Source organism: Dermacentor silvarum, chromosome 2, assembly GCF_013339745.2.
Source record: "Dermacentor silvarum isolate Dsil-2018 chromosome 2, BIME_Dsil_1.4, whole genome shotgun sequence".
NCBI lineage: Eukaryota > Metazoa > Arthropoda > Arachnida > Ixodida > Ixodidae > Dermacentor > Dermacentor silvarum.
Genome location: NC_051155.1, coordinates 119,840,902 through 119,912,767, shown reverse-complemented (window position 1 = coordinate 119,912,767; position 71,866 = coordinate 119,840,902). Strand labels below are relative to the sequence as shown.

General features: G+C 47.5%; 3 protein-coding genes and 1 long non-coding RNA gene across 5 annotated transcripts in view; 3 read left to right on the top strand and 1 right to left on the bottom strand.

The window, feature by feature from the left end:
• LOC119441708 (putative uncharacterized protein DDB_G0271606) overlaps positions 1 to 12,631 on the top strand; it is a 13,979-nt gene extending 1,348 nt beyond the window's left edge. For both annotated transcript variants that reach the window (XM_049661543.1, XM_049661542.1), the window contains 3 exons: positions 1 to 822; positions 1,667 to 1,777; positions 12,363 to 12,631. The exon at positions 1 to 822 is cut by the window's left edge. In XM_049661543.1, coding sequence (XP_049517500.1) covers positions 1 to 822; positions 1,667 to 1,777; positions 12,363 to 12,514 — 1,085 coding nt within the window. In that variant the 3' untranslated portion in view covers positions 12,515 to 12,631. The remainder of the gene's footprint in view (positions 823 to 1,666; positions 1,778 to 12,362) is intronic.
• Positions 12,632 to 14,064: 1,433 nt separating this feature from the next.
• On the top strand, positions 14,065 to 25,033 carry LOC125939646 (uncharacterized). The gene is made up of 3 exons (XR_007465591.1): positions 14,065 to 14,584; positions 18,117 to 18,303; positions 21,220 to 25,033. It is a non-coding gene; the product is annotated as an uncharacterized LOC125939646 (long non-coding RNA).
• A 1,149-nt stretch (positions 25,034 to 26,182) lies between these two features.
• On the bottom strand, positions 26,183 to 47,491 carry LOC119441707 (uncharacterized). The gene is made up of 4 exons (XM_037706301.2): positions 47,218 to 47,491; positions 37,966 to 38,164; positions 34,579 to 34,695; positions 26,183 to 26,516 (listed from the first exon to the last, which is right to left on the bottom strand). The coding sequence occupies exons 1-4, from the start codon at positions 47,489 to 47,491 to the stop codon at positions 26,273 to 26,275; spliced, it is 834 nt and encodes a 277-aa protein (XP_037562229.2). The 3' UTR covers positions 26,183 to 26,272.
• Positions 47,492 to 56,583: 9,092 nt separating this feature from the next.
• On the top strand, positions 56,584 to 61,075 carry LOC125943140 (lysosomal cobalamin transporter ABCD4-like). Its single transcript, XM_049661541.1, has one exon. The coding sequence runs from the start codon at positions 57,039 to 57,041 to the stop codon at positions 58,971 to 58,973; it is 1,935 nt and encodes a 644-aa protein (XP_049517498.1). The 5' UTR covers positions 56,584 to 57,038; the 3' UTR covers positions 58,974 to 61,075.
• The last annotated feature ends 10,791 nt before the right edge of the window (positions 61,076 to 71,866 follow it).

The window sequence follows — 71,866 nt, the reverse complement described above, 5'->3', positions numbered from 1 at the left end:
CACAGCTCAGCTACGCGGCCGTGCACAATGCCCCGCAGGCAGCTGCCATCCAACAGCAACAGCAAGTACCGGGTACGCAGCGGCAAGTACCACAGATGAGCTACGCGACCATCCAGAACACCCCGCAGGCGGCGGCCATCCAACAGCAACAGCAGCAGCAAGTACCGGGCACGCAGCGGCAGATACCACAGCTGAGCTACGCGACCATCCAGAACACCCCGCAGGCGGCGGCCATCCAACAGCAACAGCAGCAGCAAGTACCGGGCACGCAGCGGCAGATACCACAGATGAGCTACGCGGCCGTGCAGAATGCCCCGCAGGCAGCTGCCATCCAACAGCAACAGCAGCAGCCAGTACCTGGCACGCAGAGGCAGATAGCACAGCAGGGCTACGCGTCCACACAGAATGCCCTGCAGGCCGCTGCTCTCCAACAGCAACCGCGGTACGCAATGACAAACCAGGGCTACTACCCGAACGCAACGGCTCCCGCCTGCCAGACGGCTGCGGCACTTCAGCAGCAGCAACAGCAGCAACAGCAGCAACAGCAGAAACAGCAGCAGCAGGAGAAACAGCACCAGCAACAACAGAAGCTGCTTCAGCAACAACTGCAGCAACAGCAGTATGCGCGCCAAGACCAGGCCTACCAGAACTACCCTGCGCATTCCTACGCCGTACCGCAGACCAGCCAGGCGGCGTACCAGCAGTCGCCGGGCTACCCGGGTTCCAAAAGCTACACAGGTGCACAGATGGGTGCTTCGGAGTACCCGCCGAACGGATTGGCGAGCTACTCGGCTGGCCGGCCCAGCGCAGCTGCTACTGCTGGTTTGTTACATAAAGCAATATCACCGGGGCTGACCACGGGAAGCACTAGCGTGCGGTACTGTATGTTGACAGCGGCTAGTGGTGGTCACTCGACTGCAATAGGCTAGACATTCTTCATTCTTAGCGAAATGCAGTAATAAAAAAATACATTATGGGGTTTTACGTGTCTTTTACGTGCCGAAACCACGATCTCTTTGAGGCACGCCGTAGTGGGGGACTCCGGAATAATTTGGACCGCCTGGGGTTGTTTAACGTGCGCCTGAATCTAAGTGCACGGGTGTATTCGCATTTCGCCCCCATCGAAATGAGGCTGCCGTGGCCGGGATTCGATCCCGCGACCTCCTGCTTAGCAGCCCAACACCACAGCAGCGCGGTGGGCAAATGCAGTTCTCAACCACAGTAAACCAGTTTAGTTTGTAGATAGGTAGAATATAAACAATTTCGCTCGAAGGACGAAGCATATACACTGCGTTAGCACAATTTAGCGTCGTGCTCGGGCTCCTGGATGGGTTGTCTATACATAGCAATACGAGGGGGCGACATGTCAGCGCAACGCAGCACGCGAGAAACCTCCTATAGAGTTTTTTTTTTTTTTTCTATAGTAGGTCACTCGCAACTGGATTTATTCAAAGGAGCGAGAGAGACAGTCCATGTTGCTTTCTTCGCTTGTTCTAGTCCCCTATAGCGTCGATTTCCAACGTCAACCAGAAGTGGTGACCACGCGTCTACATTGCGCTCTCGCTGTGATAATTTTGTTATGCAAAGTCACCTATAGCCACGCCGACGCTTTCGCTTTCCTTGGAGGATTGACGTGCAACGCCGTGATGGTATGTTCTATGTGCAGAGAAGCAGTCAAAAAGTCCGTGGGCCGCTTACCAGCAGGCGACGGGGGCGCGGCCTTCTCGGTGTCCCTCTCCGCAGAACGCCGACGCCGGTCGCCAAAATTACTACTACGGTAAGTGCCGCGGGGCTCCTTCTCAGTGCTAGACAGAGCGAAAGCCGAAGACAGCGGGCACATATACGGATAATAACTTCGAGAACGTTGCGCCAACTTTCCCAGAGATAAGTTTGTGCCATGTTTCAAATATGGCTGTAGATATGGCCAGTTTCTATGTACGTAATAGCCCGTGCAAAACGTGCACCCTTACGGCATGATCTGTATAAAACATTTTCGTGAAGTTTTACAGTTATAGCTAATGAACCAGCTGCAGACGCTACGAAATTGCCGCCCTCCTTCTTGCCTAAGCACAATCTCTTATGTGGTGGTGCCTATTTTTACGGGAGTGTCTCTTTCGTGCAAGATTTTAACATTCCTGTGTGCACTTGTGTGCAATCCCTGCAGCCCACATCTGCACTAGCTGCGCAGTCTGCCCCGCTTGCTGCCATGCCGATGCTATGTTCTATCAGGATAGCACTTTGGCAAGTTGGTGGATGCTAAATGGAATATATGCAAACACAAACGCATTTAAGCGCACATCATTTATTTATGTTTTTTCGATGCTTTGTTGCACTTTTGTGGTTTGCGCTGCTTTTGAGTGACGGTGTTATGGTGTTGCCCAGGTATTTCGGGCGTGGTAAGTTTGCGTCAGATCACCGGTGGCACTGTCGTAACTGTGATGTACGCAGTTCATAGCAGTTCAAAGAAAGCGTAGTTGAGGCTCAGACAGGTCCAGCAACAACAGAGTAGCATGCGAGATCAAAATTTAGCATAGAAAGATTTTATTGGACAAAAGCTGAAGAAAATGTTGCTAATAGCACGGCAGCAGGATCCGATGAAATCCCAGTCCAGTTAATCAAGAACCTCGGTCCAAAGAGCAAGGCACTGCTGACTCATGTCATAGACCAAGTGATTAGAACGAAGAAAATTCCGGTTGGATGCGTGAAAGCTTGATAAACCTCACCTACAAAGGCAAAGGTGATAAGGGTAAGACGAGCTCGTACAGGCAAGTTACAGTAACGTCGGTGGTATATAGAATGGTAATGCAAGCCATGGAATTAGAACTGTCGAAGTGGGTGGAGAAAAGTGATGTACTGGGAGAACTACAGAACGCGTTCAGGCCAGGCAGACGCTTATAGAGGTTAATATGTTTGTGCTAACTCCGTGCCTAGAGATTTGAGAAACTGAGAATAGACCTTTATCGATAGCATTTGTTTATATTAAAGAAGCCTATGACAACGTAGACAGGGAATTGTTATGGGTATTATTAAGCACAGGGCTTAGGTCTCCCTTCAGTATAGCGCGCGCACACACACACACACACACACACACACACACACACACACGCACACGCACACGCACACGCACACGCACACACACACACAATTTATATATATATATATATATATATATATATATATATATATATATATAAAACTGATGTTCACTATTTCTTCATTTATTGGCGCTGGAGAGAGCAAACTTCAAGCGCACTGTAAAAAAAAAAAATTGTGAAAAAAACAGAAAATGCATGGCAAATTTAGTGACATAACAGTTCTGTTCTTGTCTGTTTTCCGTTTTCCATTTAGCAGTAATTTTGCATATATTGTCTGTTATTGCTTTTCTGTACTTCTACAGAGATTTTCTGTTGCTGATATCTTCGTAAAAAACAGGCTTTTTGTATTTGCACACAATTTTTGTGTTAATGCTTTTTTCTGTAATTCTACACAATTCTTAATTCTTTCGTTAATGCTTTTTCTGTAATTCTACACAATGCTTCCGTTAATGCCTTTTCTGTAATTCTACACAAATTTTCTCTTCCTTGCTTATATATATATATATATATATATATATATATATAGAGAGAGAGAGAGAGACAGAGAGAGAGAGAGAGCTGGTGTTAAACAAGTTATTTTGCAGATTTAAGAAAAATGGGTTCTGTTCTTTCCTAAACTCAGTAGATATCTTGACTTACACTTGGATACTTGTGCTGTGTATGTGCCATTATCTGCAAAAGCAGCAGCGTGCAGCCCCAATTTCCCATGCAAAGTGCTAGCACTATAACCAGAGTGTTATATTCACTAACAGAGTTGCAGGCAACAGTTTGAACTTCCAAATTTTACTCTTTATTTAGAGGTCAAACTCAAGCTTCCAACTTGTATTGATCCAGGGCATTTGCCAAGGCAGCGACTTTTGGCGACAAACAATACTGCTTCTTCGACGTTCGTCGTGCCTTTGTGCTTCTTTCCGGGTTGATGCCCGCGATTGCCCTAAAATAAACAAAATAAGAGGCAGGATTCATGTACTAAGAATGCAACCGGGCTAATAATGTGTATTTCCAAAGCTTAGATGCTGTTTGAAGCATTCACTGAACAAATCAAGGCAGCAGCTCCTCCCAATATGGACAGGTCATTTGCTCTCGTGATGTCACCAACCCTACGGCCAATCAGTGCACGGCCATATCTGCAGCCAGCTTCCACCTGTCAGAGTTAGACCCGTCATTTTTTACTGCCTAGCAAGCTCGCACTCCTCCACCACCCTCTATAAAACACCGGCTCTATAAGCTCCAAAATATTCAGAAACTACCAAGCTGTGCTCTGAACGGAAGAAAATCTAGGTGCGTACTGTTTCTTGCAGTATAGTGAAGGCAACTTTCTCTAGAAGTAAACAAATTGTTATGGGTGTTCGTCTAATAAAGATATTATTCTTAGTGTATTTAGGCCACCTATTTAATGCGCCAATTCAATCAAGCACTAAAAATTTGCCATTTTGCAAACATTATTTTAAAAAATGAGAGCAGCTTGCACTAGTGGTGCACGGCTGGAGCAAACAGCGGAGCTTGTGATCGACCAAGCTACAGCCAGGGTCGCTATCCCGACGACGCTGGATACTCAAACGCTGACTCTCACGTTCTCGTTCTCGAAACTCGGGATCTTCGACTCGACGACGCCTCTTCTCGGCTGCAGCTTTGGTACGGTATTCCGGATCGGCTCGCGCCGACGCGCAGATTCTCTCTTGGCTGCCCGACGCGCTTCAAGACACAGCCCGGCGAAGCGTTGACATGTCTTGGTGAATCGAGGCACATGTGGTTGCTAGGCGACGCGAAGTGACGTCATGGCTAGACGGAGCAGGTGAACAGTCGTAGTAGGGAGCCTACATGCAACGCCGTTTTAACGGCGTTGCATGTAGGCTCCCTAGAAGTCGCAGCAGATTGGCGCGGCGGTGCGGAGCGGTGGTGCAGCTGTGCCAAGTGGTTGCTAGACAACGCGCAGTGACGTCATCGCCAGGCGAAATTTCTTATATAAGCTATACGGGCCAACCTCCGGTTTAAACAGCTCCTGTATTAAAACTCTGTTGGCAAAGGGTTTAAGATATGTGACCTCAAAGCAAACAAGTTTAGCTGCAACACAGAACAGTAGTTGCCTTGCTTCATTGACAATCTCGGGCACTACAACAATATATTTTATGTTTTCACACCTATTTGCCTACAAAAGTGTACAAAATGCATGCGCCTTTGGTGTAACAAAGCACTCAAGTACGTAACTAAACGAACGAAAAATAACTGGTCACCTGAAAAAAAAAACAAGGTGAACCTTCACTAATTTGCGAGCAGGTAGCTTCATGCTTAGGTGGCTAATGAAATAGTATGCTATAGATCTGGTTTGAACAAGGGTGGTGACGGTCATGTGCAGTGCCTCGGGAAAATACGTGCAACAGTACGACAATACCTGCTGCTGCAAAGTGAAAGTGTTAACGAGGACAGAAAACCGCGTTCGCCATGTCGTCATCACACGTGCCATAGCTGCGGGATAGCGTCTTTAAAAAAGGGCTGTCACCGAATAAACGCACGCAGTGTTCCCGTTTTATTGCGATAGCAATTATATGGACACTCAAAAGCAGATTTCTGCCGTCGGCGTCGCCGTCGCCGTCGGCGTCGCCGTCGCCGTCGCCGTGAGGTTCCGTATGACGTCAATGGAGATGAAATCGTGGCCGCGCGCCGCCGAACGCTGTATGTGCGAGTGAAAGGGCGCGAGGGACGCGCTCTTTCACGGGGAGTGAACGCACGGCGGAGAACAAACGCGCGTTCGGCGCCGTGCTTCCTTAAGGGCTGCAGAAGTAGGCGTCTCTTTCCTCCTTTACAATCACCATATATGTAGAGCAAACGCGCCTTCTTCCGATGCGCGAGAGGCCGTGGGGGAGGGGGGGAAGGGGGAGGGAAGGGAGGCGACGTTTAGCTGCGGCACCAAGTGCCTATTTATATCAGAGGCTCCGGCAACAGTCACCAACGCCGCACGCATTTTGAGCGAACGCGGGCAAAATGCCGACGGCGTCGACAACAGTTCGGCGCGTTGCCGGTGCTGCTGCATGTCCAAGTTTATACAGCTGATAAAGCTAATATCATTACTCCGTATATCTCTCTACAAATTTGCTATCGCAATTGATGCTTCACCTTTCAGGTGAAACTGCGACAACTTTTTTAGGCTGCTTTCACCAGGTTGTTGAGAATGTTACCGCTGCACAGGTCCTCGCTAGAACGTCGTCAGAGTTTAGAGCAGGCAAGAAAAATGAGATAGCATATACTTGTGCGTTGCTCCTCACCTCAGCAAAAGCAGGTCGTATTAACATTTGCGTCTAACCGCAGCTGAGCGCATTGCGGTAGGTCATAGGCACAACTACAAGGACTGTCACACCTTTCCGTCACACAAACTTTGTTGGACCGCGTCTGGCTAAGAGTTGTATTTACGAAATACCATTTTTAGTCACTTGAATGGCAGATCGACACGGCCATGTGCGACTCATGCAGCTGTGAAGAAACACTTGAACGCGTGTTTTATTGTTATAGTTTGACATTGACTGCGACAATCTTCAGGCTACTAAGCCGGTTAGACTCTAGAGAACTTTCCTGGGCTCTACGATTCGTGGATTATGTCCTCATGCGTCGCAGGCTCACAAAGCGTGCGCGGACATTCCCAAAATTTCCGAAATCGACTGGCCTCGCTGACTGAATGTGTAGATGTGATGGGTAGCCCCACGTGTACGCACTGCTAGTATTATTGCGATAGCAATTATATGGACACTCAAAAGCAGATTTCTGCCGTCGGCGTCGCCGTCGCCGTCGGCGTCGCCGTCGCCGTCGCCGTCGCCGTGAGGTTCCGTATGACGTCATTTGGAGATGAAATCGTCGCCGCGCGCCGAACGCTGTAGGTGCGAGTGAAAGGGCGCGAGGGGCGCGTCTTTCACGGGGAGTGAACGCACGGCGGAGAACAAACGCGCGTTCTGCGCCGTGCTCGCTTAAGGGCTGCAGAAGTAGGCGTCTCTTTTCTCCTTTACAATCACCATATATGTAGAGCAAACGCGCCTTCTTCGGACGCGCGAGAGGCCGTGGGGGAGGGGGAGGGAAGGGAGGCGACGTTTAGCTGCGGCACCAAGTGCCTATTTATATCAGAGGCTCCAGCAACAGTCACCAACGCCGCACGCATTTTGAGCTAACGCGGGCAAAACGCCGATGGCGTCGACAACAGTTCTGCGTGTTGTTGCTACCAAAGCCGCTCACCTTACTTCGTATGACATTGCTGTGTTGCTATCGCATTCATTGCTTCGCCCTTAGGGCGAAACTGTGACATTTTTTTTGTGTGAGCGTTCTTCGTGCTCCTGGCCGTCTGGCCGAACGCCGTACCGGCCCGGTAGCAAGTTATAACAGTGGCAGCGAGCAATGAACCAGCACCTTGATGACGGCGAACACTCTTACCATGGCGTACCAAGTTGCACAGTTCGATGACGCCAAGGACAAGTGGTCGTCGTAATACATCAGAGCCGAGTCGTATTTCAAAGCAAACGACATCGTCGACGACGCTAAAAAGAGAGCGCTTCTAGTCTCGGCATTGGGTTCGAAGTCTATCGACGTACTGAGAGGGTGTTGTGCCCCGCGGAAGGTGAGCGAGTTAAACTACGTGGAAGTGGTTACCATTCTCGAAGAATTACGCACCCACGCCAAATGAGATATCCGCAAGCTTCACGTGCTTTACCCAAATTCAAAGGGAAGAGGAATCGGCTCAGCAGTTTATCGTGGAGCTCCGACGCCTGGCTGATAAATGCAACTTCGGGACCATGTTTAACCGCCTGCTGCGAGACAAGACAGTGTGCGGAATTCGCAGCAGTGACGTGCAGAAGGCACTGTTTTGTCACCCGAAACTGACCTTGCAGGAGGCAGAAAACGCCGTGCTTGCAGCAGAGGCTGCAGGACAGGGTGTTCAGCTTATGAAACAGACGGAACCGAAGGAAGAGCCCGAGCTTCACAGACTAGCGGGTGATAGACGCCAGCGACAGGCAGGAAAAACCTGCAGTCAGGCGAGTGGATTGTCTAAAGGCTGTCACCGGTGTGGAAACCGCGAGCACGGGGAGGCGACTTGTGCCTTTGAACACGCCAAATGTTTCAAGTGTAGGAAAAAGGTGCACCTAGCTACCGTGTGTCGATCTAAAGGAAAGCGACCGCAGCAGAGCTTGGCGTTGAGCAGCGGCTCAGTGGAAAATGCTGATGCCGAGCTCTCCGCACAGTTGTATACACTAAAGCCGGAACCAACCGCGGACAACGCAATCGTCATCCCGGTACGACGCACTTTTTGCTGGGGCGGAGCCGACATTCTGATGAAAATTGACACCCGATCACCCGTGTGCGTGGTGTCCTGGGACGTCTACTGCCAAGATCGCACAAGCTAGCCCTGCCTTGAAAAATCTAGCTTGAAGTTGTCATGCTACTTTGGTCCGTTGCCTATAGCTGGGAAGCTAACGCTCCCAGTTTCGTACTGCGGCGCGACTGTTACGGCGTCCCTGACCGTTGTTCGCGTCTCCGGACCGAGCCTGTGCGGCCATGATCTCATCCAGGCACTGAACAACGAAGGGGCTGCGGTTTTGAGCGTGTCCAGCATTAAGGAGCAAGGGCAAAACTTGCAAGCGATCCTGTGCAAGTACGAGGACGTGTTTCGACCTGAACTGGGTCTGTTCAAGGTTCCGCCCGCTCATCTATACATGGAGGAGGATGCGGTTCCAAAGTTTTGCAAGGCCAGGCCACTTCCATATACAAAGCGAGAAAAGTTTTCTAACGGTCTGGACAGGCTTGTTAAATCCGGAGTACTGCCTCCGGTGGCTCACTCGGAGTGGGCAACGCCGAGTCCAGGCGTACTTGGACGACGTTCTGGTTGCCGAGAAGGGGAATGACGGCGGAAAGAACCTGAAGGCAGTTCTCGAGCGTTTCCAAGAGTATGGCGTCAAGCTAAGGAAGGACAAGTGCACCTTCAGGATGCCTGAGGTTTCGTACCTTGGCCACAAGATCAGTACGGGAGGTCTGCACCCTCTGAAGAAGAACATGGATGCTATCATGCAGGCGACAACTCCCAAGAACGTGAGTGAACTGCGTTCCTACTTGGGTCTTCTCACGTATTACAGCAAGTTCCTTCCCAATATGGCCAGTCTGCTATCCCCGCTCTACGATTTGCTAACGAAAGAACGCCGCTGGAATTGGGGCTCTCAACAACGGGAAGCATTTCAGAAGTCAAAAAACGCTTTATTTAATGCCAAAATGCTTACTCACTTTTATCCCTCACTGCGGCTGCGCTTGGTGTGCGATGCGTCACCGAACGTAATCGGAGCGGTACTGTCTCATCGCATTGGCAATGTTGACAAGCCTAAAGGTTTTCGTTCTCGAAGACTTGCCAAAGCCGAAAGGAATTATTCACAACTTGAACGTGAAGCGTTGGCCCTAGTGTTCGGGGTGTCAGTTTCGGGACTACCTACTGAGAAGAACCTTCACCTTGATCACAGATCACAAGCCACTGGTGGGTCTATTTCGCGAAGATCGTCCCACGCCCATCATGGCTGCCGCAAGAATTCAGCGTTGGTCCTTGCTGCTGGGAGCATACCAGTACAAGATAGAGTACAAACCTGGCTCGGACAACCTGAATGCAGACGCACTCAGTCGGTTTCCTCTAGAAATCACCGAGGACACATCAGAGGAGCTACACGAGTACGTGCACTCGCAGCACCAGCTGGATGACACACCCCTTTCTTCGCAAACAATGAGACAGTTGACCGAGAAAGATCGAGTGCTTGGAAATGTCAAGTCCTACGTGTTTATGGTTGGCCAAAGGAGCGCAAAGCACTCGATCCGCGGTTGGAACCATACTTTGCACGAAAGACTGAGCTAATCGTCTACGAAGGTCTCATTTACTGGGGTCACAGAGTCGTGATTCCCGAGGCTTCTCGTGGTGACTTGCTGAAACTCCTGCACGAGACGCACCAGGAAATGTCTGCAATGAAGGCATTGACCCGTATGGTCGTCTGGTGGCCCGGCATCGACGGAGCTATCGAACAAATCAGTAGGAATTGTACTACCTGCATACAAGCCATCACAATGCCACCGGTGAAAATACCGGTAAGCTGGCCACTAACGCACGAGAATTGGTCACGTGTACATTTGGATTATGCTGGTCTATTGAATAACACCATGATCCTAGTGGCCATAGAATCACATTCGAAGTGGATCGAAGCAATTCCAGTGCGTCATGCCACAGGGCAATCGACAGTTACATCCTTGCTTGAAATCTTCTGCAGGCTGGGCATACCAAGAACCATTGTGACGGACAACGGAACCCAGTTTACTTCAGAGACTTTCACGAAGTTTCTGACAGAAAATAACATCGAGCATTTTTGTACGGCCCCACATCACCCCCAATCGAACGGGCTTGCTGAACGCGCCGTGCGGACACTGAAAGATGGCCTCAAGAAGGTTCGGTCAGGTGACTTGTCTGAGCGATTGGCTAAACTGCTCTTTAGCTACCGTAGAACACCCCTGGATGATGGACGATCACCGTCTCAACGCCTTTTGAGATATCAGATCCGTTCTCGGTTAGACATGTGCCTTCCACCGCCCGTAACCTTTCCTATCTGTCCACAGGCAGATCAAGAAAGCAAGCTGAACCCGGGCACTGCTGTTTGGGCTCCCAACTTGGGAGAGGGAGAAAGGTGGCTGCCAGCCACAGTGAAAGAAACAAGAGGATCCCGCATGATCACCGTTGAAACGGCAGAAGGTGAGCTTCAGCGTCACATGGATCAAGTCCGTCCTCGATACAATCCCGTGCCGGCACAACCTTCGCAAGATCAACCAGCGGGTGTGCCGACGCTACCAAAAGAGGCTGAACCAGCTGTGCTTCGTCGATCGACCCGTATAAGGAAACCTGCACAGCGGTACTAACCTTAAGGAGGGAAGAGTGCTGCAAAGTGAAAGTGTTAACGAGGACAGAAAACCGCGCACGGCCATGACGTCATCACACGTGCCATAGCTGCGGGATAGCGTCTTTAAAAAGAGCTGTCACCGAATAAACGCACGCAGTGTTGCCGTTCCTTGAAGAATGAAGAAGTGGGCCGGCCCCCTCGCCCACCCGGTTTCCTTCAGCGAAGCTGAAACATGTGGCCCCGGTGTTTATCACTGGGCTAATCCCCCCGGTTCATTAAAGTCTTTCTCAATTATTGGTTACGTCTTTGTGTTTCTTAATGAGGTTACAAACACGTTCAGCTGCGACGGAGAGAACGACGTCACTGACTGTATATGCCGCAGTCCGCCGTTGTCGCAGTGCCGATTGCGATTCTTCAAAATTAAAATTAATTGCTTCAAAATTACACCTGTCCGTCACGTAAGACAATGAAAAGCTCATACCCCCTTAAGCAATCGCTCATACCATCGAAATCGCGGCCTCGCCATTAAGACGACAGAAGTGAACTTCTACGCTGGAATGATGAGCGGCAACGCAGCCAGCTGTGACAGAAGACGGCGACGACGAACACGAGAGCAGTGGTGCGAGCAACGAGCCAGCTGTGGAAGATGATGACGACACTCGAGCCCTTGCTGATGATGATAGTTTTGGGCATACAGGCGACAGACGGACGAATCGGCTAACCACATACAGCTTCGCTGTAGAAGTACATGTATAGAATGCCTGATTAAATTAAGCAGACTAGGTGACTGTCACCGCCCCGTTGCAAAGGGGGTGCCAATAAATCGTCATCATCATCATCATCATCATGTTCAATCGGAGTTTAAAGTTTACGGACTGCATGATCTTGGCGAAGTTAAACATCTCAGTAGTTCTGACACGCAGCTTTGGTATTCAGATTTTATGCCTCTAATTGTATATGCGAACAAGATAGCGTTGTGTACAGTTTTACTGGCTTTGGTCAAACTGCTCATAACATTATTCTCTTTAATCCGGCGGTCCGTAAAAGTTTGACGCCGACTGGACGCTGCAGCATCAGTAAGCAACAGCTCGTCTCTACGAGAGCTGAGAAGATGCTTTTGAAAAACCGTTGGGCCTTTCATTATTAAAGCATAAGTGGATAAGCTTTTGTGACACACATTCGCTCTAATATCGCTCGCGACGCCAATCTGTTTAGCATCCACGTATACATCGCCTACTTGCAGCTGCAGTATATGGGCGTTAGTCAGAGTATAATTCTCTGGTGGATCATTTACCTTGACTGGTAGCGTACAGTGACCGTGCCCGAGAGCACGCGTAAGCTCATCTTTGAACGAGGCATTTGACGGGTCTTGCAGGTAACATCTACTCAAGCGCAAGCGGATACCCTTCAGGCTACGGGATTTACAGCGTCTCCACTCCGGCCGGCTACCGTAGGCAGAGCTTGGGACAGGGATACGGACAACCAGGTGTCTGCCAAGCGCAGTCCCGTTATCCCCAAGGTCGCTAGCCGCCGGAGCCACCCGCCGCACGGTCACCAACCACCGCTGCAGCTGCAGAGACGTGGACCAACGGAATGATGACCCGAGCTTGAAGGGACACCAAGCTAAATTAATAAAGTAGTATTTCCGAGGCGCAGAGGGGCGCATGTTTTTCGGGGGAGAGCTCTAGATGCCTCACAACAGGCACGTGTGGCGTCATCGATTTTAGTGTAGTTTGCATTCGGGTCGTTGTCCACTGGAGTAGTAAATATAATTTTTTTAACTGCCTGTGTTCGCTCTATTGCTCCTTTAGAATACCACAGAGTCCATCTTTACCGTTAGAAACTTCTAAGCGCAAGAAGACGCCGTCAAGATCCATGACGTCACGGCGGGCTGGAGCTCCCCGACTTTCGTTTTTGCGTCTTTACTGACTTATCAAGCCTCTGTGACGGCAACAGTTACTGTTTCGTTATTGTAGAAACGTAACATACTAACACGACTGAGAGAGAGAGAGAGAGATACTTTAATGGTGCCAGGAGGGCGGACGCAGCCTTCTTTCCCCTGGGTCTCAGCGGCTGCCTCGGCTAACTGTGGTCCCTGAGCTGAGCAGCTACTGCTGCCGGTTTTGAATTTTGCGGCCCTCGAAAGGAGCCGCCTTCGAGCATGCCCATAGAATATGTGGCAGATCCGCCCTACATTTACATAATTTGCATTGATCGTTGAATTGCCCTGGATAGAATCTGCTGCAGGCCACCGGGTTTGGGTACAAGTTTGTTTGCAGGAGGCGCCAGGCCACCGCCTGTTTCCTGGTTAGCGCGGGATGAGCTGGTGGGTACCGGGCCCTTCCCAGCCGATAGTAATCGGTTATTTCTTTGTAGCTGACCATGCGCTCTCCTCTCGTTCCCGGCTGGGCGGGCTCACTTGCTCGGCGAGTAAGTCCTCGAGCTACGTTGTGAGCCGCCTCGTTGCCGGGGAGAGAGGAGTGCGCGGGTGCCCAAATAATTTGGATCGTCCCGCGACTGAACTTATTTTTTTCCGTAGTGCCCCTTTAAAACACATGTGGCCGAATTCACGAAGGTTTTCGTACGTAAGTGCCGTTTGCCATTGGACGGCCGCCTTGGCTAACATGTTTACCATCACGATTGGGCGGAATTTGCTCTTACGAACTATTCTAGCGTAGGAATTCTTTGTAAATATGGGCCCTGGTGTGCATGCCGAAAGGTTCCTGCTATATTTATTTTTGCTCACTTCTCGGCTCGCGATGCAATAAACATTTACGTCGGATAACCTGCGTTGCCGGCGGCCACGCCGATCCCTGCACTATACAACTCGCGGATTTGTACGTTCGACGGTGCGCCCACGCGTCGTCGCTTATACAGCCGGCGGCGGCGGGTGATCCTCGTCGTCCCACGCGATTCCTTGGCGCAAGAAGTCGCGCGCGTACATACATGCGTCCCCCGCCGCGTGTGTTTGTGCTGTGTACATGCGTCAGTGTGCGTGCGTGCGTGCGTGCGTGCGCGCGTGCGTAGGCGTGTTTGAATCTCTCTTTGCCCGCTGGTGTTTGCGCGGGCTTGCGTTCGTGGCATGGCGGGCGCTTAGCTTACGCGACGTGTACGTCGCATATAGTAGTTCCGGTGGACTGAGGGCTCACGTCGGCTTTTTTTTTCTTTTTTTTTGCTTTTTTCTTCTTGCTCTCTGACTCTCTCTCACTCTCACTGCATACGTGATTGCGGCACTCGTGAAATTTTCTCATCATTTTTGTGTGTTTCGGAGGTCTCGGTCCAAACACGAAGGGAGGAGAAATGCGTGCCACGCCTGTAGGAGGAAAGATGATGCGCGGCGACGGCCGAAAGCTGCAGGAGTAGGAAGTTCGATCAGTGGGCAACACCCGTCCCGTGGTGGCACGTGAGACGAGCTGCTTTTTTTTGGCGGCCCGACCTTTTTATGAACGGCGGACACGACTGTGGTGTAGCCCCGAGGACGATTCGGCTGTCTTCGCAGTCTGTGGCGTGACGTTTTATTTGTCATCGTGCCCACAGTGACTCTGACGTAGCGATTTCAAACATTCCGGCAAAGGCACCTCGTGCGACATATAGTTTGTAAGTATTATTCAATTTTCTATAGCGATCCGATGGATGTGTTGGTGCTTATCGTAGGTCAGGTGCGACAGTATGACGTTGTCTCATTCATCGTCGTCAGATTAATTAATTCATCTCCACTGCTGGAAGAAGACCTCTTCCAAAGATATCTCCAATTACCCCTCTTGTTACACGCCTCTATAGTTGTCCGCCGTCCTCGACTGCGTTTCCCTTTCCGTGGCACAGATTCTTAACTCTATAGACTATAGCAGACCAGCAGTTATCTGCCCTTTACGCAATACATTGATCTTGATGGTGATTAAATGCATGGCCTGCTCAACTGCATTTCTTCCTATGTATCTCGGGTAGATTATTATCTAGCCCCATATGCTCTATAATCCACACAGTTTCCTTTCTCGGAACGTTACGCCTGCCATCTTTCATTCCATCGCTCGTTGCGTTCTCTGGCTTTTATGGATGGATGGATGTAAAACTTTAATGAACGTCCTGAGGTCGTTGCGTTCTCTGGCTTTTATGTCAATTTTTATTTCAAGTATAGCGGTAAGCTGCCGCTTTAAAGAATTACAAAGTGCTACTGAGACAGAATCTCGGTGCCGCCTGAGCACGGCATATATCTGTTGCGTCACCGGGCTTTTGCAGTGCCTGGCGGTATAAGGCCCGTTGCTCTTGACTGGTATGGTAACCGCTATAGTGACCAAGATCGAAGCCAGGCGGATAGATAGTTTCTTCCGTAAGCAGTCGTAAAGAGCCAATGGTCCGTAAAGCAAAGCAAAATCTCATCACTGGTTGCAAAAGAAGGCCTCTATTTCAACCTGAGTTCCACTATTTGTCTCACAAGTTCCACTATTTGTTTCACAAGAACGTCTTACGCGTTACGGTATACTTTGCTCATCTCGCCAACGTCCACACGTATAAACGAACGTTATCGCTTGAATTTGCCTGTCCTCACCTACACGCAGAAATCTGGTTCTCTGAAATTGGTAGCTAAGACATGAACTCTGTCACGCTATTCAAGGGTCTGAAAATAATGTGTCGAATATAACTCGAACGTTAAATGTTTTGTATGTGTAGGCAATACCGAAAATATTTTTTTTTCTAGACAACAATTACGACATATACCGCCCAGGCTTGTCATATAGACTATGGTACGAACTAGCGAAGAAGCTCGGCGACAACACAGGCCTGCATGTTCGGTGTTCTTTTTTTTTTCGTTTTATCTGTCTTATTCAACACGTCAGTGTTCCTTTAGGGAGGTGCCGCACGAATCCCGTCCGACACTTGGCGAAGAATCAATTTTGCTAACAATCTATCCGCACTATTTTTAAGCAGCGTTTCCGAAGCAACCTTCAGTTCCCATGAATGTTCTTAAATAATCCGGGGTGCTGAGCTTCTGCCGGCACAGCGTGGCTCTTGAGCATTATTTTTGGTTATTTATTGCCACGGAAGCAAAAATTCTGAATATTTGTTAGATTTGAGGCCCCAGAGGAAGATCATGAAATGCACTTTTATATTTTCTATAACGATATTTTGAACTATTTACTGATTTACAGGACATCAATCGACAGTCGTCAATTTTCCCCGTAGAGTATCTTGCAACGCTGTACCCGGTGACTACGCGGCTGCATGAAGCGACGTTAGCGACTTCAAACGCGGCTAGAACGAGCTATCGATTTGGCCAGCAGACCGAAGGTGTATGGTATATGAATAGGCCGTAATTGGCAGTGATAGATTGCAGACGACGGCTCGAGCCGTCGTTTCTTCTATTGGCAAAACGTGCTAGAAAGTTGCGGTTTATGTTGTGTTCTTGTTCATTTTTTATGATACGAGTCCGCGCGACTCTTTCACCGTTCTTCAAGATGCCTTTAGACGCAACAGGAAGAAGACATTTCGTGAGCAATCAATTCTTCGCGCACATCCCCTTTCACTTAACACAATGTGCATCTGTGTGTTCTTACTGGAGCAGCTATTGCACATGCAGTGGAATTCTAGAATGTGTGATGGGCACTTCTTTCCAGATCTCATCCAGCGCGTCAATTGCTCGCGCACTTGTAATACAGCGGGACTCATAAATATATCTGTAGACAGCACATTCTGGTCGAAGACTGGAAAGGTGGGAACGACGTTTTGTTTTATGCCTTCGCGCGTCTCTTTCCTCGAAGCAAGCGTTTCTGTTTTTCCTAGATTTATGATTATGAGCCGCCCCTTGAAAACACTGAACCATTCTCGACACCTGAAATTATTTTACGTGATGAAGGATTCTTAGCACATTCTTATGTGTGTATTTTGAACGCGTAAGCCTTTCTATGCCTACCCAACGAGAATCCTGTCCGTCACGCAAAACGAATGCAATGACTCATACCCCCTAAACAATGGCTCATACCCTCGTAAGCAATGGCTCATACCCCCGTAAAGTCTACTAGCGGTCAGCAAAGCGAAGCGAACAGTGTATACGTTCATTGAAATCACTCATACAACACATAGTACAGCATACCTTTCAACAAAGAACAATCTTAAAACGAGTATCCGAACAATCAACAAAGCATTGCAAACCCCCCTGAAAAAATATCAAATAAAGCAGCATACCCCCTTCAGTTGTGGTCTTTCAACAGCTTCGCTGGACATTCAGGTTGATAAGGGCCGATAAGAGGTGATAAGGGTCGAATCATGTTTGATAAGGTTGATAACGACCGATGAGGGTTAACAAGGATTTATACTGATCGGATCAAGTTTCATAACATTGATGGCACCGGACTGCGTGAAAGTGGCACAATGCGTACGCATACTTAGACAACTTCAAGAGAAGTTTCTGCGTCATTTTTTAAAATCTTTTTTTTAGCAAAGCGAACTCATCACTCATGGCATCTCCGGTTTCACGGCCAAGCTTTTTTGCTTGCTTTGTGTGTGTGTTTGTGGCTGCGTGTTTTTGTGTGTGTTCTTTTGGTAAAGCTCATAATAACGCGGGTCTGAAGGTCTACTTCATTGCAAGGTTACGCAGAAAAGCGGGCTTTATACCTGCAAAACAGTGAGTCATATTCCGTAGTTTGTTGATCCTCAAGGATAGGGCGCCTTCATGCCCACGACTCACCCCTCGACCCCACCTTCCATATATGCTATTCATATACGCACACCAGTATACGCAACATCTTCGCATCTGCCAAGAATCGGGAGGTACAAGGGGTCGAGAATAAAAAGAGAATTTTGAGGTAAATAAATGGAAACGAAATAAATTAGGGAGTATTCGATACAGGCGTAGTAATGAATAAATATATCCCACTGTATGAGCGCACTGAGTTGTGATGGCAAAGTGATTCGTCTTCTTCGTTGTTCAGTTTCTTGAACAGCTCGTAACGATGTGTAAAACACCCAAGGGAAAGTATACCGTAATCAGCCGTTAGAGATCGCAAATCTCAACTTCAGCTACCAGTTTAAGGGCCATTGGGCCGTTTCAGCAAGCTTTTACTGTCCTGTGTTATATACTGTGCAGCTTGTGCCTCGCAGTACTGCCTCTCAGTACCTGTTCGTCTTTCGTTAGGCGGCATCATCGTCATCGTTGGTGCGCAACCAGCCATGGGCCGCCGGAATACCGCCGAATCTCGCTGCCTGTGAAGCCGCGCCGCACGACTGGGGTGGGGTCCACGTGCCCAAGCAGGATCCAGTTGTCCCCGCCGGCGCTCACACAGCCACCGCCGGCGTCATGACATCGCGGGCGAGCAGCAACGGTACGTTCTCACGAAACCGAGACAGCGCAAAGGGGTGGGCAAATATGAAAGGCGCGCAATGTGTCGCAGAAGGTGCCTATACAGCACACAGGTATCAGGTTATGTGTCTTCAGCTGACAACCCAGCTGCGACTCCGGGACTTCATCCGGGACTCTATAGTCACGTGACGTGTACGTCACGGACCTCTTATATATAACCCCGCGGAGCGAACAATAAACGCTCCATTTTCTATGTTAATCACGTAGTTGTTTCGTGTGCCATGTGGCGACATATCACCAGGTGTACCAGCGCAGTGTATAGGAGTTAAACATGTGGACAGAGTTGTCTGTCTGGTTGGCTCAATTGCTTGCGTGGAGACAATGCTTTATTAAAGCGAAGCTTTTTTTTTAACACGAAAGTGTTTTATGCCGGGGTCCACCAAGACTTCACTGACGTATTTCCGTCACGGAAATACGTAATAGAACATAATACAAAGAAAGAAACCAGAAGAAAAAGTTCCACAAACATGCAAAATTTGGAAATCGAACCCACGACCTCTCGGTCCGCGACGATAGATCGCCGAGCGTTTAACCCATTGCGCCACAAACGCATTTGCAGAGAGCTACACAGACGCGCCTTATATATCTAACACTCCTCCGTGTACCCGCGCTCTTGCTCGGGGCGGTGCCGCCGCCTACGAGCAGAAAAGAGAAGTACTGCATTATGACACTAACGCGCACCGACAGTGAACGGTTCGGTGGTCTCAGCACTACGACGCCTCGATGCCAGCATTCGAAGGGACGCTGGCATCAAGAAGCACTACCAACGCCACCTAGGTGGTGGCGTTCACCGTACTCAGCACAGCGGAGCGTGGCCTCCGCAATTAGCTCTGAAAATGTTTCTGAAGTTGATCGCGGAGGCTGCAATTACGACGCGCTGTACGCGCTGATTTGGCTCGGTGACGATTCAGTTACGTGCTTTGTCTTGCGCGTTGTATTGGTGTGTCAGTTACGTGCTTCGTCTTTCGCGTTGTGCTAGCGTGTGCAGCGTAGTGCAGCTTCCATATGCACGACGGTTGCTCATGGTCATCGACGTTGGTAGTCGTGATGGAGGAGACGTGCCACCAGGCGTCAGCGTGGGTGCATCAACGCCTAAGGGCGCTTTAGCCACAAAACACCAATAGACATTATATATCAATGTGCAATAAACATTACACTACTTCTGTGAAGACACGTTTCACTTTCGTGTTCTATACCGATTCCTATATAAGAGGGATCAACCACATTTTTTTCTCTTCCTTCGACTTTTACACCGTTGCTGCTGCTGTCGCTGTCTTGCACGCCGCATCGGGAAGTAGTCCAGGGCGTGCATGGCAGGAGCGTGGCAGAGAGGAAAGGCGACGCAAGATACTCGTTTGTTTCTTTCCTTCGCGTACGCCACAATGCCCTCTGAAGCTCCCTGGTCGTCGCCACAATAGCCTGTTGACGGCTGTAACTATCCGAGACACCTGCAACAGCATTGCAGAAGCTTCAGCACTTACCTTTGTACTGACGTGCAACAGTCCAGAGGGGAGGTTGATAGAATGGTATAGAAAGGAGGTAGAGAATGGGTAGATCCGACGCAGTCACGGAACAAGACAATAACAGCCTTGTCACTCTTCACTCGCACCTCCCATACATGGGGGGATGGTGGGAGAAGGAAAAGGCGAAGTAAGAAGGAAATGAAACGAGGTTGCGGGCTAATTGGATAAATTTAAGTCCAAGGTACGGTACGTTTCTGCTATTTCTGACAAATAAACACCGTGCGAATTTGACAAGCGGGCAACTGATGCAGGGCGTGCAGATGCAAAGTCGCCTTAAAGCACCGTAGCGTCTAGGCTACACTACAGAAGCGGCCGCACATCATATCAGCACTTCTGTGCCGGCCGCAGTATCTTTGCGGCTATGCTTTCCTCAAGATCGCGGGTTCCGCCACTACGGCATGCCTGATAATCCGATTGTGGCTCTGGAATGTAGAGCCCCATAATTAAATAATTAATTAATTGTGGGTTTTACGTGCCAAAACCACGATCTGATTATGAGGCACACCGTAGTGGGGGACTCCGGAAATTTCGACCACCTGGGGTTCTTTAACGTGCACCTAAGTCTAAGCACACGGGTGTTTTCGCATTTCGCCCCCATCGAAATGCGGCCGCCGTGGCCGGGATTCGATCCCGCAACTTCGTGCTCAGCAGCCCAACACCATAGCCACTGAGCAACCACGGCGGGTGCCATAATTCAAATAAAGTGTAACATTTCTGCCACGATGCGAGGTGCTGTTTGAGTCAATGTCAATGCTAACCTTCTCGGAGGTTATGAACAATGGCGCACCACAACGTCTCAAGCAAACAAGTCTCGCGGTGTGTACTGTGTAGTGCACAGATAAACAGCAAGGTAACGTTTAACATCAGCTCACCGCTCTCGTATTGCACTAAACGCTGCAATTAAACTTTCGCCGTCAACATCACCGCAAATTAAGGTCAATCAAAGCAAACAGCAAAGAAAACTTCGCTTACATCTATTCCCACAGTGCGTGGGATCTACGTGATCTTTTGTGTTACCGACCTTCTCAAATAACACTAAAGGTCTATGTCGCCTTGAAGAAGACAAGTCCACTTGTTGAAACGTTGGCTCCTGCTCTCACCTTGTTTTCGCGTTGCTCATCGTCTTGAATTTCCATCTCCCGCATTTTCCGTGTTTTCCCTGGACTTCAGGTCTAAACACAACCTGCCGCCACAATAACCGGACAGCTGTACTGGCTCTCCACTTGCACATGCCTATGTTAACTTAAGCGATACCACGAAAACAATCCGCATAAGGTGTCCGGGTTCCGAAACCAACGCGTGGCCCATATCGGTGGTTTATTGCCGCGTGATTAAAGATCCGCGCCGTTTCGCAGGCACCCCCATGGACGAGGTCGAGGAAGTGTTTCGGGTACTGCGCGGCCAGGAACGCGTGGTGGGCGTAATCGCCACCACGGCCGACGGGGCGCCGATCAAGTCGACGCTCGAGGACGACGCCGAGACCAGCCGGTACGCGCAGCTCGCGGCGGGCCTTTGCGACCAGGCCAGGAGCTCCATGAGCGACGCGGGACCCGGGGAGGAACCGACGTTCTTCAAGATGAAGACCCGCCGCCATGAGGTCGTCATCTCGCCCAGCAAGAGGTACACGCTCGTCGTGTTAACCGAAGTCCCGCAGCCGCCCGCCGAGGCCGGACAATAAGGAAATCGACGACGCTGCCTCGCAAGATGGTTATGAACTACCTGCTGTGTGTGAGCTGTGTAGTTGCGACGTGAAGTTTCGCGATTCAACAAAATTGCAGAGCCACGTATGACAAACTTGTCGTTTTTGCTGCGTGCGCGAGTGAAGACAGTGCTTAGCGTTGTAACACAAAGCCGCTGTCGGGAGACGACATTGCCGAGGGTCTCGTAACAGGCGGTCGGCGAGAAGTGTATGATGCGAAGAGAGAAAATGCAGCATGTGGCACGAGCAAATGAGTGCGGTACACTTTTATTCTGTGCAGTGTCGAAGCATCCTTCGCTTCACCTAGCGCATCAGGGAAGTCGAAACGCATAAGAAGGCGCTTAGTGGTTAATATACGGCGGCGCTTAATACATTACCTTCCTCTAATAGCTGCCGCGGTAAAATTATTGTCATTGTGGGAGTATGCGTCCGCCTAGTTTAAGCCCCGTTATACATTGTTACAAGCATGTTAGAAGCGAATGCCACATTGCACGCACCATAAGACCCGGTATATATAGAGCTGTTAAGATAACAATGTGGACGATCGGCTCAGTTTTGTGCAGTGTTGTATGCGATAGTGAGTATAGAGTTGAAGCGCGCAACTGATTGAGGGTACGGGGAATCACAGACACAGGTACGATTTTGCGTATACAACACGCTGTCTACCGGAGAACGTCCACAACACAGCTCCCAAGCTGTGTTGTATATATGTATATATATATCAGGGAAATTGAGACTTCCACCCAATCGTAGCAATTGCTACAAACGACACCCATGCGGGTTTCTCGAAAGAAAAGCCAGCCACGTAGGCGATTCGTCCTGGCCCGGGACTTGAACCCGCGACCACCGCCTTTCCGGGCAACCGCTCTACCATCTGAGCTGGCCAGGCGGCTAGCAGATCGCAGGGCTAAGTCTAATTTATCAACTCGAAGCAAAGGCAAGTGCTTGACGTAATAGTTCAGCGGAAACCCGCTAGGGGGGTGTCTCATTTTCCCTTTAATTACTTCTCCACCTAGCGGGTTTCCGCTGAACTATTAAGTCACAGATAGATATAGATATATACGTTCTGATATGGACAGCATTGCTGGTAACGACCTCCAATAAAGTTCTTACACTCACTCACTCAATGAAGTCGTGATACTTGGGACAGACTCCAAATATTCAGCATTTGCCTTGCTTACTGTGTTTGCGCTACCCTTCGGCGGATGAATAACACGGGCGGTTCCGCTAACTGGAGGCGGGTGTGCAACTTTAGCGACTTCGAGTGCAACTCGCCACAGCGAGTGTCCCTTTCCCGCTGCTGGGCGAGAAAAGAAAGCATAATTTGAAATTAATGAAAGTATCGATAGGTAAATCATCCAGCGCATCATACGCTTGTTATTTTAGACAATATTTGCAAAATAACATTTACACGATCAATTGTCACGAGTGACAACCAGACGACGTTGCATCCAACACTAAAGCGACGCGCTGCGCGTTTGTACGTCCTGACAGCAGCGAAGCTCCAGCCCCTACAAAGCGACCCGGATGTCGTTGGTAAAGGAAGAATAGCCGTTTTAAGTGCGGAGCACTTTAGGGGCCCGGGATGTCGCCCTTCGTCGGTGGGTGTCACGCACAACACAAGGTCTACGTAAGACATAAAATTCCCATAAAATTCCGCCAGAAATGGATAAAACTAAAGCAAATAAGTATAAAATATAAAATAAGGAAAACATCGTGATTAACGTGTAGCAGCGTCAGCAACGCACGGAACTGTTGTCGACGGCGTGCGCGTTTTCCCCGCGTTCGCACCGTACGCGCGCGGCGTCCGTGACTGTTGCCGGTGCCTCTAGCGGCGGCTCGGAGGTTTTCGACCAGATCAGAACTGGACACTCGTCAAGCAGCGTCGGAAGTCTTTGCCACCTTCTCGCAACGTTTTTATATAAATAAGTTTCTGTTTGTAGATGTGTGCTTACTCGGGGCTTAGAATATTTTAAATCAAAAGAAAACCAGTTTCAGAATTAGCGTCCACCACCCACTGAGTATTATTAAGGCAGACGCGTTATATGCCCCATGAAGCGGAAAATCCTGTGAGCGTCCGGCGTTAACATCCGATGGCAAGACACATCCGGTGACCAAGTGATGGCGTCACGTTCCCGGAGCTGGACCTTCTGCGGCTTCCAATGCGAAATTCCACGGTGAAAAGCCACACGCCGTGGCCCACACCCCAAAAATTGACTTTGCCCAAATCAGAAATTGAGCTGACCCCCGTTCAAAACCTACCTGGCTGACTCCCAAAATTTACTTGGCCCACCCCCAAAATTTTGGTGGCCAGCCCTCAAAACTGACTTTGCCCAATTCGAGCACATGACCTAGTGATAACATCATGTGACATAGTCACGTGACCAACTATGAACTTGAGTTGTGGCCAAATGATGACACCATGTGACATTGTTACGTGACATGGACGTCGATATAGTCGACACACCCAGAATGCTTTCGCATTGAATGCACGTAAGAGACTTAAGTGCGTCAGTGACTTTTTTTATTCATATTTGAAGGCCTTCCATACAAGAGAGGTACTTCTATGTCCATACGCTTCTCGCTTGCCCAAGGACAGAAGTAAGGTTGGGAAACGAAATGACGTACCTGGCTGGTGTAGCCGTTGACACAGGTCGCGACAGACCAACATTTGCTGACAATGTCTAGCCATATAAGGCCACGTATGTTGACATTGATGATAAAATAATGGACAATGGCGCTGCACGCGCTTCTTTTGGCAGCTCTCGCGCATACCAACGGTATCAATCGCAAAAAAGGAGCGAGGTACTGTATCATGACGTTATGACGCACCCGCCTTCTCGGTACCGAAACCATAGCAGGCTCGTAGAAGCAAGTATACTGTATTAAATTATTTAGGACGCGCTGACAATTTCCAGTATTTTTCAAATGTTTAGAAGGTTCGGACGTTTTTTGAAGGATAAAATATCAAGTCTGTAATGTCTTCTTTAAGTTAGGAGGAAGATATAAGCAGTAGGAACTATTTCGTAAAACGACTGTTTTGATTCACAATAAAAACCACTGCTAGGGCCCCTAGGAGGACACCCGTCAATTTGCCAACAAACGTCGCGACAAATGGCCGCTGTCCCGCGGTAGGCGTCAAGCTCCTACATCGCCTTTGCGGCTGTAAGCGTCAGTGAATGCACTGCAATTACGAGAACGACGGGTAAGAAAGGAAAAACACTAGCGACGAGAACGCGAGCTGAAGGAATTTTGTGCTTATGAAGTCGTGCTTATGAACGTGCTGTAAAAAAAGAGCATCGTCCCTCTTACGAATTGCCACGGGTGCACATTTCTCATCTTCCCGGCCCCATCCCTCCGGGTTACCGTTCCCGCTTTCATCTTTAAAGAAACTCAGATTGACTTACCTCACAGGACGATTTCCCACATGCCGTTATAAAATACGCGGGTATTCCGATACCAAAACACCACTTCTGTTCACACATCTGATCACGAAAGAAAAAAAATGTGGTTGATCCCTCTTATATAGGAATCGGTATAGAACACGAAAGTGAAACGTGTCTTCACAGAAGTAGTGTAATGTTTATTGCACATTGATATATAATGTCTATTGGTGTTTTGTGGCTAAAGCGCCCTTAGGCGTTGATGCACCCACGCTGACGCCTGGTGGCACGTCTCCTCCATCACGACTACCAACGTCGATGACCATGAGCAACCGTCGTGCATATGGAAGCTGCACTACGCTGCACACGCTAGCACAACGCGAAAGACGAAGCACGTAACTGACACACTAATACAACGCGCAAGACAAAGCACGTAACTGAATCGTCACCGAGTCAAATCAGCGCGTACAGCGCGTCGTAATTGCAGCCTCCGCGATCAACTTCAGAAACATTTTCAGAGCTAATTGCGGAGGCCACGCTCCGCTGTGCTGAGTACGGTGAACGCCACCTAGGTGGCGTTGGTAGTGCTTCTTGATGCCAGCGTCCCTTCGAATGCTGGCATCGAGGCGTCGTAGTGCTGAGACCACCGAAGCGTTCACTGTCGGTGCGCGTTAGTGTCATAATGCAGTACTTCTCTTTTCTGCTCGTAGGCGGCGGCACCGCCCCGAGCAAGAGCGCGGGTACACGGAGGAGTGTTAGATATATAAGGAGCGTCTGTGTAGCTCTCTGCAAATGCGTTTGTGGCGCAATGGGTTAAACGCTCGCGATCTATCGTCGCGGACCGAGAGGTCGTGGGTTCGATTTCCAAATTTTCCATGTTTGTGGAACTTTTTCTTCTGGTTTCTTTCTTTGTATTATGTTCTATGACGTATTTCCGTGACGGAAATACGTCAGTGAAGTCTTGGTGGACCCCGGCATAAAACACTTTCGTGTTAAAAAAGAAAGAGAGAGGGAAAGAGGGAGGGAGAGAAGGGGCATGAGTCAAGCGATGAAGTGCGGGTATGAACCACGGGATGAGGGATGAAATGACGACGACGACAAAAACAGTGACGTACAGTCCACAACGACAACCACAACCACAGTAACATGGAATTGGGTATTACAGTGCCTTCCGCATCAGCGCCGTGCAAGCGCTCAAAGCGAACCGATATTTTAATACGAAGCTACCCTATTAAACTGTTAGCGTATAAGAACGAAGGCCGCTATTGGTTGCAGCGACCGTTTCACGAGTGTTCAGCAACGTCAGCAGTGCTTCTGGCCGCGTCATCACGACTGCTTGCAGCGGGAACTACTGCCCCCGGCGTCAGTGCCACCGACGTCGCTGCCATCACGCCGAGCTCCGTCGCCCGGGTCGTGGCTCTCGCGCACATAGACGGCGGCCGAGGGATCGTCCTCAGCCTTCTCCTCCTCCTCCTCCTCATCGAGTGCAGGCGACCGGATGCACACGCTCAGGTTACGGCTGGCCTTCGGGACAGCAGGAGGGCCGCTCTGGGACGTCGGTGGCTTGGTGCTGGATGAAAAAGTACGCGAGGGTAGCATTTAAATTCCGCATACAATTTAAAAAAAGAAGTCCCTTTCTTATAGGGACTCTAAAGAGAAAACTGATTTGACCTGTATCTGTCTAATACCATCATACAATACCACACACAAAAAAAAGCTACTCTTAACATGAGAAGAGGGTTCAGTCAGAAAAGACGCGACAACGAAAGACGAGTGGCGAGGCCGCCTTTAGCTTCCCGTGGGATCAGCAAAGATTTAATACATGGTATTCTAAAGGAGCTAGATGCTACACTTAGCAAGTGTCGAGAAGTATTACTGTACCACACGGCCAAAGTACGAAAGAAAAGAAACTAAGTTGGAAATATCTGACGTCACAATGCCGTACCATTACCGCGCGCATTTTAAACATCGCCCGCTAAGCTGTATGATTTGGTAAGTACTTTTCCTCGGGAGCAACGACAAAAAGTCCTGCAAGTGGCGACCGATGAATTACAAATCATCGCCGCAGACAGCGCATACAGCTCGCAAGTGCTGCTCCATCCATGCCAGGTTCGAGCCGGAGCTCGTAAAACAAATTAGGGGAAGCTTCACACTAGGGGTGTGAAGACTGGGCAAACAGCAAATCTGACGATCCCATCTAGCTTTATCTCGGCTCGGCCAAGATTTCGCGAAGTTATACTTCGGGACTCGGCCTCGTTTTGCGCAAGATCAACCCGGAATCATCGACAGCCCAAGGAGCAACGAACACTCGGTCATTAAAGTATATATCGGGACGCTCAAATGCTCTTGCTCGGTTTCGCGGGCTCGTAACTCCGGATCTGCGAATCGCCGACGTTTCGCCGCCGCTTCGGCGGCGCGATACTCGGGATCGGACCGAAGTCGTCTCACTCACTCTCGAGCATCGGCGAGGCGGCATTCGCGCCGCGCTTCCTCTTCTTCGGGAGTGACGCTCTTCTTCGGCCGCCCCATATTCGCGGCGCTGTGCGCGGCGCTGAGACGGCGGCGCTCTTGTGTCGCCGCAACGGCGACGCGGAGCTATATATCCCGTGGGTCGGCGCAGTGACGTCACGGCTTAGCTCCGCCTCTGCGCAGCCGCGGCAACCACTCCGCACGGCGCGGTGACGCCACGGCTCACGCAGCTGTGCGAGGCTCGGCGCAGTCGGCGCAGCTGGGGCGAAGCGTTGCTAGACAACGCATGGTGACGTCATCGCCAGGCGGAGGTGTTGCAGCGTACACTCGACGGACCATCTTTGAGCTTAAAAAGCTCGCTAGTTCACAGGAGTATGTGCCATTGCGCTTGGACTCTTTCTGCACTACCTCCAGGATCGGCCCACATTTCGGGCGTACACCACCGGACTACCTTTAGCCTAAACAGCTTCGCTGTTAAAAGCCATTATTGAATGACTCATAAGACTGACGTCCCTGGGTTCTTGCGACGCTCGGCCGTACCCCAGCTCGTCAGTCACGGCGCTGGAGCCTTGTCAGATATAAAAGTGTTTAGAGTGCACCAAGTGGACTCGTCACCCAAAGCTAGAGCTTATCAACCGTTATCATCCTTCATAATCCGTCACGCTATTTGCAGCTGCTTTCCACCCAGGCACGTGGATTGGACAAAGGGTGTCAGCAGACGGCGCGGAAGGTACTCAAGCCACGTGCCGCCATGGTATCCACGCGCCAGCACCGCTTTTCACAAAGCAACGCCATAATCTAGTGCACACTAGTAACAGCGATTAATACGAAGTAGTGTTGTTGTTGTTGTTGTTGTTGTTGTTGTTGTTGTTGTTGTTGTTGTTGTTGTTGTTGTTGTTGTTGTTGTTGTTGTTGTTGTTGTTGTTGTTGTTGTTGTTGTTGTTGTTGTTGTTGTTGTTGTTGTTGTTGCAGCTGCAGCAGCAGCAGCAGCAGCAGCAGCAGTAGTAGTAGCAGTAGCAGTAGCAGTGTTTTACTACATCTATTGCAGTCTAACATTTTGCCTATCTCTCCTTGACATTTTCTCTATTTATTAAAACATCTATTTCTGTATTATAGAGTTAACTGTGCCTGTAACGATTCCGGCTCTATCGATTTCTTCCCTGATTGTTTTTTCTTTTTTTTTCAGCATACCCGTACGTCTCTTGCTTATCTCGACCGCTGACTAAATGCTTCCATCCGCTTTGAATCGCAGTGCTTCTGGAAAGTGGACATCCTCTGCACTTCATTCTGGACGAATATATTGGCATTCGATTACGATGCGCTCAGTCGTGCCCGGACTTCAGCATCAGACACATACCTCATCCTCTTGCGAGTATTTGCTCCTGTAATGTTTCTGTCCACAGGCAGCCACCTCGGGCATCAAATGGCAAGGCGCTGTCCATTGCGTTGTCGTACAAACATTCTCTCTTAATTTCTTTCTCACCGTTTTTGTAAATCTTCGTTAATTTATTTTCTTCCATCCTTTGCATCCAATTTAACGTCTGTCTCTCTCACTTCCTTCTTGCTGACTCCGGGTTGTCTATTTACACTTTCAATTACCCTGTACCTGATTACAAACTTCCCTTACCGCTTCCTCTATTTTGTGTTCACGCTTCTGAAGTACAGATTTGTGCACTTTAAGGCGCCCATTTCTCGTCATCCATGTTCCTGAGTCTTCCTTCAAAACTAATTTTGCTCTGCGCTTCCCTGACTTCACAAGAGGCCCATGTCACCACCCTGCACTGCTTTATTTGTGGTATTAACGGGTCCCCCAATGCCAACTGGTCCACTCACCTTTGATAAACTTCACACCCCGACAAGGTCTCTGGTTTTGAAGCACAGAATGGAACTTGTGAATGTTAGCGCTGGCACTTCTTTCCAAATTTACTATTTTTACGTCATATTTATTGCGACCCAATGGCCTCTATGTTTCATTATAGCTGCATTTCACTTCGCCTTAATTTTCGGATAATCTTGGTCAATGTTTGAGCAGGTTTTTGTAGCGTGAGCTATATTGGCCGAGGTTGAGCAGTTTCGCGTGGCTCCTGGAGAGACGTGCTGCGCCTGCGCGAGGAGCAGTGACGTCACACGGCGCACAGCTGGCGCGCCGGGCAAGTTTGCGCTGGGCGTTTGCCAGTGTGGTATAGCCATGAAGAAGGAGAGCGAAATTGCTGCTCAGCGGCGCAGAAGAGCGGAGTAGCTTAACTCATCGGATCCCGAAGTAGTTGCCTGGCAATTAGCGGTTTAGCGTAGGAAGAACGAACAGAAGAAGGCTAAACGGGCTGCGGAGACACCGGAGCAAGGGGTAGGAACGTCTAGCAAAGCGGCGTCGCCAGGAGCCTGAGCGGCGTCCCTGACCATCTCAGAAGCAGCAACAACAAGACGCCGTCGATGAGGTCAAAGCTCTTCGACTGACTGACTATACGTTGAAACTTAGCGAAAGCGCCAGTGCCACTCGAACTTTCGAGACGGACTTCGTAAATAATCCGTTTGGATATGTGTGCGACGTGTGTGAAAGACTGTGTCACATGAAAGACTTGACGCCGGTAAGTAGTGCCATGCGTGAAACGTTGAATTTAGCGGCGCCACCTGAGTGGGGTGAAACCGCGGCGCAGGTTTGTACAACGTACAAGAACTTTCTCGTTAAGCAGAAGATTCCACTCTTTAGCGTTACCAATGGGTATCGTTACCCGCCCATGCCACTAGGTCTAACGGTTCTGAACGATGTGGCCGGACGTTTACTTTCGCCACGGATTCCCTTCGTTCAGATCCGTATTGCTTCCAGTGAACTTCCAAACATAGTGGTGCCCAAGGGTGAAGCCAGTGCCGTTCATCTTTACAAAAGTGGTGTGGTCATCGAAGCAGTGTACGTGTCGCCGAACAATTCAGTTAAAGACACTGTAGACGTAGTGGCTACGTCTATACCTAGTCGTGCTGCAAGTGAACTGTGCGGGGTGGCTGGTGACTTCAATCGTGCTCCAGACTCTATTGGTGTTCCTTTGAAGGACACGTTTAACCTGGACTTAGCCAGTGTTCCAACAGTACAGACGACCCAATGGGGAACCACCATTTATCTTGTGTGTCACAGACAGACAATCATTTCAAAATACTGCGTTGGGGCCATAGAGACGGTAGCGTGTTACTACACTGACCACCGAGCCGTCTTTCTGGCAATAGAGAAGCAACGAGACGTTGAGCAAAAATATATATATATATATATACATGTGTCACATAATGCGTATACCATGTGTGTGTCATTGAAGCAGCAGTAAGCATGATAATCAAGCTAATCCTAGACAACCAGGAAAGCTAAGAATAACCAGCTGAACCTTCGCTCCCGCTACGTATATCCTGGCATAGCCGAGCTGAGCCACTGCTAATTTTTCCTTCGTTTATGTTTACACCCAGAAATTTATATTGATTCACTATTTGTATGACTTGCTGTTGACTCGATACCGCGTCATTACTCGTCTCTCCGTTAAAGGTCATAATTCCCACTTTCTCGATGCTAAACTTAAGGCATAAATTTGTCGCTTCACTGCCGCATATATTCGCAATTAAGTATCTGTAAATTCGTTGCGTTGTCCGCTATACTCGCGGACAACTTTCTGTGGCAATGAAGGGAAAGCTACGGAGGCAAAGCGCGCACAAGTCAGAGCGCTTCTGAAAAGCGTCCCGCGTTTAAATCCACGTTAGTGTAGGCTGCGGAAGAGAAAACATAAACACTGTATTAGCAACAATGAAATAACACAGAACACACCACTGAGTGTAAAAGCTTGCTTATTTTCCGGCTTTTCCCTTCCGCGTCTTAGCAAACGCGATACCGTCGCATGTGGCAGCTGCGTCGATTCAGCGTGTGTGCCGAGCAACCAAAAGCACTGTAAAATGCTGCCGGACTACTTGGCGCGGTAACACATGTGCAGCACCCAGGCGCCCGTAGTCTTCCCTTCATTGCCACAGAAAGTTGTCCGCGAGTATAGTAGAACATTGACATCCGGATGCATCTGCCCCAAGGACATTCTGTTGCACCTTTTGCCCATTACGAACGCGGGATAGATCAAATCTTAATTCACTGCTATCCAGTCGTCTTTCTAGTCTTTAACATAAAGTGTGAACAAAAATGGAGACATAGGACATCCTTGCGTCAGTACTCGGTGAACTTCCACTAGTTATGTGCACTCGCGGCCTCCCCCTACAGTTTGTAATCGGTTGTCCCTGTATATGCCCTGTCCCTGAGCAGCTCCAGAAAATCGTCTGCTATGCCATCGTGTTTGAGAATATCCGACAGCAATTCAGTGTCTACGTTGTCATAAGCTCCCTTAATATCTAGAAATGCTATCCATACAGGTCTATTCTGAGCTATAGAAATCGCTGTGCATTGATCCACTAAGCGTCGGCCTGAACCCATTCTGTAGTTCCCCCAATACATCATTTTCTCCACCAATTTCGACCGACAACTCTAATTTTATGGTTTTAATGGCCCTTCCAAATATCACCAATATTACTGTAAGTCGTCTGTACGAGCTCCTCTTATCAGCTTTCCCATTATATATAAAGTTCATCCTGCTTTCACGACACCCAATCGGAATTTTCTTTGTTTTAATCAGTTGCAAGATGATCTTAGTCAGCTGTGTCTCGCTCTTTAGACCCAGCTGTTTGATCATCTCTATTGAGATTTTCTCACGTCCTGCTGTTGGGTTATTACGAATTTTTCATCTTTTTTTTTTGTCTTTTTCTGTTCAAGTTCTTAGTTAAATTTTGTGCTTTTTTGTGCTCTTCGTGTTGGATTTATTTGAGCATGGACTATCCTTTCTTTCTGCCCAAAGTGATCCTTAATAACGTCCCTAATGTAACGCATCGTGCCCTCTTTTTCGAAGATGTTACTCTCTTCGCCCCATATAAACGTTTGTGAAATTTTAATTGTTGCTCCCATTTCTAGCACATTCTTTCAGAATCTTTTTGGTGTGCCTTTATCACTTTTGTCATGCTTATCTCTTAATGTCATGCTGTCAATGTGTGCCTTGTACATTTAATTTTTTTTTCTTGCACTAGTTCACTCTCCACCCTCTTCTTTTCTCGCTACTTGTTCCACCTAAGCAGTACCTATTCGTGTAGACTCAGCTTTCTGGCTTCACTATGATCTCAAGGTTCAGGCACTTCTATAGCTTGCTTTATTTCCTTGTTCCATTTTTACGTGGTTTCCTTTTTCCACTTCAGTTAATGTTGAGCCGTGTTTGTCTTATTTCCTGTTCACCTGCCAACTTCTTGTAATCCCTGACCACTGTATAGGGAGGCGCTAACCATGAAGCATCAAACCCTGATGTGCGCCACCCTTCCCTGATTCGTCGTTGACACCTGTCTCGCTTCCGAAATGTCCGCTTCGGGTAGTTTTGCTTGCGCGATTTACAATTCCTAAGTTTCTGCTTTCACAGGTTTTTCACGCTGGCACTTCCATAGAGATTGCTAACAAAATACAAGAGGAAACTCTGCCCGCTGCCATCAGTCACCTACCATGGGTGGGTAGTGGTCACCTACCCACCCATGGGGGTAGGTAGGGGTGGGTAGTAGTCACCTACCATGGGGGTAGCACTGTAGTGGTCACCACATATCAGCTGACCAGTGGGGCCCTCTGGGCACGAGCAAGGTGGCGCGTGCGAAATAAAACACTTGGACTTTGGTTCTGAAAGAGTGTGGTTGTCGACTCACATGCTCCGCTCCATCGTGTCCTGCCAGCACGGCCCGACAGGAACGCTACGTGATACGCGATGGTAAGTATACTGTACACGGATCTGTCTGACCCTTCGTAGTTGTGTCCTTGTTTACTGCGTTTTATCTGCCTTTATTGGCCGCAATTTCGTAGCGATCCTATTTTTCTAAACGCAGAAGTCAATAAGACGCACAATCATTGCTAATAGTTGCATTCATAACGCAATATTTTGTTGCAAATTGTTGATTTGCAAAGTCACAAAGTCATTCGAAGCCAGAAGGACGAAGTTTAGGCAAATCCATGTGATAACCATCATTTCCACGCTGACTGATCGACCTTGCTTGCAACTCGCGTTAATATTGGCGCCGTTCCCGATACATTAATTGTCGTAGAAAACTTCACGTGCTCTCAGCTTACGCAGCCGTAGCAGAAAGTAGATGACGTCACTTCCACTCGGAACCAGAACGTGAGACGGCGTAAGTTCCGCTTGACACCGGATGCCGAAGATCCCGATGATCGGAACAGGAGCGCGGAAGAGGAGATAGAGCTGCCTACTAGAATTACCCGAGAGGTCTGTGGCCCCTGCGATCGCTTAATATGACGGTTATTACACGGATATGTCCCATCTTCGGGCTTGTGGCGCGAGAGGTTCTTGCGGCTTTACTTACTACGTGGTATTTGTCTTTATCGGCCGAAATTTCGAAGAAATTGTCCTTCTCGAAATGCACAAGGGTTGTGTTTCAATACTCGACGTAGACGGCAAAGTAGACGGCTAAACGCATAGCGGCCATCTCAAGTCTCGTTCCAATTCTGACGCAGCCGTCAAAGAGGACAGCTTTGCGAAGACAACATCGAAGTCAAAAACAATGCAGGCTACTTTGCTGCCCAATCAAGATGACGGAAGAGCACAAGGCTTGGTAACTCGACGGAAATGTCGTCTGCGCACAAGAAAACGCGCTTAATTACCTTAGCATAAGCTACGTTGTGTTTTTCAGAGGTTTGTGCACGCAAATTCTTAACATACAAAGATAATGTGTGCTTTTCTTAGCTCTTTCTTTTCGACGCGAGTTGGCCTCACCTCGCAGTGACGTCTTCCAGACTGTTCCAGACGCGTTCTATATTACTCGGGCTCAAAGCTGTTTTATCAGCTGTCTACGTAGGTTGTCTCCCTTGCTGGACAGAATTGGAACACACCTTTAGAGGGAACTCTAGCGTTCCGATCGTTCAGAATGAACGAACCTTCTTTCTCGGCGTTTGGCCGACCGTTGTGCGAATAAGCGAGTTTCGCGAGACACACCTGGGCACTTTTGCCTCTCGAAATCTGCCGTTCTCGACCCACTATACAGTACTGCGGAGGAGGAAGCGCATTGCTCCGTGTCTCTAACCAAGCTGCACTACACGACAGGGACGGGCGTACTTTGTGTCGATGTCAAGGATGCTGTGCGCCGGACTGCCTTCGTCGGTGGTGTCCGTAGAAGAAGGCGTGATGGCGCCCATGCGCCGCAGTTCAGGTAGGATGAGCACCGACGACGGCCTGCGCACAGATGCGTGCGAAATGAGTTTGAATTGGACAAGATTGCGGTACTCTATTCGAATTAAATTTAGAAACCTGACATCGTAAAGCAGCGAATATTCATTTACAAACGGGTGTAGACGATAAGATCGAGTAATAATGACTACACGGAGAGCGGTAACTCTGTAACGCTGCTACAACCGTTCTTTGTTAACCCATATAAACAGAAAAGGTACTAATTAGCCCATTGGCCATTCTTGTAAACAGTGTTCTTGGACAACTGTGATTCGGGAACTCTTATTACTGGGAAGAGGCACAGATTTCTGAGCTCACGTGTGCAGCAGCGTTTATTTATTTATTTATTTATTTATTTATTTATTTATTTATTTATTTATTTATTTATTTATTTATTTATTTATTTATTTATTTACTTATTTATTTATTAATTAATTTATTTATTTATTATGCTTCGTCCTTTGACCACTTGCGCAGATAAGTTGCCTCAATTTATGCGAAATATTGTTTCACCTAATTTACTCACAAATGTAACGAGTTCAGTTTCTGCAAACCGAAAAACAAAATTATTCAGTATTCAGTTTTATATTCGAAGGCCTGTCTTGATTGACAAGGAAACAGACAGCAGAAGGCGCAACCAGACGGGCAAGCGCTACGTCCCAGCAACGTCGACAAAGGCTCTGGAGTGCTACTCTTATCTGGTGTCACGCAAGTCCGCCTGAGGTCATGACTCGATGAGGCGCCACGTCGACGTACAAACCAACCAGGCACCATTCGTGGGTCATGTCAGCGAAAGTGTCATGCCGAACATGGCGGACGCACAACCGGTGACTATGTTTTGCTCAATTGGCTAAGAACACTCACGCCTCTAAAATGTTCGTAGACAGCATGTTGCCTCCAAGCATTTAGCTTTTGGAGATCGTTGAAGGAGTTCCGCTCTTGTAAGCTTTCGCAACATAACGTCGAAGGAGCGTTAATGTTAACCCTTGTTTGTAGCACTTCCTATACGGTGAATTTTATGCCCTTTTTAGGCGAGCAACGTGAAAATAATATTTGATACAAAGGTAAGAAAAACGAACACAAGCCGGGTACCTACCGGTAAAATAAGTACAAGCGCGCTCCCGGCCTGGTGCTCGGCAGCTACGGGAGTTCCAGACGCTTGAAAGGCCCCCGACCTACGCCGTATTGCGAAGTTGGCGGCATGGGACCGCCAGGCTCTTTCTTTTTTTTTTTTTTTTTTTGCGTGACCGAATGTGTGACAATTTTCCACGGCTTCAGCCATAAAGCGTCTACCAGCACAGTGCGAAGCCGTTTACCGTTTCACATAAGTGCCCGTTTGTGAAAACCTACAGCAGAAATACTGTCATCCCCCAATCGTGCCTTTACAGAGAAGCTGTTAAGGGCTCACTCTTTGATGGTGGCGTCCGGCAATAGAAAAAAAAAACTCTCATTGGCCGTATGCTGTATGTGCGAGTGAAAGCGCGCGAGGGCGAGGAACGCGCGCTTTCACGGGGAGCGAACGCACATCGGAGAGCAAACGCGACTTCCCAGGGAAGGGAAACGGTGGGCGAGGAGGGCATCGAGGCACACTAGACTGTGCGTGTGCATCAGTTCCTTCCTCCATGGTGTGCATGCCCGCTCTCCCACTGCGGCGCATGCGCGCGGTACTGCCGGGCTCTGCCGCCTGTGCTGCAGACACTCTCTCGGCTCTCGCCTGCCACTCCCCTAACAGTGTCGACAAGGGCGTTAAGCTGTTCCACCCGCCGTGGTTGCTCAGTGGCTATGGTGTTGGGCTACTGAGCCTGACGTCGCGGGATCGAATCCCGGCCACGGCGGCCGCATTTCGATGGGGCGAAATGCGAAAACACCCGTGTACTTGGATTTAGGTGCACGTTAAAGAACCCCAGGTGGGCCATATTTCCGGAGTCCCGCACTATACGGCGTGCCTCATAATAAGATCGTGGTTTTGGCACATAAAACCCCATATTTTTTTTAAAGCCGTTCCGTCACGCAGCCAGCGTTTTGACAGCGCTTGTGTGCGGCCACACAAACAACGCGCAGAACTGTGTATTTTTGATATACTTTGTATTACGCCTAAGGGCAAGCTTTCGAAATAAAAAAAAAAAACTGTTGTCGACGGCGGCGGTGTTTTGCCCGCGTTCGCACCAGCCGCGCGCGGTGTTGGTGACGTGTTTATGAAGAACGTGCCAACCTTTGCCGTACACCCTATGGCGGTGTATACGTAGCGACCATAAGGTCATGGTCCCTGTGGTCACTAAATAAATGAAAACCACCGGATCATATATATTTCTCATTCTTTCATAAATCAAATAACCAATTACCCCATCACATCTTAATTGTCACAATTGGAAATACATAATTCCTATCATAGTACAGCTTCGTCGGTCTTCCATCAGCCCTTCCACGCCAGTGGAAGGGCTGACAGTTTTTTGTTTTCCAGAAAGCTTGTTTTAATTCTCCTGATAAAAAATCTCACAGTTTCGCCATAAGGGTAAAGCAAGTGCGACAGAAAAATTTTAGAATATTACACAATGTGCAATACTCATAGCTTTGGTGGCAGTATGAATTGAAGTAAATGTAAGCTAAGTAAAAACAAGCTGTTGTGTTAGGGATCCTCTGTTTGAATCCTTCCATCTGACAATTTCCTTTATGTTATTTATTGATTGAAGTCAACGACTTTCTTAGCAACTTTCCCACCCCTTTTTCGTATCGGCCATGTTTGAAACCTCTTTCTTGGGCCGATCCCGGAGGTAGTGCACTGCCGCACCAATAAAATTACACCGTTTCCCAGTTTGAGCTCTGTCATTGTTTCGCACTTTTAATATGTAAGTCTGAGAAGATTTAAGATAAAAGGCATGCGCTGTCGGCGTTTTGTTTCACGATATTTGCTTATGGGCTGCCATTCTCAAAATAAGTGATAGCAGGTGTGGCCATATAACCCGAACATACAGCATGTCATATAGCATGACATGGCACATGCATAGCATACGTATATCTAATACTATATACGGAAGCTCAGGGCGACGCAGACGACGACGGCGGCAAGAAGTCGCTTGGGGTGTCCATATAATTGATATCGCAATAAAACTCCTTGCGTCCGAGTGTTCCCTTTGCCAAGTGAGGCGACAGGCCAGGTCAGCGTGACACCTGTCTCCTTCTCGCGTCGTCCTGTTTGCGCTAAAGCGTACTGTCAATGCATACGTATAGCCCGTCAATGCATTCTACCGATATAATAACCATAGAACAACGCCGTACCTGCGCAGCGTCTGACGTCGACGCCGCTCCGCGTGCTCTTGCGAGTTCATCTCGAACAGCAGCGTCTGGAAGATGCCTCGCACCGACGGGAAGCGTCCCATCACCTCGTGAAAGTCGGTCGCCAGCAGCGTGAGAATGTTGCAGTGATTCAGGGCAACGACGTTGTCCTGGCGAACCTTGGCGCCCAACAGGCACGATTCTGCACATATATAATATTTATAATATATTGTAATATAGGGTGGCGTGGAGCAGAGGTAGAACATCTGGCTTCTAATCTGAAGGTCGTAAGTTCGAATCCTCCTCCAGTCCACTACATTTTAAGCCATGGAGTTGCGCCTGATACCGGCAGAATATATATATATATATATATATATATATATATATATATATATATATATATTGCCGAGAGCTAGTGGGACTATACTAGTCCAGGTGCAACAAAATTAGGAAGGCCCACTAAGCTTCAACAAGGCCACTCCCTCACCAGAACAGGAATTGGCCTTCCTGGTGCAGTATGCAGTACTGATTCGGCCACTACCTCCCTCGTGACTCCTACAGTTAACCAATGGCCCTTAGTCCCCAGCGGCTACGGAGCACCTGACCAAGGCGGCGGTCAGACCTGCGACGTGGCAGAGGGTGCTAAATATCTCTGGGTCCGGACAGGCCGCCACTGGAGACTGAACCCGGCAACGTTCAACACGCGCACCCTCTCGAGTGAGGCTAGCTTAGCAGGTCTATTTGAGGAATTATCAGGCATTGCCTGGGATATTATTGGCCTTAGCGAGGTTAGAACAACTGGTGAGGCTTATACAGTGCTGACTAACGGCCACGTCCTCTTCTACAGATGTGTTCCAGATAAGAGAGAATTCGAGGTAGGACTTTTAGTTCATAAGGACATAGCGGGCAACATTGATGAATTCTACAGCATTAATGAGAGTGTATCAGTTGGAGCAATAAAGCTGAATAGGAGGTATAGAATGAAGGTAGTACAAGCCTACGCCCCAACCTCCAGTCACAATGATGAAGAAATAGAACAGTTTTATGAAGATGTTGAATTAGAAATGAGAAAGGTGCACACTCAGTATACTGTAGTCATGGGCGACTTCAATGCAAAAGTGGGGGAAAAGCAGGCTGGTGAGCAAGCAATTGGCAACTACGGCATCGATTTTAGGAACACTAGAGGAGAGATGTTGGTAGAATTCGCGGAAAGGAATAGGCTCCGAATAATGAATACCTTCTTCAGGAAGCGCAGCAACAGGAAGAGGACCTGGAAAAGCCCTAGTGGAGAAACAAGGAATGAAATAAATTTCCTACTCTTTGCCGATCCCAGCATAGTGCAGGATGTAGAAGTGTTAGGTATGGTAAAGTGCAGTGACCATAGGTTAGTGAGGTCTAGCATTTCTCTCAATTTGAAGAGAGAAAGAGTAAAATTAGTCAAGAAGAAACAGGCCAACCTAGACGCAGTAAGGGTAAAAGCAGACCAATTCAAGCTGGTGCTCGAAAACAAATATGCAGCTTTAGAACAGGAAGATAAGGACAACACAGAGGTAATGAATGAAACCGTAACTAGGCTGATCACAGAAGCGGCAATTGAAGTGGGAGGTAAGGCATCAAGGCAACCAGCAGGTAAGCTCTCCCAAGTAACAAAAGACCTAATAAACGACCAAACATGAAAGTGTCAAACTCAAGAGATCAGATATAATTCGCTGAACCATCAGAACTAATAAACAAGAAGAACGTAAGGGATATTCGAAATTATAACGTGGAAAAGATCGAGGAAGCTGTAAAATATGGAAGCAGCATAAAACTTGGCATAGCACAAGGCAAGATGTATGCACTGAAAAATAAGCAGGGTAATATCATCAGCAATTTCGATGACTTAGTAAAATCAACGGAAGAATTCTATACTGACATGTACAGTACCCAGAATAGCCAAGCTACTTTCATTCTAAGTAGTGATGAACAGGATACAGAGGCTCTCTCTATAACTAGCGATGAAGTTAGAAGGGCCTTGCAAGACATGACCAGGGGAAAAGCTGCTGGAAAAGATGGAACAACAGTCGATTTATTCAAAGGTGGAGCAGATATCATGCTTGAAAAGCGTGTGGCCCTTTATATGCAATGCCTCACGACTTCAAGTGTACCAGAGAGCTGTAAGAACGCCAACATTATACTAATCCATAAGAAGGGAGACATTAAAGAATTGAATAATTATAGACCCATTAGCTTGCTCTCAGTACTGTATAAAATATTCACCAAGATAATTTTCAATAGAATCTGGGCAACGCTTGACTTCAGTCAACCAAGACAACAGGCTGGCTTCAGGAAGGGATATTCTACGATGGATCATATCCATGTCATCAATCAGGTAATCGAGAAACCTGTGGAGTACAATCAACCTCTCTATATGGCTTTCATAGATTATGAAAGGCATTTGATTCAGTAGAGATACCAGCAGTCATACAGACATTGCATAATCAAGCAGTACAGGCAAGCAAATCAAGCAAATTTCTTGCAAATATCTACAAAGCTTCTACAGCTACATTGGTTTTCCCCAAGAAAGTAGTAAGTTACCTATCAAGAAAGGGGTCAGACAAGGAGACAGAATGTTTCCAATGCTATTCACTGCACGCTTAGAAGTATTCAAGCCCTTAGACTGGGAAGGCTTACTCAGGAGTGAGGTTCACCGTCGAATATCTCAGCAACCTTCGGTTTGCAGATGACATTGCCGCATTCAGCAACAATGGGGACGAATTACAACAAATGATTGAGGATCTTAGCTGGGAAAGTGTAGGAGTGGGGTTGAAGATTATTGTGCAGAAGACAAACATAATGTTTAGCCTGGCAAGGGAACAAGACTTCAGGATCGCCAGTCAGCCTCTAGAATCTGTGAAGAAGTACGTTTATTTAGGTCATTTACTCACAGGGGACCCTGATCATAAGAAGGAAATTTACAGAAGAATAAAATTGCGTTGCAGTGCATACGAAAAGCTCTACCAAATCCTGACTGGGAGCTTACCACTGTCGTTGAAAAGAAAAGTGTACAATCATTACTACAATCAGTACTAGCATATATAGGGCATAAACTTGGAGGTTAACAAAGAATCTCGAGAACAAGTTAAGGTCCGCACAAAGAGCGATGGAACGAAAAATATTTGGCCTAACGTTAAGAGACAGGCAGAGAGCGGTGTGGATCAGAAAGCAAACGGGGATAGCCGATGTTCTAGTTGACATTAAGAAGAAAAATGGAGCTGGGCAGGTCATGTAATGCGTAGGGTGGATAACCAGTGGACCATTACAGTTACAGAATGGATACCAAGATAAGGGAAGCGCAGTCGAGGACGGCAGAAAACTAGGTGGAGTGATGAAGTTAGGAAATTTGCAGGCGCAAGTTGGAATCAGCTAGGGCAAGACAGGGGTAATTAGAGATCGCAGGTTGAGGCCTTCGTCCTGCAGTGGAGATAAATATAGGATGATGATCATGATGATGACGATGATGATATATAATTCTGCACGATATAGTAGCACATTGCTTGGAAAGTCGGACCCGATTAAGTCGCCGCAACAATCGCGCCAGGTTGCAGGACATATTTCTGCCAGCTGAACGCACCCGTTTCATACCTATCAGCAGTGCTGCAGAAGCTACACAGTAAAAAAAAATGCACCCTTTAGGGTGTTGCTTTGCCTCGTGACCAACATATTGCCCTTAAGGGTGTAAACAATGTTTACCTTATAGATGACAGCGAGCTCAGTTTGCAGATGCGATTAGAAAAGCCGTAGTTGAAAACTGTGTACTTAGTTCTGACCAACTGGTGCACACCAAAATATCTGACACGAGAGTTTGACAGTGATAGTAAAGTTTGTTTCATTCAGTTTTTAATGTCGTTTGTTTTCGTATCGTCATGTTTACTCGCCAAAACGAAAACATTTGTTCCCTTCAATGGTTCTATCTTACCCCTTAAGGTTAGAGGGTCATAGGGGCCATTTTTTTTTTTTTTTTTTTTTTACTGCGTAGGCAAGTAGTGCGGTCACAGATATCTCCCTTCACGCATTTTGTGGTGCGGTTGTTTCTTATCTGCGGCGCTCTCCACGGAATAGATTTACTTGACATATTGTAACTATACAACTCGTCTATGTAAGCTTACGTCGAAAGACGTATTATTTGTGCGTCTTTGCGCTTCCAGTATGCGACGTACTATGTTTTCGTCGGGAGCGCAGGTGGTGCCACCGGTTGTAGAAACGCGTCACTCCACTCGTCTCGTTCGGTGATGAATAAGTTCTAAATCTGAAACGTCTTCCACGTAATTATTACATGATGTATTGCGACATATGAAAGCACAAGACTTCATGCCACATCGAATTACAAAGCCCCTTCATATGTGACACTGGTTCTTGGTCGCGAGTGTGAGCGGTGGGGGAAGACGAAATGGAGTACGAGTGCACGACCGAACCTGACCTCGACTGAATACGAATGAGCCTATAGTGAGCAGTTGTAATCAACGCGGGAAGCCTCTTAATGGATCCCACAAAAGACAGGTTTGTCAGGAAAGAACTGCAAACAGGACACATGCAGGCATCACCTCGAGAGAGATTCGCCGTTTATCCTCAAAAGACGCATAGAGACGCACACGGCATCTCTATGCGTCTCACAACCGCAGTCATGAAAAAATATTGCTGGTGCATCTCTTCATCTTTTGCGAACACATCCGTCTAGGTGGGAACGTCACAATGAATGAAACCTTGACATAGAGTTCAAAAGAAACGAGGAAAATAATGTGCTCAATTTTATGTCTTTCCAAAAAAATAAAAAATAAAAAACACGTTATCATGTATGCTGTGCAACATTTATTAATCACTTAGGAAATGTGCACTGAATACATGAACGAGCCGCCACCGCTTACAACCGAAGAAGCAGGTTTCAATTGACTGTCCAGCTACACTTGAAGGAAAAATGCACCCTCGAGGGTAGATTGGATGTAGAAACACCCTTTTTGCTCCCTCACTCTCTTGCAATTTCGAAAATGGGTGTATTCGTTAGCAGAGCATCCTTACTGCACCCTTTCATAAGTTTCAAGGTGCTGAAAGGGCGCTTTGTGCAAAGCATATACTTTGCAGTGTTAAGAGGGCTGGGGCACTTCAACATTTCTAGCAAAAAAGCGGCGAGTCTTTTCCAGCGGTTTGCGCCAAGTCGTTGTTCGAGCGCATTATGTGGTCACAGGAGGCTATGGATGTCAAGATTCTATTTTATATACATGGACGTCTCCGGTGGTGAAGCGGAAAGACATAGCTTTTTCTTTTATTTCCTACCCTGCCTTTTACCACTGGCTTCGTTTAGGTTCCTTCAGCTCGGTGTTTTATAGATCAGCTGTAAATTGTCCGCAAATCACAGCGCGTCAACCGATCACAATATTTGAGACTCATGTTTTTTTCTGGTGTAGCATCAGGGCCGGCGCAATATTGTGCACCGCAAGTCTAGCGCTTTTAGATAATTATGGGGTTTTACGTGCCAAACGCACGATCTGATTATGAGGCACGCCGTAGTGGGGGACTCCGGAAATTTGGACCACCTGGTGTTCTTTAACGTGCACCTAAATCTAAGTACACGGGTGTTTTCGCATTTCGCCCCCATCGAAATGTGGCCGCCGTGGCCGGGACTCGATCCCGCGACCTCGTGCTCAGCAGCCCAACACCATAGTCACTGAGCAACCACGGCGGGTAATTCTAGCGCTGTTTCATGCAGTATCGGTTAGGATAAACATTCGGCAATATTCTACCGCTAAGAACGCAGCATTTGTTGTGGAGGTGGCGCGCCCCGGTCGTAAAGTGGAAAGACACATTTACTTTGACCCCTTCTCTCCTTCCTGCCTTTCCCATCTTACTGCTAGCTTCGCTTAAATTCTTTCACCTTGGTGAGCATTTATAGATAAGCTGAAGCATTCAAGAGCATGGCGTCCGCCTATCAGAGCAGCTAGAGGCGCCACTGCACTTTAAAGTGTTGTATTATTCGTAGTAGTTACGTCGGTTGAGTGGTCGAGAAATATTTCCGAGTCGCAATTTGTAGGTCCGCAATTCGAATCTAGGCTGTGCTGATGTTTTAGAGCACAGCTCTTATGCGCCCATTCCTGCGCTGAACGTCGGCGTTGTTGTACCTCGTAACCGAGCGAACGAGCACGGCGAAATAAGAAAGCGAACGCGGAGCGCAGCGGCAGATGAAAGAAGTGCGTGCGAGGAGGAAAGTGGAGTAGTGGTTCATTGAGGAAAATGACGCTTATTTCTGCTGCAGGCTACAGCATGAGGCGGGAGCGGAGGAGGAGCGGAGGGGAGCCGGCCTGCGCATGCGCTGAGTAGCCGGCGGCCACGGCAGCCGCGTGGGCGATCTCATCTGCGCTTCTCAGGGGGGTCAGGGGGTCGTGCGGTGGGTAGGGCTACGCCCGTCCGCGACGTCAGCTGCTGAGGTCCGCCCACGGTATACCAGCGTGTGCGACGGAGATCCCTGCTCCTGCAAGGAGCGATGGCGAGCGGCTACTCGATGTAACGCTCCCTTGGACGTTGTTGTCACTGACACTGCTGGCACCATTTCCCCGCGACGAAGATAGGTTGCGAGAATTGTCAGCTCTTCGATGCAATATTTTCTCGTATGTAGTGGCAGAGGCTACATTTGTTATTCTTTCAAACACGACTTCATTCCACTGCCAAATACGGGGGCCACACGGCGCACTTTTTATCGTGATCGAGGCCGATCTGGGTCGAATTTCTTGGTCGCGATTGGCTTCTTGCTCAATCTGCGGAAGGGAGCCAATCGCGGTCGAACATTCTGATCCAGATCAGTCTCGATCGCTATCAAAATGGCCGTGTGACACCGGTATAACACAAATTGAAGCACTCTGCGAGAGAACTAGTCGTTAAATACACTTCGCAACGATCTGGAAAAATCGTGTCCTATGGAAGATGTATGCAGACCCTGTGTCCACCAAAACATTGTCTCTGCGTTCACACGCACCCTGCGCGGCCCTGCCCATAAAGTTAATAATTTCAGCAGTGTGGTGCTGCATCGAGCTCACCCATCTTTGAGCGTTGTCTATGTGCTTGGGCAGCAAGAGAATGCAAAAACGAACGTGTCAACCTCATCAGCGCGGCCTAGCGCCAGTGCTAGAGTTCGGGAACCGTAATGCGCTAACTGTGCATGGAGTAGAAACGCGCTAAATGAGCCCGCGCAAGTTAGAACGTAAAAAATGGTATTCGCATGGGTACGCGCGGACAATAGCATCATACATTCAAGAATAACAGTAATGAAAAAAATAAATTATTCGCACAGTCGATCAAGTGAAATACTTACGTGCGTGCAGTGACCGCTTCGCTGACCACTAAGCGCTTTTCACTCACGGTCAGTAGTGGTTTGCAGTCATACGCATATGTATTTATTCGACAACTGTCAAGACTTGACATTACTTTATTATGAACATTGCACAGAAACTAGAGAAAGAGCAGAGATGACCCTAACGCTGCAATATTATTGGCGTATTTCGCTTCATAGATAGCGCACATGAACAACTCTTTCCGTATGCGATATCTTCAATACAAACTTCGCGCACGATCTACGTTAAGGTTCACCGTGAGCGAAGCTTGTTCCAAATTGAGACATTCGAAAGAAAAACCATTCCAGGTAAACAAACGTAAAAAATAGGTAAACAAATATATCTTTATAACAAGTCATGTTATAATTCCTATTGGGATTGACAGTATGTATAAATAAATAACTACTAAATACTAAAAATAAAAATCTAGCCCCTGGGCTGTATCAGTTGCGCTGGCATCTGTGATCACTGTCGCGCGTCGGTTCGCTGCAGGTACCGCGCTGCTCGATCGCCACGCTTATGCTTTGACATTTGGTTATAAGCACACTGCACCGCACCGGATCCAATAAATTTTGCATGATTGAGCTGTTCAGTTGCGTCGGAAGCGTATGGAGAAACCACCGCATATTTACCAACCACTGACACGCGTCGTCGGGCCGCCGGCGCCTGGTTCTAAGCATTGCCCGACAGCTACGTACGCGCCTGCTTTCGCTAAATGAGGCAACCCTCAACCTCGAAACCTAATGGTGATCAGATTCAATCGACGATACGGTCACATGTGTCCAGAAATAACAATGAAATACACCGCTGATTAGCACGCCAGGTCTCGACGAAGCAGACGCGGCTGCCGCCGCTACCGACGACGAAACACCACATCCACTGGCTGGGCTTGCTGTTGCCATGGCACACCACACTGAGCGCTCACGCGAGCACGTGAAACATGTAACAAGTCAAGCCGCACAAGACAAGCGAAACGGAAGAAAACAATCGAAATAATGCGCGGCGAAGATCACACAACCGAAGTGCGGCCGGCCTGCTCTCGCAAGGCGCACAGTCCAAAATGGTGGTATAACATGTTCTGACGCTAGACGTCGCCCGCGTCGGCAAATGGCGCTGCTCAAACGTCAGTTTGTGAAAAGGTCTATACCAGCGTGTGCGACGGAGATCCCTGCTCCTGCAAGGAGCGATGGCGAGCGGCTACTCGATGTAACGCTCCCTTGGACGTTGTCGTCACTGACACTGCTGGCATTGAAAAATTTTTTTTCCCACAACATATCGCGCAACGCCGAATCATTACAGCAGGAGAGTGGGTACAAATAATAAAAACAAACAAATAAGCAAGCAGACAAACATTTGAAAAGATGACTACAAAACGAGGCATTCGTAATTTCGGAATGTGTTATACAAGCCATAACAACAGCACAGTGCAAGAATAACTCTATTAATTACAAATTATTTATCAGTTGAGCGAAGTAGACACCGTCAACTGTGGCCACCTCCTTCGGTACAGTGTTCCATTCAGATATTGTTTTTGCGCAGAAAGAGTATTTCATGTAGTTTGTGCTACATTTAAATTCTCTAATCATGTAATTTTCTTAGTCATGAAAGGGAGTTAGTTATAGAGGCGATAAAACACCCTTAAGGATGCAATTTTCCTTAGTATGCAGGTGTTATACGATATACCCTAAAGTCTAGCTGGACAGGCAATAGTTGCTTCTTTGCTACTAAGCGGCGACAGCGGTCCATGTATTGAGTCCACTTTTTCAAGGACACAATGAATAGTGCAAGAAAGGTCACCTGTACAAGGTCATCTACACCTCTTCAAGCCCATGAATGATCCACATCGAAACAGCGCGCTTGGCTATGTAATGTACGACGTGCACGAATAAAACCTCACGGCCGAAGTAGTCTCCCGTGGTGTAGGTGTCGAGCAGCTCGTCCTTCTCGCTGAGCACGTTGGCCACACCGGATCGCATGAAGTACACCTTCTGAGCCATGGCGCCACGGCGGGCGATCACGTCGTGCGGCTGGTAGTACTCGGCGTTAAGCCGCTCCGCGATCGCGTTCGTGAAGTCCGGCTCCGCTTGCGCGAAGAACGGCACCCGCGTTAGCGTCGCCGCGTAGTTGTGCCGCAACACTTCCTGCGTTTTACGATGGAAAACCGTGTTCATTACGCGCTGACCCACCGCGGAGACTAATGCACGTTTCGAATGCGAAGCACTGTTTGCTTCATACCGGGCACTTGGTGGTAGGTAGGTAGGTTCCTGTATCGCATCGTTTCCGGCCTCGTCAATTAAAAAATGAAAACAAAGAAGATTATGTGCCCGATGGGTGACATCGAAGCAGTGTCACCCAGCACCAAAGCCCACCGCTCCACTCATTCGGTCACTGACTTTTTTTTTTTCCTTTATCACCACAGTTATTTGCACTTGGATGATGCGGTGCTTAAACCTACAAATAGCAAGACGTTAAAGTTGTGACCTTCGTGGTGCATAAACATAAACATTGCACGAGATTACACGGTGTTATAGTACGAAAGCAAACACAGTTGTACGCGTCGCCGTTAGCTGTTTTAGTATTTAATTATCCGTTTCATTAAAGCTTCGCTTCACATAGATTCCAACAAGTGCGTTGAATATGCGTAATATTTTTTACCTACAGTGTTACACTGACTATTGACATTTCTCGCACCCAGCTTTCTTTCTGGGGGTAAAATTAGACGTCCTACAGCCTACTACAATCTGTTTCCTGTAGTGCCGTATTTTGTGAAGATTCTTTCCGTGCGACTCCATTCATTTCTCATTATCGATCCCACCGAGTCCCATCCTGCAATAGCGGAGGCGCAGTTTCGTACAAGCCAATGAAACATGTCAGAAAGAATAGAACATGGAAAGAATTGTTACCTAATTACCATCGTTAATCGTTATCAGAATCGTCTCGTCAAGGTCCTATTAGTCCTCTCTCAGCAGGGATGAAGCTGCGACACTGTGCTCCTTGGCCGGCCTGTCAGATGCATCTGGTATCAACCAACAACCGTCAGTAATCAGCGACTTAGACGGACCGCCGGCATTCACACGCATCGTTCAAGAAGAAAACGTCAGCTGCGCGGTTCTGATGCACTTTCTTCGCGGGTGATCACGTGACAACAAGCAAGCCTACATGAGCACTTTGCCCCAGTGGGATTTGGAGCCGCCACGCTTGGCGACATGCGGTTTGCTACTACTGCAGGTTAGTCCCGTTTCTCATTGGTGATTCATTATTAACTATACAGCGCGACAGAAAAAAAAAGACAAGAACGAAATGATAACACCGAGCGCGGCTCTTAACTGCACTTATTCGAATAAACAAACAAGGTGCAAAAAAATAATACGCATGCGTAGATTCCACGTTTCAAAAAACCGCCTCCCGGGCTCAAGCCCCCTCCCTACACGTGTTATGAAAACATTCCTGCAATCTCCTCCTTCCCCTTTCTATCTCTAAATGCGCACTTTAAACATCAAGAATACAAGAACAGACAGACAGACAATGAACTTTATTATGACAATGAATTTTATTAAAGAATACAAGAAAGTGAGGGAAAATTCGCGGTCCTAACCACGGTCTGATCGTGAGGAGCGCCGTAGTATAGGGGGACTCCGGGTTATATTTTACCACCTGGGTTTCCTTAACGTGCACCCAATGCATGGTAACACAGGCGCTTTTGCATTTCGCCCCCATCAAAATGCGGCCGCCGCGGCCGGGACTCGATCCCGTGACCTCGGGCTTAGCAGCACAATGCCAAAGCCACTGAGCAACCACGGCGGGTCAAGAATTAAAGTGAAGAAGCAAAAGTGACACTTCGTGTCCTTCTTCTTTCTGTCGTCCCGCTGTAGTTAATAATGAACGCACAGCAACTAGCCCACCTTTCAGTTCTCTTGCATTCCTGATACATAAAGTAGCGTTGCCGACTTCGCACATTTTGTCACGTGCGAGTGTACATCATCACAAAAGGGCATGAGCGCGGGTGTGCAAAAGTAATCATTTATTTCCTAACACACTCATATTACCTGCGCATCAAAACGGGGACAAAGAAGGAACAGGCGACACGTTCTTTGTCCCCGTTTTGTTGCGCAATTAATATGAATCAATACCAACTCACCCAGCTGCCAGCTGTTCCCTTAACACACTATTGTATTTGATCCTGCTGTTGTTACTTTCCGGAGGTGTAGGCCTAATCCTGACCCTCATGATGCAGACAGCTTACTCAGAAGAATCCAGGACTTCCAAGCTGTTATTACGAACAGAATACATTCCATCGGTGCAAGATTTGCGAGGCACAAAAGCTTGACGGCAGAGATGCGCAATAACTTAAGCGACACTCAAGGGCAGATTAAGGACATTAGTAAGTTAGTGCCAGAGCAAGCACATCATCATGATGTGCTTGCTCTGGCACTAACTTCTATGTATTTTTCATGTCCGTCAACAGATCTGCGTGTGCAATAACTCAGTCCCGAATTTGATGCCAAATCGCTTCAGTCTATGCAAAAGCTTATACGTCTCATCACTCGGATATGCATTTTCAGTAGATTAGTTATCAATATCAACTATTTTCAAAATCAGTAGTCTCCCAGTTAGACAATAAATGTTTCTCAAAGATTTGCCGCTGTGCGATCCGCGTCGGCCATGTGTACACTCGCACCGCCCTCTGTTGGTCGTCGTTCCAAGCGCTTGTGTGCCTAGTTTCCTTCCGTTCTCCCAGCGTGGCGGTAGTCTTCCAGAATAAAGGTGTGCGCGCGTGTCTTTCTTCGGGGTGACCGCCGTCGCCGCTCAAGAGAAATAAAATTTGTTCATACATTTTGATCTGAAGTCTATGTCACCTCTATGTCGCTAAACTGCTTCGCTGGTAATCCAGTGAAATCCACCTTCACAGCAGTGGAAAGGCGCGTGATTTTTTAAGTACCCCTTAGCTGAAGTAAAAAAGTTGGAGGAGAAAACCGTTGACTTAGAAAACCGAGGCCCTAGACAAAATGTCGTCTTCTACGGTATTGAGGAAAGTTTGAAACATGGGACAAAAATCAGAGCATCTCAATAGAGACATTTGTAAAACTAAATTCGGTATTGAACTGAAATCGTATGAAAGGGCACACCACGTCGGACGCACGTTAAAAGGGTCATGCGAAACGGTCAATAATTGCAAATCTTTCATCATTCAAGTGAGAACAAATGATCCTGTCAAAAGCCAAGAAATTTAAAGAAACAGCGTATATTGTACACCGAGACTATTCGGCCGAAACGCGCGCTATCAGAAAGTGAGTGGAATATAATAAGTGGGGCTAAAATAATAAAGTGAGGCGAAAATAATAAAGCAAAGCTAGGCTTTGAAAGGCTGATCATAAACAGGATTCTTCGTTGAGTTAAGGAAAAAGAACAGGTTGTCCCACTATCGAAGCCATGACCCGCAGATAAATGTACAAGACAGGAAGATAAAGATATACTTCTATTAGTTATAACTGCAGGAGTAAAGTGATCAAAGTGGATGAACTTATCGGTTTAATTGAATCTGTCCAAGCAGTTGTCGCAATTTAATAAATGAAATTCTGGGTTTTTATGTGCCAAAACCACGATTTGATTATGAGGCACGTCTTATTAAGGGACTCCGGATTCATTTTGACCACCTGTAGTTCTTTAACGGGTGCCCAATGCATGGTACACGGGCGTTTTTGCATTTCGATCGAAATACGGCCGTCGCGGCCGGGATTATCGTAATTTGCACTGAGTCCTGTTTCAACCCATCAATTACTGATTGTGAAATATTTCCACGCGACTACGCAGTCTACCGCAAAGATAGCTCCCGCCTTGGTGGAAGCGCTTTTAGGCTTGTTCTTTTGACTTTACAATCTTGTGCTCTGGATATCTGTCATGACGCTATCAAAACTGCCTGGTTCAAAATTACGTTACCTAATAGGTTCCACGCTTGTTGTTTTTGCGGTTTACTGAGCACCAAACTCTGATTCGGACGCATTTCGGGCTCTTTATGAAGTTGTTTCTCAACCTTACGGCGTAGACACGTTGTTCGGCGGGGAGTTCTATCTGCCAAACCTGAGCTGGTGTGATAAACGTTGATACTCGTAGCGCCCCGCGTACAGAAATGAAAAAAGGTTGTAGATATTGTTACGGGGATGTTGGGAGTAAGACTGGATGTATTTACAATATATACACGAGTAGGGTCAGCGTGGTCAAGATGGCTGACCAGCAACAACACGCAGCAGCCAGTGTCTCTCGATCTTATTCTTCTTCTCTTGCCTCCTATCCTTCCGTAACAGGACTCCCGGGTGCTGAAGCGCCGTCTCGGCGCATGTCAGGCGAAGAACTGCGAGAGAAGTATGGCTTCAACCGCGAAACGTGCACGATGTCAACTGGCGTCGGACTTGAGGACGGATCAAACTGTAACGGCGAGATCTCGTAATTGACGTCGTTAACTTGACGTAGGACTTCATAAGGCCCTGTGTAGCGAGAGAGAAGCTTCTGGGAGAGACCGACACGACGACATGGTGACCATAGGAGCACCCAAGCACCTGGGGCGAACTTAACATCGCGATGGCGCCGATCGTACCGCTCTTTTTGTATATCCTGAGAGGCCAACAGACGAGATCGGGCGACTGGACGCGCCATGTGAGCGCGATTGATGACTTCACGAGCGTACTCAGTTCTAACACGTGGCACAGAAGGTAGGATGGTGTCAAATGGCAATGTGGGGTCGCGACCATACAAAAGATAAAAGGGTGAATATCCTGCGGTGTCATGTCTGGACGAGTTATACGCGAAAGTGACGTAGGCCAGCGTGGCGTCCCAGTAGCGGTGATCATTGGAGACGTACATCGACATCATCTCTGTGAGTGTTCGGTTGAGACGTTCCGTAAGACCGTTCGTTTGTGGGTGGTAGGCGGTGGACAGCTTATGCTCTGTGGCACAAGAGCGGAGGAGGTCGTCAACAACTCGAGACAAGAACGAGCTGCCGGTTAGTAACTGTCGAGCCTATTGCAATACGTGGACGAGCCAACACGCCGAACTAATATTTTGGATTTGCTGTTTTCTGGCTCACCTAACTTAGCAAGTTTTACCACATGCATACCAGCAATCAGTGACCATTCAGCTGTAGTTGCTACAGTTAAAACCAAATTTCAGCGATTGATATCTGATGAGAACAGAAGAGTGTTTTTCTACAGTAACTATCAAAGCATAACCGAAAAGTTTTTCGACCTACCTACTTTGAATGCCTTGCAGAAGAAAATGATGTACAACTATTGTGGGATAACTTCAAATGCAAATTGGATGAACTTACAAACATGCACATACCAGACGTAAATTACGCCAAGCTTAAAGAAGCGTGAGAAGCCTTGGGTATCGACAGACATGTAAGGACAGACATCTTAAGATAAATTTAAAAAAAAGAAAAAGAGTTGCTTCATAGTACAAGAGAAGAAAAAGGGACGTTCGCTTTGAGAAATTGGCGCAATTAACGCACAAATATAAGTTGGAAAGATCGCAAGAGACACCTACTTCACGGAACTGAATGATACATTCAAAGCAATAACTAAACTTAGTTTTTTTTTTTTTTTTTTTTGGAAGTACCTAAATAGATGTGGTTCGTATAATTTAGCTATAAAAGGTCGTTTGTAATGGATAAAGTTGATATAGATGTTGATGTTAAGGCAACGTGCCTAAATAAATTATTCCACTCCGTATTTCTCCCAACGTAGTCCAAAGCGTTATCGTCCCCTGTTGGGAATTCGACACTCGTGACGCCAATAGAACTCAGCGTACGGGATAAAAAAAATGATATAACAATCAGATGATACAAAAGCAGTTGGTCCAGATTATCGCCTCGAGTGCTCAAACATTGCGCAACGCCAGTATCATTTTATCTATTCTTGATTTTGACGCAGTCACTATCCGCGGAAGTATTACCAATCGATTGGAAAATTGCACACGCCCCAATTCATAAAGGTGGTTCGAAAAAAGCAGTACAATATTATAGGCCTATCTCACTGACATCTGTCTCATGTAAGGCAATAAAGCACATTATCTATGTTGCAGTTATGAACCACATTCTAGAAAGCAAGATCATAATGAACAACATGGCTTCTGTAGGGGCATGTCTTACACCATGCCACTTCTGTAATTTTTACCATGATTTAGTGCCAGGTATTGACGCTGAAAGCCTGATCGATTACTTATTTTTAGATTTCCATAAAGCCTTCGACACTGCAACACACTCTCTTCTGATTTACAACCTCAAGCAGACAGGCATAGAACAATACGTTGTTAGATTCATTGAGAATTAATTACCTGTCCCAGCATATCTGTCGTATTAAATGGTAAAAAGTTGGGGTACGTGGATATTACTTCTGGTGTTACACAGGGTTCTATTCTGGGACCTATCTTATTTTTTATTTGTATTAATGACATTTCAGTGGGTATTTCGTCATCCGTATACACGGCTGTTTGCAGACGACTGCATTGCATACCGGAAAATTAAGAGATGAACATGATGCGACAATCTTTCAGAATGCTTTATAGAGGGCTTATAACTGGTGTAACAAAGGGAATATATGTCTTAACACTAAAAAAATGTGTTCATGTTGGTTTATTAAGAAAAGGAAGGTACTTATAAAGGCTACTCTAACAATAATGATGCGGTAACCAAAGTCGATGCTCACAAATATTTAGGTGTGGTATTTTCTGCTGACTGCTCATAGAGTACACGTATAAATGAAATAGTGGGAAAAGCTGGCAAAGCCCGGAACGTTGTCCAGCGAAATTTAAAATGTCGCCAGTCTGAATTAAAGCAGAACGCGTACACAACATCTGTAAGACCGATATTAGAATATCCTTGCCTTGTTTGGGTTCCGTCGGAAACCACTCTGATTTCTAATATAGAAAGTATCTAGTACAAGGCGGCCAGGCTTTCCATGGGCCGGTATAGAAGAACGGAGAGCGTAAGCATGATGAAGAAAGATCTGAGTTGGGAACCACTGTCGTTACGACAAAGAAAATTCAGGTTAAAGCTGTTTTTTCCAGATATTCAAAAATGAAGTTGTAGTTAACAAAGAAACCTACATAAAAGAACGTCTTAAGTTTCCAAACGAAATCATCATGTCCTAAAAATACAAGAATATCTGCCCAGGACGCGCTTGTTCGCTGACTTCTTTTTATCCGAAGAGCATCGCGGAACGGAACAAGTGGCCTGAAGTGCAAGTGTGTTGCGAAAATGTAGACTTGTTTATATTTATGATGAAACCCCCTGCTGCAGTGCCTACGGGCAATGCGAAGTAATTCTTGACTAAATTATTTTTTTAAATATGGCCCCTCCGAAAAAAATCGCATATTCTCTATAAGTCCCATATCCAATAATCCCACTTTATAGATAGGATCATGCGGACTTCTATATGGCATCCCCATATATTCGTACGGGATTATTGAATCTCATATGGGGGTTACGGGACATGTGGGTTTTCTCTGAAAGGGAGGGGGGGGGGGGGGGGGCTGTACGATATATTGTTACGTTGCGGAAGTCACGTGTCAAGACGTATATTTACAAAATTTACAAGACAGGCAAAGAGTTACAAACAAGATTTCTGTCGAAGCCGATTTCACCTCGACACGTCAAATCGTCGTCTTCTGTCTTCAACGTCATTCTTGGTTGCGCCGTAACATGGAGAAGAGAACGTTCAATGTGCCGTAGAAATATCATGCACAAATTGGCTTCTCGCTGAACTTCCTTCTCCGGATTTCATCACAATGCCCACTCGGTAATTGTGGGGAAAAAACACAGCGTCTAGCAGTGTTGACAGAACGCTTCTTCACCGTCGTACACTTATTTCGTAGATACAACGTTTGTATTATGACGGGAGACGACTATGTTGCACAAGAAATCGTGATCGAAAGGCCCGCGCAGTTTTTCCGCGATTCAAATCGCTCGCGAGTGATGCTGTCCCATGTCTTACCTGGTTCTGCGATCTCAGAGGACATATGCTCTATAGCTAACGCTACTACTGCTTTGAGCCATAGGGCCGCATACGCAAAAAGGGCGCCAAGGTCTCGCAAATAACGGCGACAGAGCGGTGTCAAAAGGACAATTCCAACACCACAGTTTAACTAATGAAGTGCTCTTTCGTGACTATATTTTTTGTTAAATTCGCGATAATGAGTCGGTTATTAGAAGAGAAACTGAAGCAAAAATGTTTTTTTTTATTTTGTGCAGAACCCCAGCGCCGGTATGGCAGTGTGACGTCACAGATTTCAATTAGTTTTTTTTCTTTAGGGGGGGGGGGAGAGGGGCTGTCATGATTCCATAAAGGTTCTTGAATCTTCAAAAGTTCAGTCTTTTTATCTTCTTTTTAGAGGCCCCGATAGAACGCAATAGAACACCGCCAAAATTCATGACGTTACGGCGCACTAGTGTGGGAACTTCCCGGCAGTGTCGCCACTTGCCTTTCGTCTTTGTGTTTTTTCCTCTCACGGTAAGATGAGAAGAGTTACTAATACAGCTCCACTCATTTTTGTTTTTGGTGTCCGTTTAGAAGGTGTAGGTTGGGGACTGGGGAATTCTTCAGGAAAATCAAATTAGTTAGAGTTCATTATCTTTCTTGTTGAAATCCAACATAAATAACTTATGTCATTATCAGTTAACTATGGTGGCGCCAACCCTGTCCTATACGTTTAATTCGTTTGCTCGCTTAATAAAACTTTCTTCTTGCTTACGACACTTCGTAGTTCTAAAATCGCTCACTTGAGATTTAATAGGTAACACACACACACACACACACACATATATATACGCCTACTTCACTGTATGTATATATATATATATATATACAGTGAAGTAGGCGTATATATATATATATATATATATATATATATATATATATACCTTTAGTGCGCTTTTATTACAAAGCCCTACGGCTTACACAACTTCTCAAACAAGAACATGCTGACAAGTAGACCTACGTAGCGAAATGATGTATTTAGGGACAGGCATTATCCGTTGTAGTTGCCCCGACTTCGTTCAGTACAAGTACGAATCTCGCGCTACGCCGCACGACCCAGCGCTCTTTTGCACGAGCGCCAAAAGATGTCGCGCCAACCTCGCTACTCGCAAAATGCGTGGCTTGCTTTTTTTGTTGCGATTTTGCGCGGCCTCCAACGGAAACAGGTTTCGCTGCCGTCGGGCATGTTGGCAACGCCGGTAACGCCTGCGTCTCTCTCTGCCAAGACGCGCGTGTTTCGCACATGCGAGTTGGCAAACCTCGTGTTTGAGCCCGCCACGAGGCCTGCGCTGTTTTGGTTATCGCATCGATCGAGAACTCCGAGGCAGAAGGGGCGTAGAAGTGAACGGCTACCACGATCGTGCGCCAGTGAGTACCGCGAGCGGAAGCGACACGAAAGGGAACCGCGCGGATCGCAACGTGAGCAAGCTTTGCACTTTGCACGGCCGATACACCGACACCGGCGGTGTTTCCTCAAACTGCCGGCAACGCGTGTCACGTGGCGGCTGGCGTGCTGCAGTTTCCCCGCCCTGCGAGGTCTGCTGACCGCGTTCGTCGTAACGAAACAAAGAGCGCTGATACGACAAACAGCTTTGTAAAGCCGAATATCCGCGGGCGTTGGTGTTTGGAATGGTTACACCGCGACTTTATGCCATGCCGGCCACGCTCGGCTTCTGAAATGCGATAAGATATGCGCCGCCGAAAACAATCGGACATGGTTCGCTCTTTTTCATTGTCTCTGCCTGAAGATAGCGCGGGCATGAGTACTGCATCCTCGACTAATAGCGGAGCATTCGAACTCCGCGCTGTCGGTCCGAGTCGCCGCCACCAGCGTTCTGTGTTCGTCGCGATGCGCAGCGTCGGCTTCAACACCCTCCTCGTGAGGCGCTTCTGGAGTCTCTGCTCCCTTCTCGTGAGAGACAAGAAAGCAGCGCTGCTCCTCGCCGGTTTGATGTTTGTTGTCGTAACCTACGAGTTCGTCTCGTACCAAGTGGGCCTCACCAACAGCCGCTTCTACTTGGTGCTGGGGAACAAAGACCTGCACGGATTTTGGATCCAAACGGCCCTCGGTCTCAGTCTCGTTTTTGCCATATCCAAGACGAGGGCTCTGCGCACTTTCCTAGCGTCGACTACAGGAGTGCACTGGCGCAAGATCATCACCAAGCACCTGCACGGGCTCTACTTTGCCGACAAGAATTTCTACTGCGTCAACATCTTGAAGGAACTAGGCGGAGAACTGGACAATGTCGACCAACGAATGACGCAGGATGTCGACCGCTTCTGCAAGGCTCTGGCAGATGCGCTGCCAGCTGCGCTGATCGCTCCATTCACGACGGCCTACTACAACTACCAGGCATACGTGGCCACCGGCTGGATAGGTCCTGTCTCGACGTTCGTTTTCTTCGTCGTGTTCACGGTTCTCAACAAGTTCTTGATGGCGCCGGTAGTTCCGCGCGTCTACCAGCAGGAGAAGCAAGAGGGGCAGTTTAGGCACGCGCATGCGCGCGTCAGGGACCACACGGAATCGATAGCCTTCCTGGACGGCGACCCCGTGGAGGAACAAAACGTGAACGCCGTCTTGGACGACGTGGTCAAGGCTCAGCAGTCCGTCGTGAATAGGCAGTTCCCTCTCGCCTTTGGCATCCACCTCTTCGACTACACCGGCGCGATCCTTAGTCTTCTGGTCATCGCCGTGCCCATCTTCACCGGCGTGTACGATTCGCTGACGCCGCCGGAACTGGCAGCGCTCATTAGCAAGAACGCGTTCGTGTCCATCTACCTTATCAGCTGCTACAGCAGCCTCGTCGACCTATCCGGCAGCGTGGCTGTGATCGCTGGAAACACGCACCGTATAGCGGCCCTTAGGGAAAAGCTGGTGGCACTGAGCGAAGAACTGCGCGAATTGCGCGCCGCCGAAGCTCGCGACGACGACAAGCACCCGACGGAAGAAGGCGGTAGCGACGACGACAACTGTCCCACGATCGAGCTCCAAGACGTGACGTACAGTTCGCCGCGAGACGGTAGCGTGCTCGTCGAGAAGCTAACGTGGAGACTCGACTGCAAGCGGACGGCAATCATCACGGGACCTAACGGAAGCGGCAAGACCACTCTGCTGAGAGTCATCAAGGGCCTGCGGAACGTGGACTCCGGAAGCATCCACGTGACAAACTCGCACTCTTTGGCGTTCTTCCCGCAGCAGCCGTGGCTGACGGTGGGAAGCCTGCGGAAGCAGCTTCGCTACCCGTTTCTTGACCACTGTCGCAAAGGTCTCGAAGACGTGGACGACGAAGACAAAGAAATGGTCTCGCTTCTGGAGCTCACAGGCCTTAGGAACCTTCTGAACAGCGCGAACGATCTTGACGCCGAAATGGACGCCGCCTGGTACGACACGTTGTCTCCCGGAGAACGGCAGCGGCTCAGCTGGGCCCGACTGCTCTACGTACGGCCAAGGATGGCAATGATGGACGAAGCGACCGCCTCGATAGACGCCGAGCTGGCGAATAAGCTAATAGCTGAATGTCATGCCAGGGGCATCAGCGTAGTTGCCATCTGCCACAAGGGTTTCTGGGACGCCGATGCGGTGCTAGAGCTGCGAGGTGCCGACGGCTACTGGACGGTCTCGTAAGGGGGCCGACGTAAGCTGGAAAGCGTCTTAGAAAGAATGAAGCGAAGTGTGCTTGTGTGCGATCGTGTGAATGTGGTACCCTACCGGCTGACGTACTTTTATAATGGACACGATGAACATGAAACTATTTGTAATATACATAGATATGAGGACCTCTGTGCTACGTCATAAATATTTCTGCTATGCTTTTTTCTTATTGTCACGTGTGCTGCAAAACTGCCTGTTACGGTCTTACGTAATTATTCGTGAGAGCCGAAAAGGGTTATCACAAACCAACAGATGTATTTAAAACCGCCAGGAATATCTTAATACTCCCTGGAGCTTTACGGTGATCCCTGTCCATATATCTTGTCATCAAGCGGCAGCAGTATAATGCGAGTACGAAGGATTATTATGCGAAGGGTGATAACGCGTGACTGGTTCTTGCCGGGAAAAAAAGATCACGGGATGGCTACATAACCGTAACCAGATATTTATAATTATCCGAGCGCATAAGGAACAGTTTAGAACAAAACAAATGTGCGGATTTCTTTCCCCATTTTCATTGGCCTTCTTTCACGCGGTATCTTAATAAAAAATAACGCAAGTGCAGCTTTGAAAACGCACCGAAAATGCCCCGCTGCTGGCTTCGGTACTCTTGGGGCTCGGCGATTCAATGATCAAGACTTGCCTATGGTCCTATGTTGTCCTAGTTTATGTCCCAGTTCCGAGTTGGCAGAGTATTGTGACTGAGGCATTAATCTTTTGCAGATAATTGTTCGAGTTGATAGGTGAACTGTGAAGATTATTTGAAAAGGCACATGTCATCTTAGACATCATATATCCGCCTCCAGAATACGTTTTCTTTTGTACAATAACTGTATTGGTAACTATACAGAGCACACAAAAATAAGAAAGCCCATACTATGAGAAATTTCACTTATACAATATAGACGCAAGTAAGAGGAAAATTATAGTTTGCCGGACGCCACCGCAAAATATATTCTCAACGAGGACCGACTGGCGCGTTTTCTTGCGAACCGCTCTGGCATACGCACCACTTCGTGTGGACCCAGATATCGCTTCTTATTTCTTCCTAGGACTGTTACTCTACTTTGTGAGTGAGTTCGACGCCAAATTCACTACGTAAGCCTGCATACTGTGACCTCCGCTGCTTTCCAGAGTTTATCTAAGGGGTGAGTTCAATCTACCAATCATCCCGCCATTGTATATTGCTGTAGAACACTGTCTACTACCCTGACGTCGTGGTTTATCCAGGCCGAGGGCTACCGGGCTAGTATATTCAAAATTACGCTACCAGGCGTCATCGTATAGGTTATCTTTAAACGTGATATTTGCGATCATTTCTACCATAGAGGTACTGCTGACTGCAGCTATTTATTGTGTATCTGTCGCAGCGACATATTCTACAATATTAAATTTCGAAGTTATCGCGTGCTCACCGTGAACAGCAATCGTGCTGGTTTACATTTTTTCGGGTCACAACAAAGCTACAGCATTACGGATATATGCCACTCGCAGGGCTGAACTGAGTTTTGTGTTATAGCTTTGGTTATACATGCATACATCTTTCCTGTGACCGGCTTCAAACTTTATGCGCTTAAAGCAATCCAATCCAACAGCACTGTAACTACGGCAATCCCATTCAGCATATCTAGCCATTTAAGACAAACGAGTAGGCAATGGTCATGATAAACACGATCACGCTACTTTTAGACGTGACCAAATGGTACACGGCTCGAAAAATCAACCACCGGGCATTAACATGCTCCGTGTTCAGAATAAAATTCGAACAGCCTTTGCGAACCAGCATTGCGCAATACATTCCGCACTTCACCACGTTGACACAAGTGAGCAAGTGGCACGCACCATGTTTCAACGATCACATAGTTGCGCCTAATGCACATTGAGCTAAGTGCTATTCGTCGGTGCTGTACCACTTGCACCCTTCCGTCCAAGGTTACTCGTTTTCCTTGTCGTCATTTAGATGCGCCGTAAATGCACGCTAAATAGAAATAATAAACCAGCGTAGACTGATACATTATTGTTTGACAACTCTATTATCCTTTATTTTGCCGTAATGGGTTGACTATTAGAAAGAAAAAATGAAGACCGAAGTTACATTTCATGAATTTCGCGCCGAAAACCCGACGCTGGTTCTAAACTTGCCATACACGTAGCATTTGGCCCCTTTAGAACTCAACGTAGCCTATCTTAACCGAAAAAAAAAAAAAGAACTAGGCCCGAGGAGTCGCACTCGCCTTCAAAATCCGTGAGCCCAATTAAGAAGAACTGGTGCAGGACCTCCAAGGTAGCGTCGCCACAGTCTTTCGTTCTTGAGTCTTTTTTGGCCGTATGTGGGCCTTATGGCGCGGCTAAGAAATCTGTAATTTGTCCCCTCAATTGATTTTAATACTGATGTGCGCACACGCTATGCTTGCCCTTAAACGAACGGTTTCTACATACTTGTAGCCACCCAGTCACGTTCCTAGTGTCAAAGTGTGGCTGCTTAACACGGCTACGACACTACGGTGCAGACCGCGGACCCTCTCGTGTGGTCATGTCTGCAGGCCTTACGGTACCAGGGCCAACTTCCACTACTTCCGGTCCGTTGAAATAAGAGATGCGACTTTCTCACGGCGCTGTACATTATAGGGCAAGGTGTGGCGAAATTCACTCGGCACATAAGAACTTTTAGACTCTCCGTACAGTATTAGCCTTTACCGGTAGCCGTCTACAAGCGCGTACGGCGCACCGTGTCACGTATTACGTCGCAGTTTCGCCGATCAGTATGTTACGAAGTGTCGTGTCCACGATATAAAACATTTTTATACAACATTTTTATAATAAAAAATGCCCGGTTAGCAGACGGTTTGATTATAGTCTCTTGCTTTTGATGTTTGAGGATAGTTTGCAGGATTTATATCTCGGAGCGACAGCCTTAAGAAGTATGTGGTGTAAAATCCTAGAACCCGTACTTAATTACATCAAAGTAATTACGCACTTCTCTTGAGCGATCTTTGTAGAGACTACAGCAACAGCTAAAAAAATGAATATAGAAAGTTATTGCGTGCCCCTAGGGGTTCGCTTTCAGCTGTTGCTATTTTTGACGTGAGCCTACAAAATGTCTTCGCAGGTATTTAAGCGCTTTTTTCTTTTTCTGATTTCTTATTTGATGCTGTATCTCAAAAGAATATACCTACTATGAGAAAGTTTTGTTTGCGTGGGGGGACGTCTGTGTCAGACACTGATAAATTAATGGGGTAGCCTGCAAGTCCTCAAAGAACAACATTTCTTTCTTTTGGTTTGGTTCAGTAAAAAAGCGAGAATAAGGGTGCTGAACTAACAGTTGCTGAGGATTCCCGTGGGTGAGGCTGACAACTGCAGCAGCAGCGAACAACACTTGACAGATTCGAGTGCCTTCGATGCATACCAGCATAAAACTCCTCGTTCGTTCACCTACTGGAATTTCACAACACCGAGAAACAAGATACGGGTATACTCGAAAGTGCCTTTGTGCCTTTATGCAGCATTCATAAGATAAGTATAGCCAATGTTCCTCTTTCTGTTTTTTTTTTTTAAATTTCGTGCGCTTGTCGCTGATATGTCAGCCATAAATACTAAATTAGTGGGTCAGTAAGGACGAGAAAAAAATATGCGGTTGTCAGGCGCAGCCGGCGTAATTTGTACTGCATTGGAATGCCAGAAATGGACATCCTCATATAACGGGATTTGTGGAAGGCTCGCCAGGCTGTAACGTGGAGAAACGTGACGCCTGTAGCATATAGGCGATGTCGGAGCCCAATTGCGGGTCAAAGCATAGGTTTGACCAGCGAGCAATACGCTCGAACTATCGGGTGTGAGTGAATTGCGCCACAAACTCGAGTTTGCGATGCGATATCAGACTTAAAAGGACACTACAGAGAAAAGTAATTTCGGCTGTATTTTGAGATTCGAACTCAACGCACGGAGGCGTTAGAGGCAGCCGCTGAACCCATTGGGAAGGCGTCTCATGAGCAATGAGGGCTGATTGAGGTGGAGATGGAAACGTTCGACGAGACCATTTGTTTGCGGGTGGTATGCCGTTGCAGTGTGCGTAGCCGAGTCGTTCAAAGCAGGTGTAAGAGCTAGGTAAAAAAGTTGCAGTGGCTTAGCTCGGCTATGCCAGGATATACGTAGCGTTAGCAAAGGTTCAGCTGATTACTCCTAGCTTATTCTTAAGATTATTCTTAAGATAAGATTATTCTTATGAGTCAAGCTTCTCCGTTCTTCTGCGCTGTTGAGCAGCATTTGCGCTCTCCTTCTCCATGGCTATACCACACTGGCAAACGCCAGTCAGAAGCGCAGCGGCTCCAGCGCAGTGTCAGACGGCGACTGCAGAGCGAGCGCGCGCCGGCGCCAGTGCGTCTACCACGGCTACGACGTCACTCCACTGGAATGCGCAGACCGGCGGCGGTGAGTCGCGCGCGGCGGCGGCGGAGTGCGCAAGAGGTGCCGGCTCCGGTGGCTCCGGTGCGCAAGCCGTGTGACATCACTGATCCTTGCGCATGCGCAGCACGGCTCTTGATGTGCCGCGCGAAACGGGCTTGGCTAGGCCAGTGTAGCTAACGCTACAAAAGTGATGACTCGAACTGTCGTTCCCGGTCTGTTATACGATAGTGATAGGACAGCTAAAACGTGCCACCCTGCTCGACAGGAAGGCTGTTGCTACGGTGGCCGCTGTGATATTTGTGATAAATTTACTAATAGCCACCGAGTGAAATCCGTCGACGCAGGTTAACAAGTTCCGGTGTTCTTGGCAGGGTGATAGAGGGCCGACGATGTCAATGTGAACCGTGGCGCCGGGCAATAGAAACCGCTGGGCTGGAGGGAGGGGATAGCGGGGTATAGGCACCGCGCTGCCGTTGTAAGGCGCCGTCAGAAGTTGACGTTTATTGGCATCGCCTTTGCAACGGGGCGAGGACAAAATAGTCCGCTAGCGTGCTTGATATCGCTATCACTATCTAAATTAAAAAATTAAATTATGGTGTTTTACGTGCCAAACCACGATCTGATTATGAGGCACGCCGTAGTGGGGGACTCCGGAATAACTTGGACCACCTGGGGTTCTTTAACGTGCACCTAAATCTAAGTACGCGGCTGTTTTCGCATTTCGCCCCCACTGAAATGCGGCCGCCGTAGCCGGGATTCGATCCCGCGACCTCGTGCTTTATCACTATCTAGCCTTTTGCCTATCTGATGTTGATCATAATTTTCGTATCTAAAACCTCTATCATTACATATACTGTACTATTACCGACACTTGCAATGAAGTTTCTATCAGTCACTTCCCTGCTCTTCTCCCACCCCCATTGGGAATTGTCGTCTCCTACTTATCTCGACTGATGAGCAGTTAATCCTTTCATCTTCTTTGGATCCCAAAGCTTCTAGTACGGGTCGCGCTTGGCCAATATTTGGGCATTCCCTTACGATGTACCGAGTCGTTTCCGGGCTTTTTTTTTTTTTTCAGCACACCTATGTTTCACCCTGTGGCGCATATTTGCTCCGATATCTTTTTGTCCTCGGACATCAAATAGCAAGGCACTCCCCTTTCGTTATCTTACAGATTTTCCCTCCTAATTTCTTTCTTGCCGTTTTGTAATTCTGCACGGTCTTTTTTGTTTCCATCCTTTGCATCCAATTTGCGGTCTCTCAGTTTCTCTCACATAATTTTTGAGACTACTGGTTGTCTATTTACGCTTTCAATTACCCTGTACTTGGTTGCCAACTTTCTTGACCCCTCCCTCCATTCCGTGTCCACGCATTTGAGGTACAAATATTTGGGCGCTTAACCGTCCGTTTCTTTTCATCCATCTTCCTTAGTCTTTCTTCAAAACTAATCTTGCTCGGCGCATCTCTGACTTCAAAAGAAGCCCAGCCCATGTCACCTTGCGCTGCCTCATTTGTGCTTTTTACCGTGCACCCCCAAATACAGTCGGCCCACTGCCCTCTGGTCAATCTCCAGCCATGACAATATTTCTGATTTATGGCACAGAATTACATTTGCGAACGTTAGCGCTGGCACCATTACACTTTTCCAAGTTCCTCGTACCACCTCGTACTTACTGTGGCCCCAAAGTGCTCCATATTTCTTTATTGCTGCATTCGGCTACCCTTTCATTTTTTTATATCATCATGGTGAACGCTTAAGTAGGTCTTTCCTTCGTTTACGTATACACCCAGGTATTTTTATTGCTTGACAATTGGTATGGGCTTCCTGTTGAATTCATACCATGTCATTACTCGTCTCTTCATTAAAGAGCAGAATTCCAGATTTCTGTGCTAATTTGTGGTTGCATACCACTTATATTCGCAAGTCTCTGTAAATCCCTTGCATTGTCCGCTAGTAGCACAATGTAGTAGCACGCGGTAGCATGCTAGTACTAGTAGCACGCTAGTAGGAAAATGTAGTAGCACGCCAGCCCGCTGTCGAACAGCGCCGCTAACGGCAGCAGTAAGGTCACTAACATGTGATGCAGACGACGGGGCGGAGGAGCACACGACGCTTAATTCCAGTGATTGCGCGCCCCGGCAGCCGGCGCGCGCAAATTTCGGAGGCCATGCCACATGCGGCTGCATCAAGGCGCTAACGGTCCAAACTCATCTCGCGCCCGGTGCCTACACCTTGGTTCGCTGACAAGGGGCACAAGCGCGAACCCAGTGGCGTATATCAGCATTCATGCGCGGCCACACAAAGCGAGACGCAATGAGACATCGCGTGGCACGAGCATCCGGATGCTCTATAGGCTGCGCGAAGCGTCAAGCAAATGATCTTTCGTCAACACCAAAAAGGCCACTTCTACCGATTGAGGAGGCGCGTTATATATGGGCGGCACGGATCTCAATGATTTTCGTTGAGGTCCGTGCGACTGAATAAATCGACAACGTTGTCCTTTGAAAACCACCAACCATATAAACTACCATCAACCCTTTTTTTTTTTTTTTTTTGCCTTGAACGCCTCTTTTTCTCATTTTTGTCGAACACGGAGCTTGATATTTTTTTACAGTCTTCTTTTTGTATTTGCTTTTCTTTCTGTATTTGCTAAACTAACTAGCCTATTTGCAAGCTTTGTCAGGCCATCTGTCATTAGCAGGCGCCTTGGTTATCATTGCCTCGATAGCTACACGGCGATTGGCCTGCACAGCGGTCCGTGTCCGAGCCTTTTTCGGTCTTGAATCTTTATATTAACGAACCGTTATGCTGGCTAACACGTCGTTCAGAACTTGGATGTTAACGAAGAAGCTTGAGAAGAAGTTAAGGACTGCGCAACGAGCGACAGAACGAAAAACTATGCGCGTACCGTTAAGAGATAAGGAGATAACGGTGTGAATTATATAGCAAATGGGAATAACATATACACTAGTTGGCATTAAGAGGGTGAAATGAAATTGGGCAGGTCATATAATGCGCAGGGCAGATAACCGGTAGTCTATAATAGAGTAATCGAATAGGTGCCAAGGAAGGGAAGCGCAGTCGAAGACGGCAGAGAATTGGGTGGCGGCATGGTATTAGAAAATTTGCAGGCATAACATGGTGCCAGCTGCAGGGCGCAAGACAGGGCGTCGCTGGGTGATGTCCTAGTCCTGCAATAGATGATGATGACGTCCCACAGACTGATCCAAGAGCACATTTAGGTTGCTCGGTCTTATGCAGCGTTCTTGCGTTCACGAACGGTGGATCTGCAAATCCACGTCTCGTCCTTTGCGTTGCCATCACGACATCTGCAAACACGTATCTGCAAACACGTATCTGCAAACACGTATCTGCAAACACCTCCACTGCAATGTCAGTCCTTAGCGAGTAACGCAGTCTGATTATAGGCGGCCTTGCGATATATGCGAACCTGCAGATACGAGAGCACGCGACACACTCACCTCTCGAAGCGTGCCCGACAGCGAGGAGAGGATGTCCTTGTCGTGCAGGTACATCTGCTGGGCGTTCAGGTGAGACCTGATGCGCGCTCGGAGCCACTCGGGCAGGTCGTAGTAACTCATGAACTCCTCAACCTCTTGCATCTGCGTTCGTCATGCCGTCATATCAATCATTCTATCGAACGGCTTTATGGTTCATTATTACTTGCACGGTATACCGTAGCTATAAAATATTCACCAAGATAATTTCCAATAGAATCAGGGCAACACTTGACTTCAGTCAACCAAGTGAACAGGCTGGCTTCAGGAAGGGATATTCTACGATGGATCATATCCATGTCATCAATAAGGTAATCGAGAAGTCTGCTGAGTACAATAATCCCCTGTATATGGCTTTCATTGATTATGAAAAGGCACATGATTCAGTAGAGATACCAGCAGTCAGAGGCATTGTGTAATCAAGGAGTACAGGAGGCATACGTGAATATCTTAGCAAACGTCTACAAGTATTCCACAGCTACCTTGGTTCTCCACAAGAAAAGTAGAAAGTTACCTATCAAGAAAGGGATCAGGCAAGGAGACACAATCTCTCCAATGCTGTTCACTGCATGCTTAGAAGAAGTATTCAAGCTCTTAGACTGGGAAGGCTTAGGAGTGAGGATCAACGGCGAATATCTCAGCAACCTTCGGTTTGCAAATGACATTGTCCTATTCAGCAACAATGGAGACGAATTACAGCAAATGATTGAGGACCTTAATCGAGAAAGTGTAAGAATTGGGTTGAAGATGAATATGGAGAAGACAAAGATAATGTTCAATAGCCTGGCAAGGGAACAAGAATTGAGGATCACCAGTCAGCCTCTAGAGTCTGTAGAGGAGTACGTTTATCTAGGTCAATTACTCACAGGGGACCCTGATTACGAGAAAGAAATTTACAGAAGAATAAAATTGGGTTGAGTGCATACGGCAGGCATTGCCAAATCCTGACTGGGAGCTTACCAGTGTCGTTGAAAAGAATAGTGTACAATCATTGCATTCTACCGGTGCTAACATATGGGGCAGAAACTTGGAGGTTAACAAAGAAGCTCGAGAACAAGTTATGGACCGCACACAGAGCGATGGAACGAAAATTTTTAGGACTAACATTAAGAGACAGGAAGAGAGCGGTGTGGATCAGAGAACAAACGGGGATAGCCGATGTTCTAGTTGACATTAAGCGGGAGAAATGGAGCTGGGCAGGTCATGTAATGCGTAGGATGGATAACAGGTGTATCAGGTGTATCATTAGAGTTACATAATGGATACCAAGAGAAGGGAAGCGCAGTCGAGAGGGGCAGAAAACTAGGTGGGGTGCTGAAATTAGGAAATTTGCATGCGCAAGTTCGAATCATCTAGCGCAAGACAGGGCTAATTGGACATCGCAAGAAGAGGCCTTCGTCCTGCAGTGGACATAAATATAGGCTGATGATGATGACAATGATGATACCATAGCAGACGAACGAAACGCGAACAGGAGAAGGCAGATCAGAACTGTTATACTCCGTTTCACCAAAATCCATGAACGCAACGCTGGATAGTCTTCAAACTTTCCCTGTTGCCTAAATAAGATGGTAACCACAAAAATAAAATTATAAACGCCTAATTTTATGTTTTCACTCGTCTTTATAGTGGAACTACAGGTACGACAAGTACAGTCGTATCAAGTACGACACCATCTTAAGAAGGTCGCATGACGACGATTTTGTTTGCATCTGTGATTGGCTGGCGGAGTAACACAATCCCGCGCGGTCCGTGTGCCTTTCTGCTTTTCTTTTTTTTTAAGTTCTATCCTAGTATAGAGAGAGCTCTCTTACTACTCGCACTTAAGGCCAAAAAGGTGATATATATATATATATATATATATATATATATATATATATAGTGCAACACATATGAAAAAAGTTGTAAGTATGCGTCAGCTTTTTGTTATGTACACCATAGTCTCATATGTTTACGTAGCAAAATGCGACGCATTTCCTACACGGAAGGCGTCGCGGATTTCTACCTATTTACCACTGAGTAAGCGGACTGACACGTTTTTGCGACCAGAAGCTGCAACACACCGCTTGCACTCTCGACCAAAACATAGTACGTAGCATACTAGAATCACAAAGTTGCGCAAGTAATACGTGATTTCACGTAACCATGCGTCCATAAGTTGTAGGCGTAATAAACGAAGTAGTTATTCGGGAGAAAGCATCGCAGATTAAAAAAAAAAAAAAACCGTGCGAAACGCGCGGAGTGAGACATTTATGACCGGACTACTTGAGTAGGTACCGCAGCGTTGGCTGCTTTCGAAATATTGATTTTCATTGTGACCACCGCAATACATTGGCGTTCCAGTTACGTGATCTTGGGCGAGTTGGTCATCCACTTAATATTGCTAAAGGCGCGTTACTGACGTGTCTTGTACGTTTCTTCCAATAAGTACCGTCAGTAACGCGCTTTAGCTAGTTCATGTGGACGCCACAGTTCAAATGGACACCACCTGATATATTTTAGCATTATCAGCAAACCCAAACATTCGCTCTTGCAAATTCGTGCGTGTAAAGGCAACATATTCTCTGGCATTCCGCTGACAGATTTAGTCGGCGCGGAGGATAACCCAGGCAAATACGAGGAAAAACAAGGTCCGGCAAATTGATAGCTACTGCTTCAGGTGTAAAAGGCTGCGATTAAGCGGTCCCGAGTACATGGTTTGTGTCTGATTTAATTGTTGACTTTCGCGTTTGCTGCGGCTCAACTGCCGTCACGTCGCCTTCGATATACAGTCGTTGCCGGTGGATGGTGTACGGCACAGATACGGTCTTCTCAAGTCTCCTTTGTTGTGTTAATACCTTCATATGTGCATGATGTTTTTCTTCATTTCTCTGAGTGAAGATTTCTATTATCTGATGAGTCAACGAGAATTTCAAACTACCCTGTTTGTCTACCTCTTGTTCATTATGTATTAGTGTTCAGTGTATTATGGTTCGGTGGTGTATTTTTTTGTATGGCTTCGATTTGTTTCGGCCTTTTCCTTTTACTTATACAAGATGATACTTGGGAGATTTGTCTATTGTAATCATGCTTTCAATGCGAGTGTGAAACCTGTACCTGCGTGCTTTATTGCGCTGCGGTATTGGACCCATTACTAGCTTTTGGCTATGGGTCCAAACAGTTCATGGATATCCACTGTGCGCTTTTTGTCAAATAAAATTAATTGAATTGAAATCCCATAGCCTTTCTCCGTGACGATACTGTGGAAATCATATTTCCTCCGAAGTGCGGAACCACTGTACATTTACGTTATACGCCACTTGGTAAGCTCAACTACTTGAAAGAGAATTATGTAGTGCAGCGCTCAAGAACAGCGGGACGTTTATCTTTTTTTCTCTCGCTGATGCTGATAACAATGATTATTTCCGGGGAACTCATCGTCGCGTGACTATTACAATGAGCTATGTTATCACGTCGCTTCGCCGCAGACGGCCATTGCTGCCGGCATTGTTGTGGCGATATCAGACTGTTCGTTAACAGCTGATGATTACAGTTTTCTCTCTAACTGTCGCGATACGCGCACAAAGTGAGCTGAAACTTACGATAATATGCAATAGGTTGCAAACCGCAGTATTCCGTTCGACGACCACACGTGCAACTTTCGCTGCCTCAATCACTTATCCGCGTGGCAGTGACGAATTCGCTCAATAAAAAGTCAGGCTCCCTGCTGCCCCCGATTGGCAGTAACCTGTTAGTAGTGGAGTTTCAGCGTTGTTTGTGCGGGCGGCTACGTGTAGGAGCGGCGGTTGTCAAAGGAGACGAGCTGCCCGAGTTGTAGCAGTTAGGCTCCGAGAAGCTTGTGGTTTACGGAAAGCGCGCAAGCGGGCTAACTGAGGCGGGACTTTCTCCAGTCGGTTCGCGGAAGCAGTGGCATTGCTTTGAAGTCAACGCATCGGCCTCTTGACCGCACTCCTTCTGAAACGTTCCGCGAACGGACCAGATGCTCCAACGAGCGTGAAAGTGTTTTCCTTCGGGGGTCTTTGTCTTGCGAGATGGTGAGACAAGAGGTCCCACTGCACAGCAAGGATTTAGGGAAGCGACCTCGAGACATTGTAACTCCGGACTGTGTCACCCTGGAGCTGGGGTGTTGTGCATGCACACTGCGCGCACTGCAGGGTGATTGGGTGAACGATGGGGCGACGACGATGTCGGGGAAGCTTCTTTAAGTACGTGCAGGGCAGTTGTGAGGGGATTCGGTGGATATTCGGCTAAGATTGAAATACCGACATTGTAACATGATTGTAACTTCTGACTCGTAGCCTTTAGATGTGTGTGTAAATAGTTTCCGTTCAATCACTTATTTATTTATTATTATTTATTTAATACATACTGCTAGCCTTATATATAAGGCTGTAGCAGGGTCGGGACACAAATACAACTGTGAGAGTGGTATCAAACATGGTTAACCGTTTCTGTTAATAACAATTCCAAATATTGTGGACAAAGAATAAAGGCAGTACAGACACTTTCCTGCAAGTCATGTCAATGTATGCAATTTGTATACACAAAGGTAATAATAACACTGTAAACATAAAAAAGAAACCTTTTCACGAACAATCACATAGCATGAAAAACACTGATACATACATTTAATCTTTCAAGCTAAGGCAGTAGAGAAATATAATTAGTTAGTCTTGAGACAAACATGTCAGTTGAACTGCTACCAACGACGTGTTCTGGTAGTGCATTCCATTCTCTTATTGTCTGTGGGAAAAATGAGAACTTAAATGTATCATTGTGGAATCTATACTCTTTCAAGTGTCTACTATGTTTTGTTCTAGTGGGCCTGGTGTCTGAGAACAATAGAAGTCGGCGGCTATTTCCGTTTACTTCATTATTTAAGAGCTGGAATGCGAACTTGAGACGTAGAGCTTTGCTCGTTTGTTTATTGTGAAAAGACCTGC

Coding starts and splice junctions, on each gene's coding strand:
- LOC119441707 (XM_037706301.2), bottom strand. CDS start 47,491: ATGAACACGGTTTTCCATCGTAAAACGCAGGAAGTGTTGCGGCACAAC. Junction 38,165..47,217: donor CACGGGAGACTACTTCGGCC/GTGAGGTTTTAT, acceptor ATATATGTGCAG/AATCGTGCCTGTTGGGCGCC. Junction 26,517..34,578: donor ATCCTTGACATCGACACAAA/GTACGCCCGTCC, acceptor TTTTTCATCCAG/CACCAAGCCACCGACGTCCC.
- LOC125943140 (XM_049661541.1), top strand. CDS start 57,039: ATGCGCCGCCGAAAACAATCGGACATGGTTCGCTCTTTTTCATTGTCT.